This window comes from Balaenoptera ricei, chromosome 1, assembly GCF_028023285.1.
Source record: "Balaenoptera ricei isolate mBalRic1 chromosome 1, mBalRic1.hap2, whole genome shotgun sequence".
NCBI lineage: Eukaryota > Metazoa > Chordata > Mammalia > Artiodactyla > Balaenopteridae > Balaenoptera > Balaenoptera ricei.
Genome location: NC_082639.1, coordinates 38,884,144 through 38,956,232, shown reverse-complemented (window position 1 = coordinate 38,956,232; position 72,089 = coordinate 38,884,144). Strand labels below are relative to the sequence as shown.

Sequence of the window (72,089 nt, the reverse complement as noted above, 5' to 3'; positions counted from 1 at the left end):
GAACCAGGAAGAAATAGAAAATATAAACAGACCAATCACAAACACTGAAATTGAAACTGTGATTAAAAATCTTCCAACAAACAAAAGCCAAGGACCAGATAGCTTCACAGGCAAATTCTATCAGACATTTAGAGAAGAGCTAACACCTATCCTTCTCAAACTCTTCCAAAATATAGCAGAGGGAGGAACACTCCCAAAATCATTCTATGAGGCCACCATCACCCTGATACCAAAACCAGACAAAGATGTCACAAAAAAAGAAAACTACAGGCCAATATCACTGATGAACACAGATGCAAAAATCCTCACTAAAATACTAGCAACCAGAATCCAACAGCATATTAAAAGGATCATACACCATGATCAAGTGGGATTTATCCCAAGAATGCAAGGATTCTTCAAAATATGCAAATAAATCAATGTGATACACCATATTAACAAATTGAAGGAGAAAAACCATATGATCATCTAAATAGATGCAGAAAAAGCTTTTGACAAAATTCAACACGCATTTATGATAAAAACCCTCCAGAAAGTAGGTGTAGAGGGAACTTACCTCAGCATAATAAAGGCCATATATGACAAACCCACAGCCAACATTGTTCTCAATGGTGAAAAACTGAAACCATTTCCACTAAGATCAGGAATAAGACAAGGTTGCCCATTCTCACCACTATTATTCAACATAGTTTTGGAAGTTTTAGCCACAGCAATCAGAGAAGAAAAAGAAATAAAAGGAAGCCAAATTGGAAAAGAAGAAGTAAAACTGTCATTGTTTGCAGATGACATGATACTATACATAGAGAATCCTAAAGATGCTACCAGAAATCTACTAGAGCTAATCAATGAATTTGGTAAAGTAGCAGGATACAAAATTAATGCACAGAAATCCCTTGCATTCCTATACACTAATGATGAAAAACCTGAAAGAGAAATTAAGGAAACACTCCCATATATCATGAATAAAATACCTAGGAATAAACCTACCTAGGGAGACAAAAGACCTGTATGCAGAAAACTATAAGACACTGATGAAAGAAATTAAAGATGATACAAACAGATGGAGATATACACCATGTTCTTGTATTAGAAGATTCAACATTGTGAAAATGACTATACTACCCAAAGCAATCTACAGATTCAATGCAATCCCTATCAAACTACCACTGGCATTTTTCACAGAACTAGAACAAAATATTTCACAATATGTATGGAAAAACAAAAGGCGCAGAATAGCCAAAGCAATCTTGAGAAAGAAAAACGGAGCTGGAGGAATCAGGCTCCCTGACTTCAGATTATACTACAAAGCTGCAGTAGTCAAGACAGTATTGTACTGGCACAAAAACAGAAATATAGATCAATGGAACAGGATAGAAAACCCAGAGAAAAATCCACGCACATATGGTCACCTTATCTTTTGATAAAGGAGGCAAGAATATACAATGGAGAGAAGACAACCTCTTCAACAAGTGGTGCTGGGAAAACTGGACAGCTACATGTAAAACAATGAAATTAGAACACTCCCTGACACCATACACAAAAATAAACTCAAAATGGATTAAAGACCTAAATGTAAGGCCAGACACTATAAAACTTAGAGGAAAACAGGTAGAACACCCTATGACATAAATCACAGCAAGACCTTTTTTGACCCACCTCCTAGAGAAATGGAAATAAAAACAAAAATAAACAAATGGCACCTGATGAAATGTAAAAGCTTTTACACAGCAAAGGAAACCATAAACAAGATGAAAAGACAACCCTCAGAATGGGAGAAAATATTTGCAAATGAAGAAACTGACAAAAGATTAATCTCCAAAATATACAAGCAGTTCATGCAGCTCAATATCAAAAAAACAAACAATCCAGTTAAAAAATGGGCAAAAGACCTAAATAGACATTTCTCTAAAGAAGATATACAGATTGCCAACAAACATATGAAAGGATGTTCAACATCACTAATCATTAGAGGAATGCAAATCAAAACTACAATGAGGTATCACCTCAAACAGGTCAGAATGGCCATCATCAAAAAATCTACAAACAATAAATGCTGGAGAGGGTGTGGATAATAGGGAACCCTCTTGCACTATTGGTGGGAATGTAAATTGATACAGCCACTATGGAAAACAGTATGGAAGTTCCTTAAAAAACGAAAAATAGAACTACCATACGACCCAGGAATCCCACTACTGGGCATATACCTTGAGAAAACCATATTCAGAAAGAGTCATGTGCCACAATGTTCATTGCAGCACTATTTACAATAGCCAGGACATGGAAGGAACCTAAGTGTCCATCAACAGAGGAATGGATAAAGAAGATGTGGCACATATATACAATGGAATATTACTCAACCATAAAAAGAAACGAAATTGAGTTATTTGTAGTGAGGTGGATGGACCTAGACATTGTCATACAGAGTGAAGTAAGTCAGAAAGAGAAAAACAAATACTGTATGCTAACACATATATATGGAATCTAAAAAAAAAAGTAAAGAAAATGGTTCTGAAGAACCTAGGGGCAAGACAGGAATAAAGACGCAGACATAGAGAATGGACTTGAGGACACAGCGAGAGGGAAGGGTAAGCTGGGACGAAGTGAGAGAGTGGCATGGACATATATACACTACCAAATGTAAAACAGATAGCTAGTGGGAAGCAGCAGCATAGCACAGGGAGATCAGGTTGGTGCTTGTGTCCACCTAGAGGGGTGGGATAGGGAGGGTGGGAGGGAGACAGAAGAGGGAAGAGATACGGGGATATATGTATATGTATAGCTGATTCACTTTGTCATACAGCAGAAACTAACACACCATTGTAAAGCAATTATAATCCAGTAAAGATGTTAAAAATACATAAATAAATAAATAAATAATATAAAAATAAAGGTCAAGGCTTTTCCCAGTTTTGTGGGTAATAAAAAAATTAAAAAATAAAAATAAAATAAAGAGGTCTTGGAGGATGGATAGGAGAATACCAGTTGGCAACGCTAGAAAAATTTTAATGTATTAGCAAATCCATGGATATCATCCATCAAAAAGCCAGGGATGAGGACACCATCTTCAACCCAACACTTCTCTCACTTTCCTCATGATTATCTCCTTCGAGGTCATATCCAAGACCCAAAACACAGAAAGTAAAAAAAATATGCATTTCAGGAAGAATTCCTTGGAAGGCATCCTCCAAGGGGCCCCATTTCCTACAGACCTGCTCTTCCACCTATTTACCTCTTACTCCCAGCACCCTCTTCCTTTGCCCGTCCTCGTGACAGCTGATTCATTACACAACCCATGAGGCCAGAGTTCTTTTCTTTCTCCCCTAAATCCTGGGCTGGGTCCAAACTCCAGGGCATGTAACCACTTACATTTATTCCTCTCCACTTTCCCCAGCTCTGTGGTTGCTCTCCATCCCCCTCTGGGCCCCCCTCCTCCCCCCACCCCCACAGGGACTCTTGGACTCTGACTCTTTCCCTTACTTGGCTCAGCACCAGCTTTTCACCCACAGCATAGGGGCAGTAAGGGAAAGACCTTTGAAGTAGGAGAGCCTGGGTTTGAATTCTGGTTGTACCTCTTTCTTTCCCTCCCTCAGTCCTCGGCTTCTTCTATATAGTTGGGCTCACAATGCTCGGTAATAGTGAACACTAGTGAGCACTTCCTATGTTCTAGGCACTGAGCAAAGCCCAGTATATGGTTTCTCCCACAACAACCCTACAAAACTGATTTTTTTAAAAAAAAATCCCCATACTCTAGAGGAGAAAACTAAGGCACAAAGAGGTTAGCTGCTTGCTCAGGGTCACTCTGTTGGTAAGAAGTAGAGCCAGGATTCAAACCCAGGGAGTCTAGCTCCAGAGACTTTGCTGTTAACCATGAACGTAGAGAGATGACTAATGGGTTGAGCCTCTGTTCCATACATGAGAGCCCCCTAATTTTCCACGGGCGTTTCATGCTTCATCTGTTTTCCAGTGTTTCCGCGTAGCAGGAGAGTGTTTCAGGTTATCAACTCCATGTACTGGTATAAATGCAAGCCTCACTATCCAGGGCTGCTTTTGTGAGAAAGGGTTAGGCAAGCCATGTGCTTAGATGGAGCAGTCACGGAAAATGATGTTTATGGAGACTTTTCAATGAGCTTATAACAAAGTGATCAAAGCAGACTGTACAACTCTGTAGCGTATGAGCTAAACTCAAAAAAACTGTGTCATCTGTGGTCAATATTTATTAACCAATAAATATTTTTCCCATTCATTTGGTACCCACACAACCCAACCAAGGACTCCTTGAAGATTGTCACTAGGCGTTCTACGTCCTTATACTTTCTATAGCCTGGACCAGAGGACTGTGCCTACTGATGATGCCCAATAAATACTTACTGATTCGATGAACAGATGAAGGAGGGACAAGCACAGCTTTGCACTGGTTAGATCATCATCTTCAACAGACTAGGGTCAGTTTTGGGTGTCATATTTTAAAAAGGAGATTAATGTTTTTATTCCAGGATGCTTCCTGATTCAGTTTATAAGCAACAGAAAGGCAGAAGAGGGGATGTAGTCAATTCCCAAGGCAGCAGCTTGAAACGATTACTGCTGTGGGGAGATCACTACAGGCACTTGTTTTCTGTGCTTGAAAAAGTTGGGTTTGATGCTGATGCAATTTATCATATCTTGGATTACTTTTACTCTCCTACAAAGACTGTAACTTCCAGGCAAAAGTTTTTTAAACCTAAATATTTGCTTGCTTTCCCCATCCAGTGGAAGGCACAGAACTATTCTGTTTATTTTCACCTGGGTCAATCTATATCATCACTTTTTACCTGGAATGAGATACAGAAGTGTTTCTGAGAAAGTGAGGTATCATACTCCGTACCCTGCACGACGCAGGCAGTATAAGCAGGAAAGGGTTAAAACTATCTCCTCAACGTTTGCATAGTGCTTATACTTTCCAAAGCACAATCACAATGACTCTTCAATTTACCAGGTGTTATTTACCTTGGTTTATGGACAAGAAAACAGGGCCAGGGATGTTGGTTGACTTTTCAAGGCACAAAGCAAGTAAGTGTCAGAGTTAAGACCATCACCTCAAATTTCTAACTCCAGGTTTGCTAATACATGGCTCTCACTCATTTTGTAGCTGCTTGCTATGTGCTGGTATGGTGCCAAGTGCTTTCTCTATGATGTCCCTTCATCCTTTCAATACTCTGTCCTAGAGCACACACCACCTTCTGGACAATCTCTCCAACCTTATCTCAGGCCACTGTCCCCCTAGTGGCAGCTCCTGGGAGACACCATACTTTTTCCTACTCCAGACTCTGTGCTTGCTCTTCCCTCTACCCGGAATGCTCTTCCCTTACTCTTCACACAGTCAGCTCCTTATCATCCTTCCGGTTTGACCTTGAATGTCCTCTCCAGCAAGAGCCCGTCCTGGGTCACCCTACCTAAGCAGGGCCTCCCGTTAGTCTCTCTCCCAGTGCTGTGTTTATTTCCTTCTTAGTACTCACTACTTTCTGCAATCTTTTTACTTTGTTGTTTACTTGTTTATTATCAGTCTTCCCCCCATAGAAGGAAAGGGCAGGATCATGTTTCTCTCATTCCCCTGAGACAGGGCTCTGCACATAGCAGGTCCTCAATAAAAATGTGTTGCATGACATAACAGGGCTGGAATCAAGGTGGTTTCTGTATTGAACAAGAAGCTGGAATTCTCTTTCCAATGAAAAACTTTGAGGCTGAAAAGAAATCTCTTTCTGGCTACAGTGGAGATAGGGGGTTGATGGCAGGCACCAGATGGAAGTAGGTTGACCAGTTTGGGGTTGCTGGGCTCACCCAGGAGCAATAAGAAGGCGGCTTGGACTTAGAGCAGTGGCTATGGGGCTGGAGAGGGGACTGAGCCCAGAGATGTGTAGGACAGGGTGACAGGGTGGGAGGGGGGGTGCAGGAGGAGGGAGTGGGCGCTCCCTGGGCCTTCCTGGGCAGCCTCCTCTCTTCCCTGTTGGCCTGGCTGGTGACGCTGGGTTCCCAAGTGGCCTGGCCTTCTGTTGCCATTTCAGATCCAGCAGATGGGGAGTCTGGACAAGGTGGTGTCCCTACGCCCACCCATTCTTTTTGGGACAGTTCTTTGGCTTCCTGAACATCTATGACCCTGACTACACCAAAGCTGTGTACAGTCGAGGAGGTGAGGGCTCCTGGGAGAAGGTGGAGCTTCCTGAGAGCAAAGGAATGATGTGGGGAGGGGTCCTGGGCCTGTGCCTTAAGTCTAGGCAGCTGAGGTCCCCACCCTATTTATCACCAAGCATCCTCTGGAAATCCCCAGTCCCCGCCTGACCCAAGCTTCTCTTGTCCTGCAGACCCTAAGGCCCCAGATGTGTTTGACTTCTTCCTCCAGTGGATTGGTGAGTGGGCACCTGCCTTTCCTGCCCTTGGTGCTGGGTGAGCAGGCGCCTTCCCTGTCCGGACCTCCCTGCCCAGTGTCCACTCTGGTAGTTGTTCCATCCACTGGACCACCCGGCCCCCAACTGCCTATGCTAAGCTCAGCTGCTCAGTAGGAAATGCGGGAGGAAGCAGGAGAGGTCCAGGCTGCCAGGGAGGTGGGTCTCAGGCACCTTCTCCCGCCAGAGTGTCTCTCTCCTAGAGAGGCAGTGCAAAGGCTCTGGACAATGCGTTCCTGTGAGGAAAAGCTTCCTGGAGGAGGTGGCACTAGAGGTGATCCAGGAGATTTTATTGGTGGCGCTGGCTGGGGCCAGGGCCTGAGGAAAGGAGTGGTGGCAGGACCCAGGCTGGTGTCACCAGAGGCTGCGAGGCTGGGTGGCTGGAAGGCAGAGCTGGGTTGGGATGCAAGGCTGGGCAGGGAGGACGGGGGTGGGGTTGGGTGAGTTGGCTGTGCTTGGCCCCGGGGCTGCCAGGGGTGTGGCAGGATTGTGTGACCTGACCGGCCCGCCCTCTCCCATCCCTTCCCCAGGGAGAGGCTTGCTGGTCCTCCAGGGGCCCAAGTGGTTTCAGCATCACAAGCTGCTCACACCTGGCTTCCCTTATGACCTGCTGAAGCCCTACCTGGCCGTGTTCACAGAGTTCACACATGCCATGCTGTGATCTCCCCGTGACAGGCTCCTGGAGGCTGTGCTGCAGGGCCAGTTTTCCCTGGGGGAGGGCAGCGAGGAGAATTGCTGAGGCCCTGAGTCCCGTTTCTGTGTGCAGTAGCTGTGCGAGCCTTGCCCTGCCTGACACCTGCTGTGGGCCGGGTGCTGACCAGGTGCTGAGGCTCCAAGTGGCCAGGCAGCCCCGGCCCTTGTCTCCACCAGGAGACCCAGTCCTCCCTCTTCCCAGATCAAAGGGCCTCTGTGAGACCCCAGTAAAGCTCCTACTGTAGCAGATTTGAGGGCTGCCTGTACTTGAGAATATTAGGAAGACCTTCCATATCTAAAAAGTGTGTCCTCATTCTCGGCCTAGCACAACTGCCTGAAATAACGTCAAGAGAAACTCACCTCTAAAATGGATGCCAGGGGACGTCCCTGGCGGTCCAGTGGTTATGACTCCGTGCTCCCAATGCAGGGGGCACGGGTTTGATCCCTGGTCGGGGAACTAAGATCCCGCATGCCACATGGCGTGGCCTAAAACATAAATAAAATTAAAAAACTAAAACAATAAAATAAAATTAAATTAAATTTAAAAACTAAACTAAAATAAAATAAAATAAATAAAATAAAATAAAATAAAATAATAAAATGGATGCCGGGCATCAGGGGTCCAGCTCAGAGTCTCAGGGCTGGATAACCCCAGACGTTACCCAGGCTGGTCTTTCCCTTTGCAGGAGGCTCCTCCCCGGTATCACTGCAGGCCTGACTTACACACAGGCTGTGCTGGCGAGCTCTCCACCCCTCGGCCCTGCTCTCCCCTTACACACAGCTGCCTGGCTGGGAGGAAGTGTCTGTGTGTGCTGGGCGAGGCTGCCTCCTGGTTCTGCCCTCTGAACCTGAAGCCTCTCCCCTCCACCACCCCCATAACAGCAGGATGGAGGCCAGGCCAGGGACCAGGGGTGTGTGGGGGGAGGACAGCAGAGGGTTCTGGAGGGCAGGTGTCGGGCACCCAGCCTGGCTGGCCTCTCTCCCTCATCACCTTCCAGCTCTGGGTTCTAGGACAAGTGGGAGGAAAAGTCCCGTGAGCATAAGAGCTTTGACATCTGCGATGTGGGCCACATGGTGCTGGACTCGCTCATGAAGTGCACCTTTGGCAGAGGAAAGAGCAGCCTGGGCCACAGGTCAGGGCGCCCTCGGGGCTCAGCGCAGTCTCCACCCAGGCTGGCTTGGCGGGGCGACGTGGCAGGATTCCCGGGCCCTGGTCTGAGAGGAGATAGGGTCCTGCCCTACGGAGCTGAGCTCAGGTGGAGCCAGGCCTTTCCCATGGCTCTGGTGGGAGGCTAATGGCAGGGAGAGGACGGGCAGAGAGCGCAGCGGCTGGGGCTGGATTGTGGAATGGAGCCGCTCGGGGGCTCCGCTGGGGGTCAGTGTCTGAGCATCCCTCCCTCCCTCCGCTGTGCAGGGACAGGAGCTACTGCCTGGCGGTCAGCGATCTCTCGCTGCTGATGCAGCAGCGCTTCGAGTCCTTCCAGTACCACAAGGACTCCATCTACTGGCCCCGCAGGGCCGCCACTTCCTGCAGGCCTGCCAGGTGGCCCACGACCACACAGTGGGACCTTCCTGCACGGCCCACCCACGGGAAGCCCAGGATCTAGTCTAGCTCCTCCCAGCCCCTGGGGGACCTGTCCCAGTGCAGGACTTCCGTTCCCCCTTCAGGTAGAGGGCGGGTCCCCAGGCAGTGACACCCTGTGCTCCCGGCCCAGACCAGGTCATCAGGGAACGGAAGGCAGCCTTGCAGGACAAGAAAGAGTGGGAGAAGATCCAGAGCCGGAGGCACCTGGACTTCCTGGACGTTCTCCTGGGGGCCCGGGTGAGTGCACAGTCGCCCGCCCCGACCTGAGAACTTGTCCCACACGGGTCTTCAAACTGTCCTCCTGGGACAGGGTTCACTGGACAGCAGCAGGGGCTAAGCATTTTCTTCCTCTTTCCCCAGCACATACGACCTGCTTCTCGTCCCATGATACATATCAGCAAAGGCTCAGAGGTGGGAAGGGGCTGGCTGTGGCTGGCCGTGGCACTGGGGAGAGATGTAGTGGCAGGGACGCTGGGTCACATGCCTGAAGTCCCATTCCAGACTTCTAAGACTCTGAAGAATCTTAGCACCTGCGAATCTTACAAGCTTAGGCTTTATACATTACTTATTCATTCATTCACTCATTCAGTTGGTCCATTATTCACTCACTCCACAAACTCACTGAGCCCTACCTTGGGTTAGTGTCCGTGCTAGGGATGCAGACGCTGAGTAAGCCCTGGCCTTGGCCTCCAGACGCTCACAGTCTAGTGCAGGAGACAGGAGGTGGACATTGACAGACCTCTTCCTCCTCCGGGTGGTATTCTGTGTGTCAAGTGAGCCAAGATGACAGGGCTGGTGAAGTCACAGGTCACTTGGCCAGAGGGGTCAAGTCAAAGAAGGCTTCCTGGAGTAGGAGGCATCCAAGCTGTGCTTGGGAGAACAGATAGGAATCTAGGGGAAGGTCCTCACCCCCAGTCTGAAAAGGAGCTTTCCCTCCCTCCCCCAGACCTTCATTTGACAGCTACTCTTATGAGGTCTTGTTGGAACCTACCTCAGATGCCTTGGGCGGTCGCATTGTGCCTTTCTGACCCAGGATGAAGATGGGATCGAGCTGTCAGATGCAGACCTCTGGGCCGAGGTGGACACGTTCATGTCTGAAGGCCATGACACCACCACCAGTGGCATGTCCTGGTTTCTCTACTGCATGGCCCTGTATCCCGAGCGCCAGCATCGTTGTCGGGAGGAGGTGCGAGAGATTCTTGGGGACCGGGACTCCATCCAGGGGTGAGTGAGGCTGTGGGTGAGCCTCGTCTGTCCTGCTTCCTGGTCCCAGGGAAGAGCTGTGCTTAAAGGGCCACCCTGGAAACCAGGTGACGGCAGGTAGCCCTTGTCCTTTTCCCCTTCAGTGCTGTGGCTTTTGGGGGAGCTATGCGTGGACACAGTCCTGAGCCCTTTCTCTCACAACGGACCCTTTTCAGATGGGAGTCCTGGAGAGAAGGTGGGCAGCAGGAGGCTGACCTGTGTTCCGGCTCCCTCTGCTGGCAGAAGCTGAGTACCCTTCTGGTTCCTGGACAGAGCAGGGAGCACGGGGAGAGAAAGGTTTGGAAACGGAGGCTGCACACAGCTGGGGTAGCCGGGGGAGCGGATTCCCTCCCACCTGCCTTTGGAGGACCGTGTGCAGCCTCTAGACTCCTCTGATGAAGGAGAAAAGGCTGTTTCCCAAACTCTATCACTTAAAAACTTGCAACTGTTTTCCGTTTCTTGGTTCAAGCTTGAGCTCACTGACACGACACTGGTTGACGCTGACCTCTCGTGCAGAATGAGCTTTGGCGATCTCCCACGGGCCCCTCTCCCATCTGTGCCCTCCGCCCCCTCTCCCTTCCTCCCCTCAGGGCTTTGAGTCCTGTCACCTTTCTCTCTTTCTCACAGGGCTAGGCACACAGCAGGGGCTCCGAAAATGCTCAGTGGAGGGGAGACACTTTAGATTCACTGAGGGAGACTGACTGAGAACTCCAGGATCCGGGTGAAGTATGTGTGGTTTTATTGGTCGGACGCTGGAAACCTCCCAGGGTGTCTGGCCGTGTGCCAGGCACTCCCCGGGGTGTAGATGAGGGGGTGGGAGGAGCCAGGATACTGCCCTCGGGGAGTTTTTAGAAAGACAGACTCACAGAACCAAAAAGCTAGAGAAAACCACAGAATGGGGTAAGACTGAGTGGCCCTGTGTTGAGAGCAGAGGAATCAAAAGGGGTGGGCCTGAGTTGGCTTCCTAAGGAGGCGTGAAACTCAGATAGGCAAAGGGGGAGAGCTGGGCCCTCCAGGTCGGGGAACAATGTGAACACAGCCTGGGGGCAGGGAGTTGAAACATTTATTTAATTTTCATTTCATTGCCTTTCAAACTTGAAGCAACTTAAAGGACACCTATTCAATGAAATGTAGAACACACATGAACAATGAGGACCAGGGGGTAAACCCTAGAGCTGGGGCTCTGCAATAAGGTGTTGCACAGTAGTTATACTTGGACCACATTTGGGTCTGAGCTTCCCAGTGGCAATATATTCCTATATATAGAAAATTACTCACTCTCCTCTGAGCTTGTCACTGTTTATGCATTTCTTGCTTCATTTGACCAGTGTATATCAGCTCCTGTTCCTCTCCATTCCAGCTCCCCAGGGAAACCAAGCAGAACCTAAAGAACTGTCCCTTGTGGGGTTTCTGTGGGGTCCTGAGAGACACAGGAGTGACCTTGTCCTTGATGGCCGGGAGCACATACACCCCTAGAGTCCTGTGCTTTCCCTTCCTAGCAGTGCAGGTGAGGGAGGGATGGAGAAAAGTGAAGCTAGACCCCTGGGTCTGAGTGGCCAGCCTATGTCCAGCCTGGCCTGGACACTTGCAGCACTCGTGTCCCTCTGACTCTCGGGTGTGTGATGGTGGTGAAGGGAGGAGCTGGGGCTGGGCCCGCCTTCCCGCAGGACCTGTTGCTCGCAGCCCGGAAAGGCCTGGCTGTGTTGCTGGCAGGGATGATCTGAGGAAGATGACCTTCCCGACCACGTGCCTCAAGGAGAGCTTCCGCCTCTACCCCGCCGTGCCCCAGGTGTACCGCCAGCTCAGCAAGCCCGTCACTTTGTGGATGCTCGCTCTCTACCTGCAGGTGGGATGGGGTGGTTTCGGGGTGGAACCGGAGTCCTTGCGGGTGCTCTCTGTACCCTCGCACCAGTGGGGAAGCACCCAGGCTTTGTGTTTGGCCTGTGTCCAAGTCCTAGCTCCATAAGGTAGGGGTAAATCCCTGTACCTCTAAGCCTCTGCTCTCTCTTCTGTAACTGGGGATGAGAAGGGTCCCTGCCTTACTGGGTTGTTGTCAGGAGTAAAGAGACAATATTCGTCAGGGCTGTCATGTACCACCATGCAGGTTGGGCCCTGAACAACTTCAGGAGGCATCATTCACTTAGGGTATGATGCTGTGCAATGTACAACCTGTATAACCGTGTGTGGTAGCTTTGTAAGGAGTGTTTAATGCTGGATCTGACACATAGTAAGCACCAGTGAATGGTAGCTGTTACTGCTGATAGCATAATATCATGGACAAGTACTTCCCTTGAGAGTCAGTTAATGGAAAGCAGAAAGTGTGTGATAGTCCTTGCCTGTCCTACCTCGTGGCGGGTGCATCAGTCCTTTTTTCCTTTTCCATTCTACAAATGTCTGTGGCAAGTGTTGTGTTCAGTGAGGGGGCGACAGGAAGTAGGTGTGACAATGATCAGAAGCACTTTGATGTGTTGAGGGTGGTCACGGACTCTCTGTCACTGGCAGTGCTCAGGGAGGGGCTGGTACCCAGTTAGGGGGACGCTAGGGGATTCTGGCCCTGTGAGGAGGTGGGCCTGGCTGCCTCAGGACCAGCTGGTCACCAGGCCTCTGCTCTGCCCACAGGTAGCCTGATTTCTCTGCACATCTATGCCCACCATAGAAATAGTGCAGTGTGGTTCGACCCTGAGGTACGACATCCCAGGGCCCAGAGGTCAGATGGGCTGGGTGGCTATGGGGTCAGCCTGCCCTAGGACCTGGTAGGTATTTAAGCAAGGCCTGTCCCCTCAGGTCTTCGAACCCCTGTCTTTTTCCCCTGAGAATGTGGTTGGATTTTTGCCTTCACTCTCTTCTCTGCTGGGCCCAGGTAAGGAGAGCCTAACATCCCTGGTCCTCTGCACTAGGGAGGTGAGGATGGAGGATGTCGTTGGGGAGGCATCCTTTGGGGGAACTCTGGGATGAGGGGGACCATACTGGGTGTGTGGTGACCCTGATGCAGGAGAAGTTCCAGGGACCTTCCTCCTACCATTAGCATAGTCTTGTCCTTGGCAGGTGGGGTGGGTGAGTCGTTCCAAGAGAGATCCCCTAAGCCACAACCCACAATGTGAACCTACCTGGTCTGGGACCCTCACCATACTCCCAGGATCTGTTTCTTAAGCCCAGGTCAATCAATCAATCAGCCAATTATTCATCCAAAAAGAGTTACTGATTTCTGCTGGTCACTTAGAGCACTGGTTTCCATCACTCTGGACACCCCGTCGCCTGATGTCATTTTGTGCTGCTCATCGCAGGAACTGCCTCGCACAGCAGTTTGCCATGAACAAGATGAATGTGGTCACAGCCCTCTGCTTGCTCTGTTTTGAGTTTGCCCTGGACCCCTCAAGGCCACCCATCCAGATACCCTGCGCTCCAAGAATGGCATCCACCTCCACCTGAAGCCGCTGGGCCCCGGCTCTGAGAGTAGGGCCCCAGCCAGCCCAGGCTGTGGCCTCTCCTTGGGTGCTGCCGTCTCCAAGCTGGTTTGTAGAGTAGCTGTGTTCCCTTGTCTTCCGCAGGCTTGTGGATTAGAGGGGAATAGGCACCTGCGTAGACAGTCACCTCGAGGGCAGTGCCATGTAAACATGTGTGTCTATAAATGCTTACTATGCATGTGTTCCAGAGCTCACGCATTCATTCGGCAAACATATAGTGAACACCTACTTGCTTCTAGACTCTGCATTCATCTCCCGTAATTGTCCATCTTTCTAAAGTTTACACAGCGTTCACAGCGGAAGCTGTGCCTTGGGATTGGTGGTTATGACCAGGCACTCACCCATTCCACCTGATAGATGGATGGCTTTCAGGGCTTGCTCCTTCACTGATATCTGTGTCTTTGTTTAACTTTGTGTGTATGTGTTTGGAATATAACAGACATAAGGAAAAATTGCTTAAATCAAAAATACACAAGACAATGAATTTTTAAAGAAAACTCCCTGGTAACCACTGCTGAGGTCAAGGAATATGGACGATGGTTTCATGGGTGTATCTTCTGCCCCTCCTGAGACTGGTCTGTGTGGCACTCCTGCCATCATCAGTGTCTGTGTCACAGTCATCTGGTGCACTGGGCATGTGGATTTTTGGTGGAGAAGGTGGCAGAGTGGCATCAGAGTGTGAAAAATCTGAGAAAAATCCACGCACATATGGTCACCTTATCTTTGATAAAGGAGGCAAGAATATACAATGGAGAGAAGACAACCTCTTCAACAAGTGGTGCTGGGAAAACTGGACAGCTACATGTAAAACAATGAAATTAGAACACTCCCTAGCACCATACACAAAAATAAACTCAAAATGGATTAAAGACCTAAATGTAAGGCCAGACACTATAAAACTTAGAGGAAAACAGGTAGAACACTCTATGACATAAATCACAGCAAGATCTTTTTTGACTCACCTCCTAGAGAAATGGAAATAAAAACAAAAATAAACAAATGGGACCTAATGAAACTTAAAAACTTTTGCACAGCAAAGGAAACCATAAACAAAACGAAAAGACAACCCTCAGAATGGGAGAAAATATTTGCAAATGAAGCAAGTAACAAAGGATTAATCTCCAAAATTTAGAAGCAGCTCAGGCAGCTCAATATAAAAAAAAAAAAAACCCCATCCAAAAATGGGCAGAAGACCTAAATAGACATTTCTCCAAAGAAGATATACAGATTGCCAACAAACATATGAAAGAATGCTCAACGTCATTAATCATTAGAGAAATGCAAATCAAAACTACGATGAGATATCATCTCACACCGGTCAGAATGGCCATCATCAAAAAATCTAGAGGGCTTCCCTGGTGGCGCAGTGGTTGAGAATCCGCCTGCCAATGCAGGGGACACGGGTTCGAGCCCTGGTCTGGGAAGATCCCACATGCCGCGGAGCGGCTGGGCCCGTGAGCCACACCTACTGAGCCTGCGCGTCTGGAGCCTGTGCTCCGCAACAAGAGAGGCCGCGATAGCGAGAGGCCCGCGCACCGCGATGAAGAGTGGCCCCCGCTTGCCACAACTGGAGAAAGCCCTCGCACAGAAACGAAGACCCAACACAGCCATAAATAAAATAAATTAAAAAAAAAAATCTAGAAACAATAAATGCTGGAGAGGGTGTGGATAATAGGGAACCCTCTTGCACTGTTGGTGGGAATGTAAATTGATACAGCCACTATGGAGAACAGTATGGAGGTTCCTTAAAAAACTAAAAATAGAACTACCATACAACCCAGGAATCCCACTACTGGGCATATACCCTGAGAAAACCATAAGTCAAAAAGAGTCATGTACTAAAATGTTCATTGCAGCTCTATTTACAATAGCCAGGACATGGAAGCAACCTAAGTGTCCATCAACAGATGAATGGATAAAGAAGATGTGGCACATATATACAATCGAATATTACTCAGCCATAAGAAGAAATGACATTGAGTTATTTGTAGTGAGGTGGTTGGACCTAGAGACTGTCATACAGAGTGAAGTAAGTCAGAAAGAGAAAAACAAATACCGTATGCTAACACATATATATGGAATCAAAAAAAAAAAAATAAAGGTCATGAAGAACCTAGGGGCAAGACGGGAATAAAGACGCAGACGTACTAGAGAATGGACTTGAGGATATGGAGAGGGGGAAGGGTAAGCTGGGACAAAGTGAGAGAGTGGTATGGACGTATATACGCCACCAAATGTAAAATAGATAGCTAGTGGGAAGCAGCCACATAGCACAGTGAGATCAGCTCCATGCTTTGCGACCACCTAGAGGGGTGGGATAGGGAGGGTGGGAAGGAGGGAGACGCAAGAGGGAAGAGATATGGGGACATATGTATATGTATAACTGATTCACTTTGTTATAAAGCAGAAACTAACACACCATTGTAAAGCAATTATACTCCAATAAAGATGTTAAAAAAATAAAATAAAATAAAATCCCACCAAGTGCAAAAGAAAAAAAATTAAAATTAAATAAATAAATAAATAAAAATAATCAGGTACCACTACCCATCTACTAGAATGGTCAAAATCCAGAAGAGTGACAACACCGAATGTTGGCAAGGATGTGGAGCAACAGAAACTCTCATTCATTGCTGGTGTTAATGAAAAATGGTACAGCGATTTTGGAGGACAATTTGGTGGATTCTTACAAGAGTAAACTTATTCTTACCATACAATCTCCAATCATCCTCCCTGGTATTTATCCAAAGGAGCTGAAAACTTAAGTTCACACAAAAACCTGCATGCAAATGTTTATAGCAGCTTTATTCAAAATTGCCAAAACTTTGCTTTTTGAAAGCAACTAAGACATCCTTCAATAGTTGAATGGGTAAACAAACTGTGGTACACCCATACAATAAATATAATTTAACAATAAAAATAAATGAGCTATCAAGCCATGAAAATACACGGAGGAAGTTTAAATGCATGTTGCTAAGTGAAAGAAACCAATCTAAAAAGGCTACATACAGTATGATTCCAACTAATGACATGGAAGAAGCAAAACTATAAAGACAGTAAAAAAATTAGTGGTTGCCAGGGGTTCAGGGCAAAGAAAGGAGGGATAAGTGGCTGGAGCACAGGGGAGTTTTTAGGGCAGTGAAACTATGCTGTGTGATACTGTAATGGTGGAAACATATCATTATATATTTGTCAAAACCCATGGAGTGTACAACATAGAGAATGAACCCTAAATTATGGACTTTGGTTAATAATAATGGCTCACCAATTACAAGAAATGTACCATACTAATGCAAGATGTTAATAATAAGGGAAACTGTGTATATGGGGGGGGGGTGAAGAAGTATCAATATATGGGAACTCTGTGCTTTCTGCTCAATTTTTCTGTAAACCTAAAACCCTCTGAAAAATACCTTATTAATTAAAAAAACGTACTACAAAGTATCTTTAAGTGAGTCAGTGTGATTCTAGCACACAAATAGAGAGATTAATGGAATAGAAAAGAAAGTCAAGAAATAGGTCCAAGTACATATGCCAATTTAGAATATGATAAAAGTGGTTATCTCAAATCACTGGAAAAGATGGAACTTTTTAATAAATGGTGATGGGACAACTGGGTAACCATTCAGAAATATTAGAGCAACTCCTCATATCATACATAAGAATAAACTTTAAATGGATCAGAGAACTAAATCCAAGAAGAACAAAACCATGCAAGCACTAGAAGAAAATATGAATGAATATCTTTACAATTTGGTTACAGGGCAGTGGTTCTCAACCAGGGACAATTTTGACCCCAGGAGACATTCAGCAACGTCTGAAGACATTTTGGTTGCCACAACTGTTAGAGTCCTACTATCATCAAGTGAGTAGATGTTAGGGATGCAGCTAAACATCCTACAGTGCACAGGACAGCTCCTCACTGCCTGGATAACAAAGACTTATCCAGCCCAAAATGTCATCAATGCCAGTTGAGATATTCTGGAATAGGGAAAGGCTTCTGACTATCACTCAAAATCTAGATGCAGTAAAAATATTGATGAATTTGACTAATAAAAAATTTTTAATTTGAGAAGTTTTTATTTTTAACAAATTTAATATTTAATTTCCCCCTAATATTCTGCATTTTGTTTTTTCATCATAATTATGTAATAGAAAGAAAATGTGAAGAGTTTTTTTCACTAAGTTCTGTGTAGATGCCCCCAAATCCACTCTTGTTTCCTACAATGAGCCATACAAATATTAACATTTTCTGTGTGGGCCATGATGAGAACAATTTTGAGAACTACTGCTATACATAACGTCCATTTGTGTCTTAAATAATTTCTAATCTGCTTATCTGAGTGTCCTCCTTATAATATCTATGTTTGTGTGTGTCTATATGTATGCATGTGTAGGTGTGTCTTGCAGGTTTCCTGGGGCAAATATATTTTATATTTAACATTTATTCAGTTCCAGGCACTGTCCTAAGTGCTTTACATATATTAACATATTTAATCATCACCACAAACCTAGGAGATAGGTTCTTTTTTATCTCCATTTTACAGATGACACTGAGACAAAGCAGTCACTTGCCCAAAGTCATACTGCCACTTAGTGGTGGAGCTGAGGAAGGATTAATTAACTGCCTGATAAATATTCTCTATTATGGTGTTCAAGAAAAGTGATGTTGAACTGCTTAAAAAGCTTAATTGATTCCACATATATGTGTTGGCATACGGTATTTCTTTTTCTCTTTCTGACTTATTTCACTCTGAAGAACCTAGGGGCAGGACAGGAATAAAGATGCAGACGTAGAGAATGGATTTGAGGACACAGGGAGGGAGAAGGGTAAGCTGGGACGAAGTGAGAGAGTGGCATGGACATATATACACTACCTAATGTAAAATAGATAGCTAGTGGGAAGCAGCCACATAGCACAGGGAGATCAGCTTGGTGCTTTGTGACCACCTAGAGGGGTGGGATAGGGAGGGTGGGAGGGAGGGAGACACAAGAGGGAAGAGATATGGGGATATATGTATATGTATAGCTGATTCACTTTGTTATAAAGCAGAAACTAACACACCATTGTAAAGCAATTATACTCCAATAAAGATGTTAAAGAATAAAATAAAATAAGAATTTTTAAAGCTTAATTGATTTCAACTTTTATGTTTATGTTTTGTTAAAACGATTTATTTTTGGACCAAGCTTCTTTTATTTTTTAAAATTGTGGTAAGAATACTTAACTTGAAATCTACCCACTTAAGTTTTTAAGTGCACAGTACAGTATTGTTGGGACTTCCCTGGTGGTCCAGCGGTAGAGAATCCACCTTCCAATGCAGGGGACTCGGGTTCCATCCCTGGTCGGGGAGCAAAGATCCCAAATGCCACAGGGCAACTAAGCCTGCGCACCACAACTACTGAGCTTGCACGCCTCAACTAGAGAGAGAGAGAAGAAATTTTGAGTTTTCTTGGCATGCTGTACTATAGAAAGGGGACTTCAAGAGAGAGTGGGTCAGTCACCCCCTTCATTTGCACATACATACCAAGGCATGGAACCATGAACTCATACAGGAACTTGGACTTGGGATCTGCAGAGTCAAGCAGAGGAAACAAAAGACAACATTAGAGGAAAATTACCAAAGTTGGTGAAGGTTCTCTTCCTTTGCCTGCACTAACCATAAATAGTGAGCAAAAGGGAGCCCAGGGTGCATTCCTTATAGCCTTGGCCGCCTGGGGAAACATACAAATCTTGGTTCACAAAGCTGACAACAGCAGCCCTAGAAGGCAGACAGGTACACAAACCCAGATTCTTTCCTTGTTTCCACTTCTCCCAACAGAAACAGAGATTGCAAAGTGTCCAGAACAGGAGTTGGGACAATATATCACATCCTTTTTGGAAAGCAAATTAACTATTAGAGCAGGGACCAGCAGACCCCAGAGAGTGAGAACCCTCTCAGGGTTCTCGTGATCTCTACCATGAGGGTGTCTTACAGCTCGTGTCCTTTACAAGGTGAACATGAGACGAATCAGAGCTGGGGGACTGGGAGACATGGAGGCTTTCAAGGAAAGGCTGCTTTCTTTTATCAGGTTTTACTAAGTGTAACAGAGGTAATAGCACAAAGAAGAAAGGTGAGCATATCAGATCTTAGTTTTACAAAGTTGAGGGAGCAAAAACTGGACATTTAAATTTTGTGGTATGAGATAATCTACCCTGGAAGCATTGAGAAAGGACTCATGGGAAGGTTAGATGCCTCATGCCCCACAAGGGAACACAGCTGAGAAACATGCAGAAAACAAAAACATTTTAGACCACAATCAAGAGGTTAGACTGGCAAATGGATGATCTACATTCAGGTTTACATACTGAACCAGCAGAGGCAGCACTACTTCTGAATTCTCCTTCAGGAGAATAAGGAGACTTTATGTTCAAGAAAGGGGGTGGGCGTGGGGAGTATTGCTGATGCTGAAGTCACAAAACCAAGAGAGGCAAAGGAAGGCCCTGGAGGTCTGGTGGTGCCAGATGGGCTTTAAGATACACTGACCTAAAAGGGCCCACGGGAGTCTGAACTAGACAAGGGACTGGGGGATGTGGGAATCCCCTTCAGGATTGGTGGGAAACCTCTCCACACTTCCCCCAGTGTCTCTTAAAGGGCCAGTACCAATCTTTGCTTCAGAATTCCTTCAGAATCCTGCTTGTGGGTTGTGCATGTCACTCCTAGGAGGATTAGGATCCTGAGATTCATCCCTTTTCTTACCCATTCTGCTCAGAAATGTCTTTGCATAGTCTGGGTCATAGATATAGAAAAATGCCTGAAAGGGCCCAACCCAGTGAGGAAAGGCACAAGGGTATTTTTCTATAATCTCCTCAAGCTTCTCCATTTTACCATTCTGAAATATCTGCAGTGAAAAAAGTGAAAGAAATTAGAGAAGCCAGCCAGTCTGGACTCATCCCGTTTACAGCCGCAAGTTCAGCTCAAGGCCTGGATGAGGTCCCACAGGTAGAGGGCCTTGACCCTTTTTCTGGAAGTGAGTGAACACACATTCCTTGGGATTTCCAAGCCTGGGGTATAATTTTCTAAACAAGGTTAGTGTATTCATCTTTTCAATGTAAATATTTGTTGTATCCCCAGACCACATCACTGTTGAATGACATATACTGTGAGCTGCTTTTCCAAGTGAGAAGGTGAAGTTAGGAAAGTCACACACTCTGCCTCACCTGCCAATGTCACATAGGTTAGGAGTGGAGTCTGGAAGCTGAAAAAAATGTTTTTACGTGGGAAGGAAAAAATGTTAGTAGACTGAACATGACCCACCATCCAGCTCACCATTCCCTCTCTGTAATTACTGATGACTGATTCTTTCTCATGACTTAATAGTAAGTGCTTCTCTAAAAACCTGCCAATTCCATCTACAAAAAAACCTAATTCTTTTCCATTATAACAGCAGAAGGCTCTTTTTCACAGGTGTGTAAAGCTAGAAGCAAACTCAAAAAACAAAACTCTGAGCTTCCAACATTTATAAATTAGCGTATAAACACTGCCATCAGAGATGAACTTTTTGCCTTGATAAGCAGATTACTATGGCTCATTTAAATAGTAGATAAGCAGATTACTATGGCTCCTTCTGAGTAGGAGGTAGATGGGCCTCAGGCTGAGCAGTTGGAGCTTGTCTCCTGCTGACATTTCAAAGAAAAGACAGGAGGAGAGAGGAGCTGAGTTCTGCTAGAGTAAAAAAATAAGATGACCACATTTTTTGGAATAAAGGAGACTTCCCAGACCACACATGTGCAGAAAAGATCCTCAGGGGTCAGGGAAGGGAGGGGGCACCAACCCATAATATGTCCTGCCAACCTCCCAGAGACTCTTGCGCTGGAATCCATCTTGGCTAAAAGATGTGTGTGCACATCGGGTAGGGCACTGAGTCAGACCAGATATGAGCAATGAGCAAGATGATTGGCCAGAGGAATCCTGCAAGATGATTGGCCAGAGGGAACCTGGAAAACTGCCCCCATATAAGCAATTTAAGCCACCCCCAAAGCACAACTCTCTCTCTGAGCCCACCCATGTGTCCTTTTCACATGTACTCTGCTTCTAATAAATGCTTTACCCACTTTACTATCTTCATCTCTTTGCTGAATTCTTTCTTCAAAGAAGACAAGGACCAAGGTCCCATTTCAAGCCTGCTGACCCTCGTGGTCTACTGGTTAAGGATTTGGCACTCTAACCAACGTGACCTGGGTACGATCCCTGGTTGGGGAACTAAAATTCCGTTTCAAGCTGACGCAGCCCCCCCACCCCAGATCACTTCTAAATCACTGACAGTAAGATCCATTTACATCTGCTTGTTGTATAAAGTGGGTAGGTGGAGGGGCACCTGTGTGTGTGTGTCTGGTTGTGCCTAGCTATGCATTTGAGCACAATTGTGGGGGGCCTGACTTGCAAAGAAATCTTAAAGCTGGCAAGTTCTTCCTTGTGTGACCAATCACAGAATTTGCCACGTGATTGTTTGTTCTTTCCCTCAGAAAAGGTGGAAAACTTCAGTTCCTAATTTCCTCTTTTACCAGCTAGCAGCTCTAACCCATGAAGTGTTCTCTGGATAGTTTAGGGCCCCTAAAACATTGAGACTATTGAAATCTAGTTCCTGAAATGCTGCACACTCTGTTTTGCTAACATTCCCACAATCAAGCCAGTGACAAGGGCCCACCAACAGTGCAAACGGTGTTTTCCAACAACGTAAATACTTATTCATTTGCAAACAATAAACAGATGAGTATTTATTAAGTGCCTATTATATGTGCCAGGTGAATAGAGATGCAGAGAAATATAAGACAGGCGAGGTCTTTGCCCTCATGGAAAGTGTAACTTAATATGAGGAGTATTTCTTTAGGTTTGAAATTGTCATAGATGCCCTCAGCCATAAGCATTTGGTTACACTTTTAGTAACTCTTGCCTGGACAAAAAGGACAGAAAGCTATCGTGAATCTTGTAATAGATGAATTTATATTTCTTCATCCACAAATATAAATACATTTGAAAATAAGTATCACACATATTTAGGAAACACTGTCCAGAAACATTCGAAAAATGCTTAGCCCCTGAAAAATAGTAATAGCTAACATTTACCAAGCACTACGATGAGCTAGGTGCTGCTGTTGACCGAAAAAAAATGCACAACCTAAAAGCTGAGAATTATGTTTTAGTTGGCAGACAAAACTGAGGACTTAAGCCCAGAACTCAGCCTCTCAGATAGCTCTGAGAAACTGCTCCCAAGAGGTAAAGGAGGAACCAGGATATGTAGGAGTTTTTGTAAGAAAGATCAGGTAGTTGAAACTTCAAAAGATTACTGTTAATTAAAGAAAACCAGATCTCAAGTTAAGGAATTTGGCACTTTTCTATGTATCAGAAGATGCAAGAGTCTGGGTTCCTTGAGATCATTCATTTGGTATGCACCTCAGCTGTCTGGGAACAGTATCCTGATTTTCTCCATCCTGAGTCCCACTGGGGGTGGTTGCAGCTGTTGAGGACTTGGCAGCCGGCAGCCCATTTGTCTCCATCCTGAGTTCCTTCAGGGCTAACCGGGGTGGCTGTAGTGGCTTGATGGCTCTAACCTCCTCTGTTTGCTGACATGGTGGGCCACATTTTTTTACTCACACTGCCAAGTGCTTTCCATGCTTTATATTATTTAATCTTTACATCAGGAACCCTATGAAGCAGATAGGATTGCAATCTCCATTTTACAGATGAGGAAATTGAACCTTAGAGAGGTTAAGTAATCTCTCCCAGATTACGTAGCCAGCAACTAGTAGTAAGGATTCAAACCTGGGTTGAACTATGGAGCCCAAGTGCTACTTCTCTACACAGACTTTCCCTGAATTACATACAAGTATACACACACACACACACATACCTTGCATAAACACACACTAGGTCCCCCACACTGGCTGGGATACACTGGCCTACTGAATAAATGTCAGTCTACCTGGTCTATTCTTTGTAGTCAATAAATCTTTGAATGAATGAATTTATTTAGCATCCAATATATGTGAGCGTTCAACAAAGTAGTCTTTTTATTGAAGTATAGTTGATTTACAATACTGTGTTAATTTCTGCTGTACAGCAAAGTGATTCAGTTATACATATATACTTTCTTTTTTATATTCTTTTCCATTATGGTTTCTCAGGATATTGAATATAGTTCCCTGTGCTATAGAGTAGGACCTTGTTTATCCATTCTACATGTAATAGCTTGCATCTGCTAACCCAAAACTCCCAGTCCATCCCTCCCCCACCCCCACTCCTCCTTGGCAACCACAAGTCTGTTCTCTATGTCTGTGAGTCTGTTTCTGTTTTGTAGATAGGTTCATTTGTGTCATATTTTAGATTCCACATATAAGTGATACTATATGGTATTTGTCTTTCTCTTTCTGACTTACTTCACTTTGTATGATAATCTCTAGTTGTATCCATGTTGCTGCAAAGGCATTATTTCATTCTTTTTTATGGCTGAGTACTATTCCATTGTATACAGGTATCACATCTTCTTTATCCATTCATCCGTTGGTGGACATCTAGGCTGTTTCTTGGCTATTGTGAATAGTGCTGCTATGAACATAGGCATGCATTATCTTTTTGGATTATAGTTTTGTCTGGATATATGCCCAGGAGTGGGATTGCTGGATCATATGATAATTCTATTTTTAGTTTTTTGAGGAACCCCCATACTGTTCTCCATAGTGGCTGCACCAACTTACATTCCCACCAACCGTGTGCGAGAGTTCCCTTTTCTGCACATCCTCTCCAGCAACAAAGTAGTTATTGAACACCTACTATGAGGCAAGCACTAGCTTTATAGTGGTGAACAAAGACTCTCCTCTCACAGATGCTATATTCTAGTGGGGAGAAGGGGAGTGTGGATGAAAAATGTTGCCTGCCATATCAGCAAACAAAGGATGTTGAAGCCATCAAGCCATCAGCCACTACCACTGCCCCCCAACAGTGAGCCTGAGGGAACGCAGAATGGGAAAGAACAGGATGCTGCACCTGGATAGCTAAAGTGCACATCAAAGGAATGATTTCAATGAGCCCAGACTCTTGCATCTTCCCATACATAGAAAAGTGCTAAACTCCTTAAGTTGAGATATCTGGTTTTCTTCATTTTATTATTATTAATATTATTTTTGGTCACATGTGCAGCTTGTGGGATCTTAGTTCCCTGACCAGGGATCGAACCCGTGCCCCCTGCAGCGGAAGCTCGGCGTCCTAACCACTGGACAGCCAGGGAATTCCCCTGGTTTTCTTTTTTTTTTTTTTAATTTATTTATTTTATTTATTTATTTTGGGCTGCATTGGGTCTTCGTTGCTGTGTGCGGGCTTCTCACTGAGGTAGCTTCTCTCTGTTGCAGAGCACCGGCTCTAGGTGCACGGGCTTCAGTAGTTGTGGCTCGTGGACTCAGTTGCTCCACGGCATGTGGGATCTTCCCGGACCAGGGCTCGAACCCATGTCCCCTGCATTGTCAGGTGGATTCCTAACCACTGTACCACCAGGGAAGCCCTCCCCTGGTTTTCTTTAATTACCAGTAATCTTTTGATGTTCCAACTACCTGATCTTTGTTGCAAAACTCCTACATATCTTGGCTCCTCCCTTACCTCTTTGGAGCAGTCCCTCAGAGCTACCAGAGAGGCTACCTCCCAGGCTTGAAGTCCTCAGAAAGTCCACCGAATAAAATATAATTCTCAGCTTTTAGGTTGTGCATTTTTTTTTCAGTCAACAGGAGTGTATAGTACCAGAGTATATAATATGATGTCAGAGAGTGATAAGTGCTAAGATAATAAAAACAAAGTTAGGGATAGAGAGTACTGGAGGCCCTATTTTAGCTTGAGTGACATTTGTTCAAAGGCCTGAAAATAGTGCATGGAGCATTCCAACCAGAGAAGAGCATATCCAAAGCCCTGAGGGAGCCCTGAGGGAATTTGCTTGCCATGTTTGAGGAATAGTGGGAAGACCAGTATGACTGGAACAGAGCAAGGAATGAAATTTCTGGTCTTATAGGGAATTTTCACTACACACACATTTTCCTTCTGGAACCTTATGACTATACCTAAAATGTTACTGTCTATGTGAAGTAGTTCCATCCTTTCCTTGCTAAGTGATGAATCCACTAAGTGATGAATCCACTAAGTGATGAATCATCAAAAGGAACATAAAAAGTAAAAAAAAGGTAAATAGGCAGGGTTGGGGATATTAGCCAGCTTGATATATCAGCCACCTCTAATCTTCAAAACTCTGATAGAGGCATCTCTAAAATATTCAAAAAATAATCTAGTGACAGTCAAGAGGGATATGGACTTTAAAACACTATGAATACAATTAAAAATCTGAAAATAAAACATTCAGAAATAAATTTAACAGAAGAAATGTAAAACTCATACAGCAAAAGCTACAAACCATTGCTGAAAGAAATTTCTAAAAACTTAAATAAAATGAAGGACAGCCATGTTCATGGATCAGAAGACTCAATGTTAAGATGGCAATACTTCCCAAATTGATCTGCAGATTCAATACAGTTCCTATCAGAATCACAGCTGGAGTCTTTGTAGAAATTGACAAGATGATCCTAAAATTTATATGGAAACCAGAGGTATCCAGAACAGCCTTATTCTTGAAAAAGAACAAAGTAGGAGGACTCACACTTCCTGATTTCAAAACTTACTATAAAGCAACAGTAATTAAGACAGTGGTATTGGCATAAAGATAGACATATAGCTCAATGGAATAGAACTGAGAATCCAGAAATAAAACTTCACATGTACAGTCAACTGATTTTTGACAAAAGTGCTGTGAGATAATACAAAAATAATTGTACATATTATTATAATTATATATATATATCTGCTCCTGGTTCCTGGCACAGAGCTCCTAAAACCCTTGTAATTCTTAAGTGATAAGAGCACTGGGAACATCTTTTGTTCCAATATTTGATCTTTGACCCCAGTTCCTGACAGAGTTCTTAAATTCCTTAGAATTTCCTGGGTGATACCAGTGTCTTTTGTTCTAACGAGATGACTCTTGGTGGGCTCCTGGATGGGGGATGGCCACCAGAAAGACCAAACCATGATTAGAAACTTGGAATCTTCAGTCCCTCCTCCCATTATCCAGAGATGGAAGAAGGGCTAGAAATGGAATTAATGATCATTCACGCCTACATGATGAAGCCTTCATAAGAATCCCCAAAGTACAGGGTCCAAAGACCTTCTGGGTTGATGAACAGGTGGTGGTGCTGGGACAGTGGCACACCTGGAGAGGGCATGGAAGCTCTGTGCTCCTTCCCACACACCTTGTCTATGCACCACTTCCATCTGGATGTTCATATGTATCCTTTATCATATCCTTTTACAATAAACCAGTAAACAGTAAGTAAACTGTTTTCCTGAGTTCTGGAGCTGTTCTAGCAAATTAATCAAAACTGAGGAGATGGTCGTGGGAACCTCAGGTTTGCAGCTGATGGGTCAAAAGCATAGGTAACAACCTGGACTTGCAATTGGCATCTGAAGTGGGGTGGAGGTAGTCTTATGGGGCTGAATGTTCTCTTAATCTGTGGGATCTGATGCTATCTCCAGGTATATAATGTTAACTGAGTACAGTTGAGGTAAATTGTAGGACACGCAGTTAGTGTCACCGAATTGCCTGATGTGGGGAAAACCCCCACACATCTGGCATCAGAAGTGCTGTGAGTGTGGTAGTAATGTGAGAGCAAAGGAGAAACACAGAAGGAAGACTGGAATCTTCCTACTCAGGTACCACAACAATTCAACTGGGAGAAAGAATAGTCTTCTCAACAAATGGTGCTCGGATAACCGGAATCCACATGCAAAAGAATGAACTTGGACCCCTACTTCACACAATACACAAAAATTAACTCAATATGGATCAAAGTTCTAAATAAAAGAGCTAAAAACATAAAACTCTTAGAAGAAAACATAAGGACTTAGTCTCGGATTTGGCAGTTGTTTCTTAGCTATGACACCAAAAGCACAAGCAATAAAAGAAAAAACAGATAAATTAGATTTCTTTAAAATTAACAACTTTTGTGCTTTAAAAGACACTACAGAATGGGAGAAAATATTTGCAAATCGTATATCTAATAAGAAAATTGTAGCTAATTTATATCTTTAAAAACTCTCTTACAACTCAGTAATAAAGACACATAACCCAATTAAAAATTGACAAATAATCTGAATAGACATTTCTCCAAAGAAGATACACAAATGGCCAATGAAGAACATGAGAAGGTGCTCAATATCATTAGTCATCAGGGAAATGCAAATCAAAACCATGAGAGACCACTTCATACCTACTAGAATGGCTATAATAAAAAAGACAGATAATAACAAGTGTTGGTGAGGATGTGAAAAAATTGGAACTTTCATACTGCTGATGGGAATGTAAAATGGTGTAGTCACTTTGGAAAAAAACTCTGGTAGCTCCTCAAAAAGTTAAACACAGAGTTACCCAGCAATTCCAATCCTAGGTATATATACCCAATAGAAATGAAAACATACACCCACACAAAAATATGTAAAAAAATGTTCAAATAATAGCCCCAAATTGGAAACAACTCAAATGCCCATCAACTGACAAATGGATAAACAATGGAATATTATTCAGCCACAAAAAGGAATGAAGCATAGATATATGCTACACCATGGATGAACCTTAAAAACATTACACTGAATGAAAGAAGCAAGTTGCAAAAGATCATGTTATTTAATTTCATTTATATGAAATATTCTTAAGAGGCAAATATATAAAGATGGAAAGTAGATTAATGATTGCCCAGGGATGAGTGGATGGGGTGCTTTGGGACTGATAGCTAAAGGGTATAGGTTTTGTGGGGTTTTTTTAGATGATAAAAATATTCTAAAATTGATTGTGGTTATGATTACACAACTCTGTGACTACACTAAAAACTATCTAATTATACACTTTAAGTGGGTAAAAGTTTGTGGTATGTGAGTTATATCTCAATAAAGCTTTACAGAAAACTACAATGAAGCAATTCAACTACCAGCTGATAGAATATAGTAATGGTGTCAGTGAAGAATGGGATTTGCTTTAACAATGGACTAGTGGGTATGTAATAGACAAGCCAAACCAAATAGCACAGAGGGAACAAGAACATGGAAGATACAAAGTACCAGGTGCTGAAGACATGGAATTAAGACAGGTTAGTGTCTTACCCTATAGTGGTCACAGTCTGGTGGTGGAACTTATGTTTCATTTAACAAACACATAGCACTTACAAAGTGCCAGACATCGTCTCAGTTCTTTTCAAATAACAAATAAATTTATCCTCTGGAAAAGTCAATAACATATCAGTAATTATATTACATGTAAATAGCCTAATTATTTCAAGTAGAAGACAAAGCGTGTCAGATTATATATTTTAAAAGCTTACCTATATACTGCTTACAAAAGACACAAGACAAAAAGTTCAAAAGGTTAAAAATAAAGGATTAAAAGTATCATTTAAATACTAACAAAAAAGTTTGTGTAGTTACACTAATATCAGATAAAGTAGAATTTAAGGCAAGAAGTCTTACTAGATATAAAAAGGAATGTTTCATATATAAAAAGGATTAGTCTACCAAGAAGATATAATAATTCAAAATCTGTATGCACACATACTATATCTTGAAAATTGATAAAACAAAAATGGACATCAAAACTAAAAAAAGAAATAAAGAAATTCACAATAAGAGTGGAAGACTTTAACGCAATGTTACTCAAAGCATGGTCCATAAACCAGTCCATGATGAGATAAGTATAGAAACTGAGCATAGCATTTAGAAATTTTTATAGTAATTTGACATTGTTGCAATTTCTGGTTTTTTTTTTTAATGAAAGTAAACATCTACAAGAGATTGGAAAAAAACTGGTTCTTCACTACAAATACTTTGAGAAGCACTACGTTAATACATCATTCTCAATAGCTGGTAGAACAGATCTCTTGGGCCATTTTCAGTATTCCCAACTTCTGATTGATAGCTCCTTCTCAACTCCAGTTTCTGGAAGGTAAAAATCAAACTCTACTGAGAAACAGAGTAAGTGGAAGTTGAGGAATGAGAAGTTTAGAAAAAGTTAATCAGGTTAAATTTTTTAAAAAAGTTACATTGAGAGCAGTAACTTAAAGGAGAAGTAGATTAAACGAAGGGCTGGTTCAACCCCAGATTTCCACCCTCTCCCCATGCAATATCCCCTTTAAGTCCCACAACAGATCAGAGGTTTTATTTTCTAGAAAAACTAAACCAGAGAGGCTCTAAGACTGGAAGAAATCAGGCATTGTGGAGGGCAGGGATGAATCATTGGACTAAAAATAGAGGAGTTAAATGAAAGATTGCATAACAAATAATTAGATCCCTAACTCCCTTTTTCTGCTCCCAGAATGCCAGAAGTCATCTGCAATCTCCTAAGTAAAAGGCAGATTCATCTCTAAGAAACTGAAAAAAATAAAATAAAAACAAAACCACAGATACTGGCAGTTTGGGTCTTCCAACAGGTTTGCTCTCAGGGAAAGTTCCCACTCTGTACACAAGACTTCAAACATCTTTAGTGCCTCACTCTAGAAAATGAAATGACAGCCAAAGAGCATCTGACATTTGAGGATAGCCTCCAAGAAGAAAGGCATAAAGCAAAACAAACTGCAGTAGCCAGCCTCCAAAATAGCCTCCACTCATCTCCGAGCTTTTTATATTGTCCCCTCCCACACTGTACACGGATTTGTCAGTGTGACTGATTGTATACAGTACAAGTGATGGTATAAACATTCCAAGATGAGGTTACAAATGATTGCAATTTCCATCTTAGATTCTCTCTCTCTCACTCTTGCTCTCTCACATCTTACTCTGAGGGAAACAAGCTGCCTTGTTGAGAGCAGGGTGACTAACCCTTCCACCTTGCCTGACTGAAGGGGTTCCCGGGAGGTAAAACCTTCAGAACTAAAATCAGGATACAACCAGGTAACCTGGGATGAGTGGGTCACCCTAGTTGTGAGCAGCCCTATGGAAAGGTCCATGTGGGAAGAACTGAAGCATCCTGGCCAATAGCCTGTTAACAGCAATGTAAGTGAGCTTGAAAGTGGATTATCCAGCTCCAGTGGAGCCCTGCGATGACTGCAGCCCCAGCCAACCCATGCAACCTTAGGAGAGACGCTGAGTCTCTCACAGACTCACCCACCTAATCAATGCCACTCCCAAATTCTTGACCTTCACAAACTGTGTGAGATAATCACCATGGGTTAAGTTGCTAAGCTTGGGGGTAATTTGCTAAGCTGCAATAGATAACTAATACACAAACAGAAAAAACACTGAAAAAAGTTATTAATACTTCAAAAAAGACATGATATAGCATTTCATGAAACAAGATAAGGATTCTATACCAAAGAGGAATGTGTTAAATTGACTGTAGTAATGGCCTCAATTTGTTAATGCCTCCCTGTATTCATACACTTTGATACTGTTCTCCCACACTGACTCGGCCATGTGTCTTGCTTTGGGAGGGTAGCAAACATGACTCAGAGACTTAAAAAGCACTTGCACATTGAAGCTTGGTCTCTTGCTATTCTTGAGACCCCGATACCATGTGAGCAAGGCTGGGCTAACCAGCTGAAGGATAATAAACTAGATGGAAGAGAACGAAGGCACCCAAGGTGACAGCCAGCCTTTACCTGCCCCAGCAGCTGACTGCAGATGCATCAGTGAGCCAAACTGAGGTCAACTGAGCCTGGATCATAACGGCAGAACATCATAGCCTAGTCCAGCTCAAATTGCTGACCCACAGAATCATGAGCTAAATAGCTGGCTGTGTCTTAAGCCACTAAGTTTTAGGGTGTTTTTTTAATGCATCATAAGGAAACTGATGCAAGAATAGATGAAGAATAGGACAGAGCTCTTGGAAATCAAAATTATGACAGTCAAAATTTTTCAATGTTTTAGTAGAAATTCTAGGAAGATAAAATCAAGAAGGAAAGATTTTAAAATGGATCTAGAAGGTTTATATCCAACCAATAGGAGTTCCAGAAAGAGAGAAAAGAGAAATTGAGAGAGGTAGGGGACGTATCAAAGAAATTGTAGTATTCACTGTTAATGTCCTGTCCCTAACTCTTCATCCTTACCACCTTAATATATGCCATAATCAGCAACTGCATTTATTAACCTAGGGTTTTTTAGTGGACATTGGAGCCTGCTTTGCTGCCTACATATCAAAAAGAAAAAATAAAATACTTAGGAAGTGAAACTTCCTCCTTTCCAAGTATTGGAAAACTATGTATTTCCAAACAACGAAGTGAAAGACTTATTCATTGAAAATTATAAAACACTGCTGAAAGAAATTTTAAAAGGCATAAATAGGTGGAAACACATCCCATGTTCATGGATTGGAAGATTTAATGTTAAGATGTGAATTCTACCCAAAGCAATCTACAGATTCAATGCAATCCCTATCAAAATCCCAATTATGCTTTTGCAGAAATAGAAAAATGCATTCTAAAACTCATGTGGCATAGCAAAGGACCTTGAATAGCCCAAACAATCTTCAATAAAAACAAAGCTGGATGACTCATTTTTCCTGATTTCAAAACTTACTACAAAAGTACAGTAATCAAAATAGTATGGTTCTGGCTTAAAAACAGACATATAGACAAATGGAATAGGATAGAAAGCTCAGAAGTAAACCCTTTAATATATGGTTAAATGATTTATGGCAAAGGTGCCAGGACCATTAAATGGGGAAAGGTCAGACTTTCAACAAATGTGCTGGGAAAATTGGATGTTCACATGCAACAGAATGAAGTTGTACCCTTACCAAAAATACAAAATATAACCCAAAAGAGATCAAAGACCTAAAACTTTAAAACTCTTAAAAGAAAACATAGGACAAAAGCTTCACAACATTGGATTTGGCAATGATTTCTTGGATACGACACCAAAGGCACAAGCAACAAAAGAAAAAATAGACAAATTCATGAAATTAAAAAATTTTTATACATGAAAAGACAGTATCAACAGAGTAAAAGGACAATCCACAGATTGAGAGAAGATATTAGCAAATCATACATCTGAGATCAATAACCAGAATATATAGAGAACTCCTAAAACTCAACAACAAAAAACCACCTGATTCAAAATGAACAAAGGACTGAATAGACATTTTTCCAAAAAGGAAATGCAGATGCCAACAGGCACTTTAAAAGGTGCTCAACGTCACTAATCATCAGGGAAATGCAAATCAAAACCACAATGAGATATCACCACATACCTGTCAGAATGGCTATCATCAAAAGGACAACAAATAACAAATGTTAGCGAGGATATGGAGAAAAGGGGGTCCTCGTACACTGTTGGTGGGAATTGTAAATTGGTACAGCCGTTGTGGAAAGTATGAAGGTTTCTCAAAGAACTAAAAATAGAACTATCATATGCCTCAGCAGTTCCACTCCTGAGTATATATCCTAAAAAAACCAAAAACACTAATTCGAAAAGATACATGCACTCCAATGTTCACAGCAGCATTGTTTGCAATAGCCAAGGTATGGAAGCAACCTAAGTGTCCATCAACAGCTGAATGGATAAAGAAATTGTGGTATATATATATATATATACACACACAGTGGAATACTTCTCAGCCATAAAAGATGAAATTTTGCCATTTGCAACAATATGGATGGACTTGGAGGGCATTATGTTAAGTGAAATAAGTCAGACAGAGAAAGAAAACTACTGTATGATATCACTTATATGTGGAATATAAAAAATACAACAAACTAGTGAATAAAACAAAAAAGAAGCAGACACAGATATAGAGAAGAAATTAGTGGTTACCAGTGGAGAGGGGGGTGGGCAATATAGGGGTAGGGGGAAAAAGGGTTATTAGGGGATCATATGAAATCGTGTGTGAAACTTTTGAAAATTGTAAAGCACTACAGAATTTAAAGAATTTTCATTCAGGGACTTCCTTGGTGGCGCAGTGGTTAAGAATCTGCCTGCCAATGCAGGGGACACGGGTTCGATCCCTGGTCCGGGAAGATTCCACATGCCGCAAAGCAACTAAGCCCGTGCACCACAACTACTGAGCCTGCGCTCTAGAGCCCGCGAGCTACAACTACTAAGCCCGCGTGCCACAGCTACTGAAGCCTGTGTGCCTAGAGCCTGTGCTCCACAACAAGAGAAGCCACTGCAATGAGAAGCCCACACATAGCAATGAAGAGTAGCCCCTGTTCGCCGCAACTAGAGGAAGCACGCGTGCAACAAGGACCCAACGCAGCCAAAAATAAATAAATAAAATAAATAAATTTATTAAAAAATAATGAATTTTCATTCAATAAAAAACATTTAATTAAAATTTTTTTAATTTCAAAAAAATGAACAAAAGAGTTAAATAGACATTTCTCCAAGTAAGATATACAAATGGCAATAAGCTCATGAAAAGATGCTCAGCATCACAGATCACTAGGGAAATGCACATCAAACTATGAGATACTACCTCACACCCATTAGGATGGCCGCTATTAAAAAAAAAAAAGCACAGAAAATAACAAGTTTTGGCAAGAATGCTGAGAAACTGGAACCCCTGTGCACTTCTGGTGGAAATGCAAAATGGTATAGCCACTGTGGAAAACAGTACAGTGGTTCCCCAAAAAATTAAAAATAGAATTACCATATGATCCAGCAATTTCATTTCTGGGTATTTACCCAAAAGAATTGAAAGCAAAGTCTCAAAGAGATATTTGTACACCCATGTTCACAACAGCTAAAATGTAGAAACAACCCAAGAGTCCACCAACTCCATTAAGTGAATGGATAAGCAAAATGTGGTATATACATACGATGGAATATTATTCAGCCTTAAAAAAGCAGGAAATTCTGACATATGCTACAATATGGATGAACTTTGAGGACATTATGCTAAGTGAAATAAGCTAATCACAGAAAGGTAAATACTACACTATTCCACTTGTATGAGATACTTAAGAGTAGTCAAAATCAGAGAGACAGAAAATAGAATGGGGGTTGTCAGGAGCTGGGGAAAGGTAGAAGTGGGGAGTTACTGCTTAATGGGTAAAGAGTTTCAGTTTTACAAGATGAAAGAGTTACAGAGATGGATGAGTTGATAGTTTCACAACATTATGAATGTATTTAACATCACTGAACTGTACACTTTAAAAATGGTTAAGATGATAAGTTTTATTTTAGGTGTATTTGACCACAATAAAAAAGTTGGAAAAAAATAAGAAATTTTCAAGTCATCCTGAAAGCTAGAAGACAATGGAACATGTTTTCAAAATTATGAAAGAAATTTATTTCCAAAGTGTAACTCTATATCCAACCAAATTATCACTCAAGTTCAAAATTATAATAAAGACATTTACAATGATTCAGGAGCTCAAAAAATTCATCTGGCGTTCCTTCACTCATTCTCAAGAAGTCACCCATAAAAATGATTAAATAAATTAGGAAGAAAAAAGACATAATGTCCAGGAGACAGGAGATATGACACAGGACAGCACAACATCTGTGTACCAGGTCTAGAGAGCAACCAGTCCAGATTGGAACAGGAGGAGAGGTCTGTGGGAGAAATGCCTCCAGAAAAACATATGGACGGATAGATTGTTTGATATGTTCCAATATTTGGAAATATTATTGCGATGTGTTTGACAGACCTATTAAAGCATTTGGGGAAAAAATAGTGATAGATATTGAAAAACTAAGCAAGTGAGAAAAGGAGGAAGTTAACAACACCATGAGGGGAAAAAAAGCTCTATGAGAAAAGGAACAAAATCAACCATTAGGTCAGTGATAAATAACATTTACATAATCAAAAGAATATAAATAATAATTTTTTATCTAATAAAAATTACAATATAACTATATTGGGACAGTAAAAGATGGGTGTAAGTGATTACTCATCATAAGGTAGTTAATAGATGGATAACTAAAATTATTAAATTAAGAAATGCAATGTAGTAATATTGGGTTGGCCAAAAAGTTCATTCAGGTTTTTCTGTAAGAGCGTGTATAAAAACCAAAACGAACATTTTGGCCAACCCAGTATTATCTTACAGGTAAGGATTTAAATAAACAGATAAAAGAAGGGAAAGTGGTTGCTTTAGGGAAGAGGGACTAGGAGTGGGGGAGCCAAAAGATCACACAATACGTCTGCTGGGAACACCCTCCCCACCCACCCATCCTTTAAGATTCTGCTCAGACTTTCATAGAACTTTTTCTCCTCTAGGTAGAGATATATACTTCCCTCCAAGATTGCCTTGTCCCTAGGCCTCTGCCAAAGCACTCATTACCCTGTATTTTCATTTTCCCTTTGTGGTCTAAGTATACATCTGACTTGGGCCCCTTGAGGGCAGGCACCTGTCTTCTCTTTGTTATCTTAGCACCTATCACACAACTGCCACTCAAAGTTGGTTGAATGTATAAAACAAGGAATGGGGTGGGGAGTGGATTTAGAGAACAGGAGAGAACAAAATGTAAGGCGTCTCTCTCTACAAGTTCCAATTAGTCAATATTTTTTGTGTGATTGGCTGGGGCTGCTCCCTTCTTCACAAGAATCTCTGGTTGGAAAGGACTAAGGGTGGCAACTATTGTGTCCAATTTTGTGTATCTTCTGCACTTAATAATTATTTAGGATAACAGACTATTTTTTAGCAGTATATGCGGAAGGCTTTTTAAAACACAGTACATAAATGCAAGAGACGGGTGAAGCAATGAGACCTGAATTACACCACAGCTCTCTTTTTTCGTGTTGTGTCTTTAAATAGCCCCCTCCCAGCCCCCAGGGAGGAAAGAAACTTCCTTTCTAGTGGCTCTAGGGTGTTTCCATTTCCCTGGAGGGCTGTGAGAGAACAAGTCTGGAGTAATGAAAATGCCTAGAGCCACAGGCGGGGCAGGAGAGGTCTGTGTAGGATGGAGGGATGGGAGGGATGGGAGTAAGGGAAGGAAGCAACCACTTCTCTGCCCGCCCAGTTTCCAGCATCCTCCTTCACCCCTCCCTTCCCTCTATCTACCTTGTGATGCCTGTAGAACCAGTGCGTGGGGGGCCAGAGGAAGGGGCGCAAGTCTCGAAGCATCCGCTGCCTCTGCAGGTAGAGCTTGACGGCCTGTAGCAGCCCCGGGGCCAAGCGGAACACCGACTCCAGGTCAAAGGGCCTTGCCCAGTGCGCTCGGCGCCGGGAGGATTCCACAGCTCTGCGCTACGCGGATTGCGGGGGAGCTTTCTGTAGCCCGGCTCTCGGGGAAGGATCCATCCACTCACTCCAGGGCAAAGCCAGCCCACCGCATCTCTGAGCCCTCGGGCAAGATCCCCGCTTCTCCCGGAGAAAGCAGGAGCGGTGGGAGGGGCAGCTCTGGCTTGGCCGGAGAAGGCAGGCGCGAGTTCCTGGATTTCTAGCCCTTTATCAATTGGTGCCGACCTTCGTTCAGGACACTTTCTTCTCATGGAGTGTCATAATTCAACTGTGACGGTTTTCAATCACGGAAGGTCTGAATTTAAGTTTTGAAATAATGCCAAAGCTGAGGTCATTGTTTTTCTTCTTTGCCACAAAGAACTAGTAAACTGCTCTGAAAAAAGAACTTCTTTCCCACTGAAATGCTATCAAACCCCACAGGTGTCTGGGGGCTGATAGTGGGTGTGTATGATCACTAGACTTGAAGAGCGTGGCCTGTCCAGTGGTGCGCTGGTAAATGTTTTACAACTGGTTCTCACTCTGATTTCTGGTGCTTGCCAATGTCCACCATGTCCTATTTCAAGCCTGCCAGCAGAGGACCCAGAACACTCAGCTGGGAAGAGATGCAGAGTAGCTACCATCATACAGTATTTCCACCACGCAGACACAAGAAGTGCCCGCTGCAAGATTTGTGGATTCCAGCGCAAAATGAAAATGTGGGGCTCCTTGTTAAAAATGTATTAACAATTTCAAGATGATGACAGCAGAGCATTAAACCAAGCACCCTTTTGAGTGCAGAGCCCCGTGTGACTGCTCAGGTCCCGGGCCCATGAAGCCAGCCCTGGATACAAGAGACATAATTAATCTCAAACTTATCTATTATTATTGATAATGGTAAAACATAGTAAAATAATTAGAAAGTGATGAGTTTTTAGTACTTATTACATATCAGGTGGTAAACTAGGACCCAACAGAACTAACTTCCCAAGCTGCTGTCCCCCACTCCCAGCCTGCTTTTTATACATTGCCCACAATTCTTTTATTCATTCATTTATTTATGCTAAAACAGGCACACGTAAGGCGTTGGATTTACAGCCCAGAACAATAAACCCAGTCTCTGCTACAACTCCCTGCTCTCCTCTCCTCACTGCCTTGCACTCCTCAGGTTGGGAACCCCAGTCTCTGGAGCCAGATTTTACTTGGCAGGGTAATAGTTAAGACACACTCCAGTGAGGATGACTTCATCTGGACCGAGTGCTGGCCCTTTGAATCCATCGTGCACCACACATGAAGTGTTTCAGCTCCCTCTTCTCCAGATCTTCCCACCTCCTGCCTACCTCCATCCCTCAGCTAGAAGTTGCTATTTGACAGTGTCTCAGAATCTTCTGGTTTATACAGTCTCTCCTGGGAGACTCATGGCATTTTCGTTTTTCAGATTCTTTCTCTGTGCCCTGCTCTTTCCCCAAATCATGATGAGTGTATAGTGGCCTTCATAAGACTGCATCATGGTGGTCGGCCTGAAGACCTCAGATCCATGCCTAGGGTCCTGGCTAGTCTAAGCTTCGTGAGATCTAGTCTGGTCTGGTCCCTGGGTTGGTGAACTTCTAGTTATTCTCTCGGCAAGGTCAGGGCCTGAGGACACCTTAGCTGACCCAGTCATACCCAGGCTCTTGCTGGAGGTGTTATCCCTCTGAGACCTGGCCAGTCCATCAGCTGCATTTCATGTCCTTCCTTGGAAAACAAAGGAACTTTGGGGCTTTTTACACTATACCCTGGAACCTAAAAGAGGCTTGAGGGTGCTAGCTCAGGCCTTCTTCCTGCTTCACTGCCATTTTCACTCTGGTTCCTCCCAAAAAGGAACTCTGTGCTCTCAACTTTTCCCTCATCTATCCAAAACTCCCCCTCCCCGGATTTTCGCCTCAATGGGAGAAATCAGTTACTCTCCTGAACACTGGCTTCCTGGTCTCTGCCCATTTTTGCCTCAGCCCACCAGGCTGGAAGAGGTGGATTTTCCACAGCCTCCATTTCATGTAGTAGAAACTTTCCTTATGATATTGCCTGTGTTCTCTCTACCTCTAATTGAGAGCGAAGATCTACAACCCACTCCAACAGTGGGAGATACAGGAATTTAGAAAATTATTTATTCTGGCCAAAGAATGGCTTACCATACTTACTGCGACTCAAAAATCCCATTTTGGGGAAGCCATCCCTTCCTTCTCTCGGCATTCCTATGCAAATGTCCACTGAATTAAATTTCCTCAGCTGCAGTACAGGGGACAGGGGCCATTGAAAAAGCCCCCAGCAACACAGATAATGATGCTTGGCAGGTCCAGGTAAGGATTTCGGACTTTACTTAGGCCACTGAAGGGATTTAAGACGGAAAGTTACATGGTTAGATAGTAGAGCACTCTGATGACTATTTGGATAATAATAGCAGGTAAATATTCATTGTGTGCCAACTAAGTGCCAAGTACTGTTCTAAAGTGATTTATATGTAGTAGCTCATTTAATTCTCATATTAAAAATTTGAGGTTGGTATTAGCATTTTACTTATCCTCATTTTACATATATGGAAACTGGAACACAGAGAGATTATGCAATTTGCTCAAGGACATCAGAGGGTAAGGAGGCAGTTTCAGGAATCCACGTCCCAGGATCTTAACACTTATGGGAGCAAATTATGTGTGTGTATAGGGGGTATAAGACCTGAACTAAGAGACCAGTTCAAATGCTATTGTAGTATTCAGATAAGATGTGATGATGGCCTGGACAGGGAATTTCATGGGACAGAGAGGCAGAATGAGTGGGAGAAATATTGGAGTGTATTTTTGATGGGAATTGGTAACTGACTGGATGTGGGCACAGTAGGGAAGAAATCTAGGACGATCCCTATGTTTCTATTCATTGAGATAGACAAAGGAAGAAGAATCAATATTCCTAACACCACCCTCCCCAACACCCCCCAACCCTTGTCCTGTGTGTCTCGTGCTCTTCTCAAAACCATCTTCATGACTCACCTCCTCTATAAACGCTTCTCTAACCACCACCCGAACTTGGGAATCTATCCTGCGAACAATTAAAGCATTAACTTTTATAGCTCTCATTTGACACTTTGTTCATGTTTTCATTTATTATTCATTCCACAATCAGCAATCCTATGCAGCCGCTTTATGTATCTCTTTGTATATACAACTTGTCTTCCTAATTAGGTTTTGAAACTCTATGGTGATTCAAACTTTTTTTTTTTCATCTCTTGGATTCCCTTGGAGCTCAGATTTGGTCTTGGCACACAGTAGATGTTTTATATTTATTTAATTTACTTGAACTAAGAAGACATATGGGAGGAGGGGGAGACTTAGGAAAGAGCAGAATGAGGAATATAGAAACGATCTCCAAAGCAAGGGGGCAACAAAGAAATGGAGACACTGCAGGTCAAGGAGTTTGTATACTACGAGAATAAACATAGGGCAGGGAGTGGGGAAAGGAGCTGAGAAGAGGAAGAATAAATTAAAATGACGGCTGTTTTCATGACAGGGAGCCTGGTGTTTGTTCATAAGGGAGATGGTGCTGAAAAGTGCTGAGAGAGGGGCAATAAGAGAGAAAAAATGGGGCCGGGGATGAATGGGCATTGAATAGAATGGATGAGCTGGATGGGATGGGGCTCAGAAACTTCATAGATGGACATTTTTATGAAAGTATTGAGGCTAGGTAGAAATCACTTTGTTCTGCTCTTAATTTAACACAGTAGTCATAGTTTTTGAAGGGGTCCAACTGGGAAGACCAACACGTTAGAAGTATAAGAGACAAGAAAGGGGGAGTGAGTGGGCAGATTAGATTTCTGATGCCAAATAACCTCAATTTTCTTAGAGGATTCAGAGGCATCATCTGCCCTGGCAGGGGCAGGGAGGATTGAGTGCCTGAGCAGAGTGGCGATTTGGAACAGCTGCTATAGCTAATGTTGTGGGCATGGGCAAGCAAGTTGTTAAAAGACAGGAACCAATAGAATTTACATAGCAGGTTCCATACAGAGGGCCAAGGACTCATAGTTCCATTATTTTCTCCCGCAAGAGCCTGAAGGTAAGAGAATGGAAATGTTCAGGAAGGAGGTATAGACTCAGTCCCCACACTCACTGCTGCCTCCTGTATACCAGCTAGTGCTGAGCAATGCCAGGATACAAAGGTAAATAAAGGGGAGGCCTTTCCCTGGGACAGCTCACAATCTGGTGGAGGGGACAGATTGATAAGCAAAGAGATACAGTATAAAGGATAAATGCTACAACTGGAAGGACCCACATGGATTATCTAGACCTTGTCCTGTCTTCCGAATAAGGAAATTAAACCGAAAAAAGGGAAGGGGCTTGCCCTAAGCCCCTTATCACCAGACTGAGAATTTCAAGGTCCTTTCTCCTTTCCTCCTTGCCACCTGTATGACACAGCAGTTACACTGTTCTCCACAGTCCCTTTGAATGACACAACCAGTGAATCGGGGAGACTTTTGAGTGAATGTGTCTAATCGTGTTGCTCTGTTACCTTGAGTAATTCCAATATTTTAAAAACTGGGTAGAGAAGTGTGAGGCTCCAGAGGAGGAAAAGGAGCCAGCAGAGAGGTATGAGGGAAACCAGGAGCACCAAGGGTTATGGCCTACAAGGAGTGTCGAAACACGTGAAAAGAAAGATGGATGTTAAGCGCTCCTGAGACAACAAGGACCAAGTATAAAATGTGTTTCTTGGAATTAGTGTCATGGAAGTCAGTGGTAACTGTTAGAAGAGTTGTTGAAATGATAGATATAGAAGCCAAAATAAAGTGGGTTGAGAAGTGAACATGATGGCAATTTGTTGAGACTGTGGAGAAAGTATTAACCACCCTGAAAAGTTTGGCTCTGAGAAAGAGAAAATTAGGATGTTACCCAGACGGGGATTTGAGAGTGGAAGTAAAGGTCTCCCCGCTACCCTGGTTCTTAGAAGAGAGAGGGGTTGGGATCCTTGGTGCAGTCACTAGTCTTGAGCTAGAAGGAAGAAGGAAAGGTTAGGGGTAGATGCAAAGTTTCACATTTTGTGGTATTTGAAACCACAATAGAGAAGAGCACAAAATGTAAATCTCATAAAAATCTCATAAAAAAATCTCCAGATCATAGTTTTGAATTATATGCATATCACTCAATTTTACAATTTCAAGAGCTAGTCTCTTATCTTCTTTTTTAAAAATATACATGTTAAAATAGTCTCAAAACTATTTCAAATTCAAAATACTTGAATGTAAGAGTACATTGAAGTCATCTGATCAAAAGTATACTTGCATAATATCGAGTTAAATAAATTGTTATTCTCAACAGTAAGTTAAACAAATGCCTTCAGCAATCCTTCACGTTTGTTTGAATTGGGTGCAATTCAAAAAATAATAATTTTATTTGAGCTATCACATAAGTAACATAACTATAGGGCATGACAGCCTATGCTAAGATAGACTCTCATCCAGAATAATAATAACATCAAAATAATATTGAACCCATACTACATGCCAGGCACTTTGCATGCACTGTCTCCATTCTTCTAGGTAGGCCTTACTTACCATCCCCTCTTTACAGATGAGCACATTGAAGGCTAGAGAAGCTAAGTCACGTGACCTTGATCTGTCCTCTGTATCACATGGTGCCTCATAAGACCCCTCCCCTGCCAGTTCTTCTCATTACACAGACACATATAGTGAGCCATAAATGGACCAACATTTTCTTTTTTTTTTTTTTTTAATAGTTACATTTTTTTTTTAATTTTTTTTAAAATTTTATTTATTTATTTATTTATTTATTTACTTACTTATGGCTGTGTTGGGTCTTCGTTTCTGTGCGAGGGCTTTCTCCGGTTGTGGCAAGCGGGGGCCACTCTTCATCGCGTTGCGCGGGCCTCTCACTATCGCGGCCTCTCTTGTTGCGGAGCACAAGCTCCAGACGCGCAGGCTCAGTAATTGTGGCTCACGGGCCCAGTTGCTCCGCGGCACGTGGGATCTTCCCAGACCAGGGCTCGAACCCGTGTCCCCTGCATTGGCAGGCAGACTCTCAACCACAGCGCCACCAGGGAAGCCCGGACCAACATTTTCTAATATCAACCTGCATTCATTATTGACTAAATAATAACATTTTACCCTAGTAAAAGAAATAAAAAGGAAAATCAGCCTGAATTATACATTTTGAAGTATTCAATATTACCAAATTCAAATCATCTAAGTATTTTCCAACGTGACCACTATTCACATTTCCTTAAATTACTTAAATTCCTGAAACTTAGAGTTACCTACTCCAATTATGATGAACTCTGAGCGTTATTCAGAATTAGAAAAATATATCCAGGTTCCTATATTCTTGTAGAACAGGATCCAAACTTTTCTATGGAAAACAGAAAGAGATTATTTTTCTATAAGTAAATACCACATAACTTTATTCATAAAATGGTACCCATTTTGATAAACAAAAACTATATATACAAATATGAAATCTTAAACTTTAAGGAAAACTTGACAAAGACTAAAGATGTTGCCTTTACAAGCAAATTTTAAAAATATTTTAAACTTAAACTATTCTTCTTTGTAATGTGACATTAGCAAAATTATAAATGTGTCACTACTTCCATTTTTTTCAATTGCTTTAGCTTCCGTGGTTAACAGCACTAGCTCTATTAATCATGGCTATCCCATTGTGTTACTTAAATGGCTTTTAATTTTTAATATGCAGAAAGACATTGTACCATAGAGACAAAGATGGGAATTGTCAAAATAAAATTAATGAAGAACCTATTTTGCAAAACTTGCATGTATATTGTATTTATGATAATGATCTCAGCAGATCTGCAGAAGTGTTTTTTCAATTTCATTTTTAATGATTTTATTCAAAGCCTTCATTGTATTGGTAATAGCTCTGATGGGTCACTTCATTTTTTGTTTTTTTGCAACCTTTATATTTTTTACAATAGATTTTCCTCCACTTGAAATAATGGGGTTGGAGGGGGAAAAAATGCAAGTATGTCGGCATCAGTAGGTCAGTTCTTGAAATATTAAAATTGCTAAGTAATCACTCTATCAAGTGCATAACAAAAATGATACTTTACAGCCCTTTTGCCTGAAACTCTGGTCAGAGTTGGGAGCACACCATCTGGATCTCAGCCAGTGGAAAACAAAGCAAGAGAAGAAACCAGTCTTTCTGCCCTGTCTGCCCTACGTTAAACTTTCCCCAGGACAAGAAATAACTGAGCCAGTAAATGGGAGCAGGAAAGAGGGAAATGAGGATTAATGTCTCCAAAAATTATCCTGCTTTGTGTCAGATCTACTTACAGATCAAACCGCTGACCAGCTTCCTGCAATGTGCCGTTCTGTGGATGGAACATAACTCCTGGACTCACGTGGTACTTAAGCCAGTGGCAAACTAAGCCTCAGTTTCCCCAACTGTAAAACATGGCAGTGACAATAGCACCTACCACGGTCAGTTACTGTGAGAATTAAATGCACAGCACTGAGCACTGTGCCGGAGCAGCGAGTGCACACGTGTTTTTATACACTGTGATTATCAGAGAAACCAGGGCTCCAGCCAGGGAAACCTAAGGAAGTGAAGGAAGGGGTATGTCATTCAGCCATTCAGCCATTCAGCCATTAAACAAACATAAATTAAACAACAAATATGTATACTAAACAAACATATCCCATCAATAAACAAATATGCAAAGACACTGTCATGCAGTTTACCATCTACCACATATTTCCCACCAAGTGAATGTTTATTAAGTGAATGAATGAACCATGGTTCAAGCCTCTTTTTCAATGCTTTCATCCCTACATTTTCAAAAATTCTGAGTGAACCAGCTACAACAGCTACCACTATTGAGGAAATGGTGGGGTGGCTTTGCCCCTAGAATGAAGCTGAAAGCTGGAAATTACTTTATGTGCTGCTAAGGAACTGAAAAGCACAGCCAAAACCTTTTAAACAGAAAGATGCTCAAATGGGCAGAAATGAGTTAAGTACTAAGGTTAGGTAAAGGACTTTAAGTATTTTTTGTTACAGAAAAAGGGACTTACTTTAGAGACAAATGGACTTTTAGACTCTTGTAATTTAAAAGAATCCATACCTGGAACACAAGGAAGTGGAAATAACAAGAGCTTACAGAAATATGTCACTTTCAGAAATATTCCCTTGCTTGATTCTCCCGATTGCTCTGTGAAAGGTAGGGCAACATAAGATTCATTTCACAGATAAGGATGCGGAAACACAGAGAGCTCCCAGGGTGAGCCGGATGTACAACTGAGACTAAATCTGGGTCGCTGGTCCCAGCTTGGGCTCTCAGCAGCCGTTGCAAAAGGGACTGGCATGTGTATTGTTTCACATTTGTGTCATCTCTTTCTGGCCAGGATTTTCCAGAACTGGTAGGAGGGCATGCATGTGTTGCCAAGGAAGGAGGATGTAGGAAAGGAGAGAGTGGAGGTCAATCAGTCAGTCTTGAAGAAATTGAGCTGGGGAGGTAGAAAAAATGCAATGCCTAGGGTAGGGGCAACTTATATAAGTCAGAGAGACCCACCTGATGATCTACAAGGGATACTAATGTCTGGGCCCAGATGAGGAAGTCGTGGTCAGGGTGTTGATCAAAACCCAGTGCAGAAAGTTGGGGTGTAGTGATGAGGATAGATTCAGATCCCCCAGATTCCAGGGTAGAACAGATGGCTTACCCCCCCGTTCCAAAGACCCTTCCTTAGCCCATATTTTGAGAGTCAGGGTAGAAGCCCTAAGTCAGTTCTTATTCTGGGAGCTCAGGAAGCCTTTGTCCTCCCCCTTCCCCACCTCAGAATGGATGCTTCCTATCTGTGCTTGGTATTTTTAAAGAAACATAGGCTCTGCACGGGGTCCCACTCAGACTTCTTAATGAGCCTAGTGGGGGACCCTGGGGGGTAAACTGACACTTTGGTCCCTGAGGGGGTGAATGGAGACCTCTCTGAAGTCTGACAGATCCTTTCTCTTCCTGTTCTGCCTCACAAACTGCTGACTCTACCTTACAAACATCTTTCAAATCTGATCTGTCCAGTCTTGCTGCTGCCATGGTTGTAGGTCAGACCTAGACCAAGTCAATGTCTTGCTTCAAAACCATCATGGGTTTTGGAAAAGGTCTTCTTTCTTGTGATGGCATGCAAGGCCCATCACAAGTTATACCCCTACTCTTACTTCCATCTCCATCTTCCACGGCCCTTTTTCCCCCTCAGCCACACTCACCTCATCATTCCCTAAAAGCACCATGCCTCCAGACCTTTGCCTTTGCTGTTCCTTCCTTCTGATTCCTTCTCAATTCACCTCCTCCTCAATTGGATGGGCTCTGAAGATCCCAGCAGAAAATTCACAGCCAGTAGAAGATTAGAGAGGATAAAGCAAGGGATTCATTTCATATCAGGAATGCCAACGGGCACAGAGTTTCAGCCAGCTTCCTCTTGAGGCCTTTCTTTCCACACAGCTCCCCCCCAGGGACTTACTCCAGGCCCCAAAGGAGGTAGTCAAGTCCAGACCAAGAGCAGAGTCTACTAGCCCGGCCACTGTCATTGTTCTTACTGCCATGAGGTGGCACTGTTGGAAACTGGTTTTGCTCTGTAAAGCAAGTGATGGGAGTGATGCTGGGAGTGATGCTGAGGTACCACTGATGTTGCCCAAGCTTCAGTCAGGGCTACCCACCTAGGGGATTGCTAATGTCACAATTCTTTTTAGCTGACACCCTCTCCCATTTCAGCCACTGTGCCTCAAATCACTGCACCAGAAAAAGCTACTAGAACGAGCCACAAACCAAGGCAAAAATCATTCCTTCCCCTAAAAACTCCTAGGGCCTTACGTTGAATGTGGTGCCCAGTCTAGAATATCCCTTTGCATAAGGTAATTTTATTTAAATGGAATCACTGCCCTTCCCTGCCACTGAGATTATCAGGACCATGTTGTTGGTCCTCCCAAATCTCCCTCACTTCCAATTATGCAGCTGAGGAAGGAGTGTTTGTCCCTCTGTACCTGTCTGTGTAGAGAACTTTGACTCAGAGACCCAGTTTTTGCCAAATCCCACAACAGAAGGTCCTATTACACCCTGAGTTGTCCCAGAAAATGGATATCTATTCTCCCTACAACTCAAGGGACTCTCATAGGACAAACAGAGCCAGCTTCAAGGTGTACATCTGATTCTACTTCTAGGTTAATATCCAAAATATATAAGTAGCTCATACAACTCAATATCAAAAAAACAACCTGATTAAAAATGGGCAGAAGACCTGAATAGACATTTTTCCAAGGAAGACATACAGATGGCCAACAGGCACATGAAAAAATGCTCAACATCACTAATCATCAGAGGCATGAAATCAAAACCACAATGAGATATCACCTCACACTTGTCAGGATGACTATCATCAAATAGAACACAAATAATAAATATCAGTGAGGACGTGGAGAAAAGGGAACCCTCACACACTGTTGGTGGGAATGTAACTCAATGCAGCCACTGTGGAAAATAGTATGGAAGTTCCTCAAAAAAATAAAAATAGAACGACCATATGATCCAGCAATTCTAATCCTGGGTATATATCTGAAGAAAATGAAAACTAATTTGAAAAGATACATGCACTTCAATGTTCATAGCAGCATTACTTACAATTGCCAAGATATGGAAGCAACCTAAGTGTCTATCAACAGAGGAATGGATAAAGAAGATGCGGTATGTATATACACAATGGAATACTAATCAACCATTTTAAAAAATGAAATTTTGCCATTTGCAACAACATGGTTGGACCTGGAGGGTATTATGCTTACTGAAATAAGTCAGATAGATGAAGACAAATACTGTATGTTATCACTTATATGAGGAATCTAAAAAATAAAACAACTAGCAAATATAACAAAAAGAAACAGACTCACATATATAGAGAAGAAACTAGTGGTTATCAGTGGGGAGAGGGAAGTGGGGAGGGACGAGATTGGGGTAGGAGATTAAGAGGTGCAAACTACTATGTATAAAATAAATAAACTGCAAGGATATATTGTACAGCACAGGGAATATAGCCAATATTTTATAATAACTATAAATGGAGTATAGTCTTTAAAAATTGTGAATCACTATGCTGTACATCTGAAACTTATATAATATTGTAGATCAACTATACCTCAATAAAATTGATTAATTAGTTAATTAAATTAAAAAAAAAGAAAAGCCAAGATGAGAGGTGGAGAGAATGTGACCCCCTTGGAATCTCTAATTCCAGGCCTATGGCATCCTGTGATTTGGTTATGTGAATCAGTAAAGTCTCAGGTTAGGTTTCTGTTACTTTCCACTAAAACATAAACAAACAAACAACAACAATGAAACTCCCAACTAATATATCTGATCCTCATTAAAAATGGCACGTTGTAGTTTTATAAAGGTTTTGTGTACCCTTTCTCTCTGCCTCTTAATGATAACCCTGTTAAGAAGCACATGTATTTTCTTTAAAAAATGAGACATAATTCACAAACTACAAAATTCACCATTTTAAGGTGCACAATTCAGTGGTTTTTAGTATATTCCCAAGGTGTACAACCATCACCACCATAAAAAAAATTTTTTTCGGACTTCCCTGGTGGCGCAGTGGTTAAGAATCCGCCTGCCAATGCAGGGGACATGGGTTCGAGCCCTGGTCTGGGAAGATCCCACATGCTGCGGAGCAACTAAGCCCGTGCGCCACAGCTACTGAGCCCGCGTGCTGCAGCTACTGAAGCCTGTGTTCCACAACAAGAGAGGCCACTGCAATGAGAAGCCCGCGCACCTCAATGAAGAGTAGGCTCCACTCGCGCAACTAGAGAAAGCCCACGTGCAGCAAAGAAGACCCAACACAGCCAAAAATAAATAAATAATTTTATTAAAAAAATTTTTTTTCAGTTGAGACTGTGCAACTCTTATAGCTACACAAATGGAGGGAAGCAGGAATAATTTCAAAGGAAGGTGTATTCATTTTCTACTGCTGCCACAAACAAAGTGCCACAAACTTAGTAGCTTAAAATAACACTAATTTATTATCTTACAGTTCTGTAGGCCAGAAGTCTGACATGGGTCTCACTGAGCTAAAATCAAGGTGCCAGCAAGGCTGCATTTCTTTCTGGAGGCTCAAGGGGAGAATCCATTTCATTGTTTTTTCCAGCTTCTAGAGACCATCCACATTCCTTGGTTCATAGACTCCTTCCACCATCTCCAAAGTCAGCAACACTGGATCTCTGACCCTTCTGTAGTCACATCTCCCTCTGACCACAGCCTGGAAAGGTTCTCTGCTTTAAGGACCCATGTGATTCAGTTTGGACCCATCCAAATAATACAGGAAAATCTCCCCCATCTCAAAGTCTTTAACTTAATCACATCTGCAAAGTCCCTTTTGTCATGTTAGTGACATATACACAGGTTCTAAGGATAAGAACATGGGCATATTTGGAAGGGCTGTTATTCTGCCTATCACAGAAAGTAATCCAAAAGTTAACTGAGGGTTGTCCAAGTAACTAAGCAGGTTTTTGAAGCTGAGATATTTGGCAAACACACTCATGGAATATAACATATTGGTTAAGATTCTTGGTTCAATATTCAGAACAAACCAGTTTCAAATAATGGGGCACTATTTGCTATCTGTGTAGCCTTGAGCAAGTTACTTCGCAGCTTTGGAGATTCAGTTTCCTCTGTTGTAAAATAGGCATTTTTTTCAGTACTTATTCATAGGGCTTGCAGCGGAAGCCCTTGTTCACCTTCAAGATCCCCCTGCAGAACCAAGGCATTCATTCCTCTAGCTCCCTGGTGTGTTGGCTGCTAATGGCTCAAAGATGCATCCTTCTCCGGGGATTGCCCTGCTGCAGCCAAAGGGCAGAAAGGACTGAAGATCAGCTCCAGAACTTAATTCCAAGAAGAACAAAGCTCCAGAGGAGATTAAACTTTCAACCTCGGCAGGATTGCCACAACAAAGTCAGGGTACCACTTGGGAAGAATGGGACCCTTAAACATGAGATAGGACATCTGAGTCAATGCACTTGAAAACCTTGGGTCCCGAGCAGAGAGTGAACAGGAGGCGGAGCCGGGGGAGCTGCTCTCCTAGCTCCTCCTGGCCCTCTGCCAGGGAGGAGTTACCGCAGCTCTTCGCTTTGGGGAAAGATGAAGAGTTAGAAGAGGAATATGATGAGGAGGAACCTCTTAAGTTTCCCAGTGATTTTTCACGTGTGCCCAGTGGAAAGAAACCTGCACCCCGGAGACAACGGCACCGCGTTCCAGCCAAGGATACTTGGGAGGGTGGACGCAGAGATCCCAGATCCCCTGGTCTACATCGGCTGGGTTGGAAACGGAGTCAGGCAGATCAGCTCAGAGGACTGGAATTGTGGGGGACAGAGGAACTGTGTCAGCTTGGACAGGCAGGTTTCTGGTGGCTGATCGAACTGCTGGTATTAGTGGGGGAGTACGTGGAAACTTATGGCCATCTCATCCATGCACGCAGGCAGCTGAAAGGCAGTGATCTGGACCTTTTTTGTGTCTGGGTGGGAGTCTGGGCAGGGCGGCTGGGGGGCAGGGCCCAGGTGATGTTCCAGTTTCTGAGCCAAGGGTTTTGCTATGGGGTAGGGCTGTTCACCCGTTTTCTTAGGCTACTGGGTGCTTTGCTGCTCCCAGGTCTGGCCCTTTTGTTGGGCTGTCTACAGTTGGGCTGGAGGTTTCTGGTAGCACTGAGTGACCGGTTAGGCCGGAGGGGTAAAGCCACCTGGCTCTTCTCTTGGCTGGCTTCTCTCACCTGGCAGCAGTGCCTGATTCTGCTGAGAGAGAGCAGGCCGTGGCAGCAGCTGGTAAGAATAGTTCAGTGGGGTTGGCTGGAGTTGGCCTTGGGTCAAGCAGAGGACCAATAGGCGGGGAATGCACCTGTAGCTAGTGGTTGCTACTGCCAGCCTGAAGAGGAAGTGGCTCGACTGTTGACCATGGCTGGGGTTCCTAAGGATGAGCTAAACCCCTTTCATGTGTTAGGGGTTGGAGCCACAGCATCGGATGTTGAACTGAAGAAGGCCTATAGGCAGCTGGCAGTGATGGTTCACCCTGACAAAAATAATCATCCCCGGGCTGAGGAGGCCTTCAAGGTTTTGCGGGCAGCTTGGGACATTGTCAGCAACCCTGAAAGACGGAAGGAATATGAGAGGAATCGAATGGCAGAGAATGAGCTGAGCCGGTCAGTGAATGAGTTTCTGTCCAAGCTGCAGGATGACCTCAAAGAAGCAATGAACACTATGATGTGCAGCCGAAGCCAGGGAAAGCCATAGGAGGTTTGAAATGGACTGGGAACCTAAGAGTGCCAGATACTGTGCTGAGTGTAATAGGCTGCATCCTGCTGAGCAAGGAGAATTTTGGGCAGAGTCAAGCATGTTGGACCTCAAGATCACCTACTTTGCTCTGATGGATAGAAAGGTGTATGACATCATAGAGTGGGCTGGATGCCAGCATGTGGGAATCTCCCCAGATACCCACAGAGTGCCCTATCACGTCTCATTTGGTTCACGGATGCCAGGCACCAGTAAGCGGCAGAGAGCTACCCCAGATGCCCCTCCTGCTGACCTTCAGGATTTCTTGAGCCAGATCTTCCAAGTACTCCCAGGCCAAGTGTCCAACGGGAACTTCTTTGCAGCTCCTCAGCAGGGCCCTGGGGCCACTGCAGCCTCCAAGTCCAACAGTACAGTACCCAAAGGAGAAGCCAAACCGAAGTGGGGGAAGAAAGTGAGGAGGTCCTTCCAACATCGACACTCCCTCTCTTTCCACAAATCAATGTCAGGGAGTCAAAAGGGCTGTGTACAGCGCAGGATGGAGTTTGATTTGTTTATTGTTAAATATTTGAAAAAGGGAAAATTTTAAGCTCAGATTGTTCATTCAGTACTTATAGGAAGCCCTGGAACTACTCTCCCTCCTCCACCAGCACCCAGGAACTGAATCTTGTCTCCTGACAATACCAAAGAAATAGGGGGTGGCTAGAACAAAGAACCTAGGGCCTGGACCTGGGCTGGACAGTATCTCCCATAGTAGTGTGGGAACTGGGTGTTTCCCTGGGGTCTGTATGCCTTTGTCTTGTCTTTTGCTTCTACAGCTGATGACACTTCCCTCCCTCTTTAAAAAAAAAAATCTTGGGTCCCCAATCCCCCTTGAACGATTCCAGCCATTTGAAAATCAACTCTTGTCATGCTCCTGGGCCCCAGTAGAGATAAGGTACCTAACCATGGAGCACGAATGACCATGTAGTCACAAACATTTGTTTGAGCTGGGTCTATCAGACCTACTAAGTCATAAGTTTGGGCAGGCCCAGCAGCAATAGATCATAAGATAGAAGTGGTACACCCGGGATCCGGTGCAACTAGGACCAGAGAACACAAATAAGCTGCATGAGCTTTATGTTATGCATGAGCTAAGTGGCTCAAACTTTTATGTTGTCCACCACTGTTGCTTGGGACACTTTCCCTCAGTTCATACCAATAGCTGCAGGTGTGGTCCTTTATGACTCACTTACGGAAGAGAAAAAAGGCTGAGCGTGGTGCCCACGTGGGTTGGTTCAGTCTGTGAGTGCAAGTTGTTAATGGACTGCTACTGCTCTACAGCCCCATTCAGGGGCGGTTCTGAAGGGCAGCAGTGAGAGGACATCTTCCCAACGCACAGAGCTTTAGGAAGTGCATCTGATCATACTTTCAATGAGAAATAGAATAAGAATATGTACAGACTCATGAGCAGTGGTGAGTGGCTTGGCTGGTTTGACTGGGACCTAGAGGGAGAAAGATTAGAAAATAGGAGAGAAGAAGGTCTGGGAAACAGTTGTGTGGATGGAAAAATGGCAATGGGCACGAAGTGTGAAGATCTTTGTATTGCATCCTAATACCCACCCAAGAGTTTCTATCACAAAAGAGGCATAAAAAACCTGGTAGACAAAGTGACTCAATCAGTTAACATCAGCCTCTGTCATCATGTGTTCCAGTATTGGCACAAAGGGTACATGAGCAGGGTAGACATAGTGGCAAGGAAGGAGGCTATGAATGGGTCCAATAACATGGACTCCCTCCTACTCATGAAGTTTTACCTAGCTACTGCCACTGTGAAACATTCAACCTACCAACAAAAGAGACCAATGCTAAGTCCCTGAAACAGGACATCCCCTGAGAAGATAAACACATTGGATATCTTGCATCCTGAAAGAGACAGGATTAATCTTAACTGGATTTGGCCAAGTTCCAGTTATTGGTTTACCATTCTTGCCTGCAGGGCTTCAGCTAACACCATTGTTCAAGGGCTTACACAGGGTTTGGCTTAACACAAGATCTCACACAACATCATCTTCAACTATGAGACCTGCTTTACAGGGAAGGAGGTATGGTGGTGAACATAGAACCATGGGATCCATCATATACTGCCCACCAAAAAGTTTGTCCTGAAAAGGTGATGAAATGGCCTTTTGAAAGCACAGCTGAGGCTCCAACTTGGAGATAATACCTTGTGAGGATGGGGTCCCATGGACATAATATACAACCTACTCATTGACCTAATGGTTCTGTATTTTCATTGCATAGATTACATCGGTCTAGAAACCAAAGAGTGGAAGAAAAATTGACTCTGCTCACCATCACTCTCAGTGATTCACTTTGGGGAATTAATGCTCCCTTTATGCACAAAAATAGGCTCTGTGGATCTAAAGATTTTTTCCCAAGGGGGAGATATTTCTACCAGGGGCACAGCAAAAGTCCCGTTAAATATTAATCTATGGCTTCCACCCAGTTACTTCAGGTTCTTTTTACCAAGAGACAAGCAGACAAGACAAGGAGTCCCATCCTGTAAAGGGTAATTGACCCTGATCACTAGGAGGAGGTATGGCTGCTATTCACAATGGGAGCAGGGTAAATTACTTTGACATCCAAATGACCAATTAGGAAATCTTCTGGTATTTCCCTACCCAATTATGACAGTAGACAGACAAGTGCATCCTGAGATGATCATGTGTGATCAAGGGCTCAGTCCCTAAGGGATAAGGAGCTGAGTCACCCCATCTAGACCAGCAGAGATGCTAGCTGAAGATGAGGAAAATTTAGAAGGAGTAGAGGAGGGAGATGATGAGTATCATTTGTGACCTTGAGAGCACAAATGGTCATCTCATTTGCCTTCTAAGTTTCCCAAAGAATTTACTACATGAAGCAAGTGGATCCAAGCAGTGAACATGGATTATAAAGGAGATTATGGTGCACCACTGAGTTCCCCCTTTAGGAATGAGGTACATATTCCCCCAGCTGCTAGGAGTATTAGCTGCTGATAGCTCACATCTATGTTCCTCTCTGGGAAATTCCCTAGGCCACATGAGCCTGCCTTGCCCAAGGTAACATTCCTCCTTTAGGGGCAGCCTGCAATCAATGACTGGTCAGTGTAGAGGTACAACGGTTATTCCCTTACCCCTTTTCAGAACAACTCTAAAGGACACCCCAGATTCAGTGCTTACCATGAGATTGCCTGAGCCAACTATTTCAAGTGTATCAAGTTCATATTCTCCCCCCGCCTAATTCCTGCTGTCCTTGCTTCCTCACAGGTGTTGTTCCATAGAGCATTTCCTAAAAATTACCTTATAGGGTAGTATAAGTATTAAGGAACCTAATTTAGTACAATGCTGAGAATATAGTATTGTGCCAAATAAATGATAGGCCGGTAGTAGCAAAACTGGAGTTAGAGATCTGAGATGTGGGTCCTGACTCCAACATGTACTTGTTTTGTAACCTTGAGAAAGTCAATTGATACCTCTGGGCCTTAGTTTTCTTATCTGTAAAATAAGATTAACAACACCTGATAAATTGAGGAGTAGATATGAATGTGCTTTGGAAAGGTTAAGCACTAGACAAAGGTAGAGCAGACTTTTTTTTTTTTTTTTTTGCTGCTCTACTTCTACCAGCACTGTGTTAGGTGCTAAGGAAAGAAAATCTCACTTTCTTAGAACTTGCCTCTGACTCTCATTCCAGATAGGAAGTGGTAATACACAATGTTCCCATCTGAAGAGAAACTTGACAGTTCTGTGCTTCGCCTTGGATGGGAAAAGTAGGCAAATATTTAAATATTTGGATATTAGAAGGCCCTCTGCCAGAGTGACATTAGGAAAGATGGCAAAGTCGGAAGCCCCAGGAATCCATATCTCCATCAAAACACTTGAGCTAGCAGGAGCTGTCTTAAGCAACTATTTTGGAACTCTGAGTCTAGTAGAACACTCATAACATCTAAGGAAAAGCTTGATGAAGGGACAGGTAAATTTCAGTCAGTTTCAGCTTTCTTGCATTAGTGGCTACTATCTCCAGGGCAGGCAGCTGTGGGGACAGTGGCATGTGTTTCCAGTGCAACTTGCTGGAACCAGGGTTGGCAATAAGGCCCTGTCCTCCCAAGGCTGGAGTTGAGTGTTTCAGTTGCTGATTTGCTGCTTTTCATCACGAAGGGACCAGCGCAATATGTTTTGGCCCCCACAGACTGAAATGGTTTCCCAACTAAGAGGGAATTTTAAGTGACAGGATCTCCTCACCCCATCCTGTAAGCCAGACATTTAAAGAAATATTTTCCAGGTCACTGGCTGACAACAGAGACAATGGAAAACAACTGGTTGGCCACACACAACAAGGAATACACACTTTGCAAAAATAGTTTGGAAGAGTCACAAGGGATGGCTCCCAGCTTCAACAAGTAAAATTCCAGTAATGACTGAAGAGTGACAGACTTCCAAATTACTACAACATAATAGTCAGAATGTCCAATAATCAACAAAAATTACAAAACATGCAAAGAAACAGAAAAATATGACCCACTCAAAGGAAATAAAGAATATGACATAAACTATTCCTGAGGGAGCCTAGACATTGGAATTGTTTGTCAAAGATGTTAACCAACAGTCTTAAATATGTTCAATGAGTTAAAAGAAACCATGGACAAAGAACTAAAGGAAATTAGGAAAATCGTGTTTGAACAAAATGAGATTATCAATAAAAAGATAGAAATTATAAAAATAAACAAAACAGAAAAGTACAATAACTGGCTCTGAAAAGTACAATAACTGAAAAGAAAAACTCACTAAAGAGATCTGACAGCAGATTTAAGCAAGCAGAAGAAATGATCAGTCAACTTGAAGATAAGACATTTGAAATTAGCCAGTTGGAAGAACAGAAGGAAAAGGAATGAAGGAAAACAAACAGAGCCTGAGACCTGTGGGACCCATCAAGCATACCAATATGTGCATTTTAAGAATCTCACAAGAAGAAAGAGAAAGAGGAAGAAAAAATATTTGAAGAAATAATGGTCTAAAACTTCCCAAATCTGATGAAAGATATGAATACACACATCTAAGAATCTCAATGAACTCCAAGCAGTATAAACTTGAAGAGATCCACACTAAGACACATTATAGCCAAATTATAAAAACCTAGAGGCAGAAAGAGAATTCTGAAAGCAGCAGGAGATAAGTGACTCATCACATACAAGGGATCCTTGATAAGATTAACAGCTGATTTCTCACCAGAAATCATGAGGGCCAGAAGACAGTGGAATGATATATGTGAAGTCCTGAAAGAAAATGTCAATTAAGAATTCTATATCTGGCAAAATTATCTTTAAAGAATGAAGGAGAAATTAAGACATTCCAAGATAAACAGAAGCTGAGGGAATTTAATACCAGTGCACCTGCCCCACAAAAAGTGATAAAGAGGGACTTCCCTGGTGGCACAGTGGTTGAGAATCTGCCTGCCAATGCAGGGGACACCGGTTTGAGCTCTGGCCTGGGAAGATCCCACATGCCATGGAGCCACTAAGCCTGTGCACCACAACTACTGAAGCCCATGTGCCCTAGAGTCCATACTCTGCAACAAGACAAGTCACCGCAATGAGAAGCCCGCACACCACAACAAAGAGTAGCCCCCACTTGCTGCAGCTAGAGAAAAGCCTGCATGCAGCAACAAAGACCCAATGCAGCCAAATAAATAAATAAAAATATAAATAAAAATGCTAAAGAAAGTTCTTCAGCCTCAAATAAAGGACACTAAACAGTAACTTGAAGATATAAAACATATGTTAAAGAACACTAGTAGGGGCTTCCCTGGTGGCGCAGTGGTTAGAGGTCCGCCTGCCAATGCAGGGGATGCGGGTTCGTGCCCCGGTCCGGGAAGATCCCACATGCTGTGGAGCAGCTAGGCCCGTGAGCCACAACTACTGAGCCTGCGCGTCTGGAGCCTGTGCTCCGCAGCGGGAGAGGCTGCGACAGTGAGAGGCCCGCACACCACGAAGAAGAGTGGCCCCCGCTCGCTGCAACTGGAGAAAGCCCTTGCACAGAAACTAAGACCCAACACATCCAAAAATAAATAAATAAATAAATTTAAAAAAAAAAAGAACACTAGTAAAGGTAACTTCATAGGTAAATATAAAAGCCAGTATTATTGTAGTTTTCTTTTGGTTTGTAATTTCTTTTTTCTACATAAATGAAAAGGAAAATTCATTAAAATTACATAGCTATGTTAATAAGCATATAATATATAAAGACATAATCTTTGACAATAATAATATAAAGAGGTTGGGACAGAGATGTATAGGAACAAATGTTTATATACTACTAAGTATTATTCAATAAGATTAGTATAAATTTAAGGTGGTAATTGTAAGCTCCAAGATGACCACTAAGAAAATAAATTTAAAATATACATAAAAGGCAAGATGAAGGGAATCAAAAAGGCATACTACAAAAGATAAACAAAATGCAAAACAAAAAAGGCATTAATGGAGGAAATGAACACAAAACATATAAGACACACAGAAAACAAATAGCTGAATGGCAGAAGTAAATCCTTCTTTATAAGTAATCACATTAAATATAAATTCATTAGACTCTTCTATTGAAAGACAGAAGTTGGCAAATTAGATTAAAAGAAAAAAACCAGGATCCATCTATATGCTTCTAGAAGAGACACACTCTAGATATAAGGACACAAATGGTTGAAAGTAAAAAGATAAAAAGTAAAGTAAAAGGATAAAAAATATATCCCATGCAAACAGTACCCATAAGAGAGCTTGGATGGCTATATTACTATCAGAAAAATGGATTTTGAACTCAAAAATTTATGAGATAATAAAGGACATGATATATTGATAAAAAGTTCAATACAGCAAGAAAATATAACAATTTAAAATATATACACACCCAACAAAGGGGCCCCAGAATATATGAAACAAAAGTTGACAGAATTGAAGAGAGAGATAGATAGTTCTATGATAAGTTGGCGACTTCAATACCCCACCCAATAATATATTCTTTTCAAGTGCACATGGAACATTCTTTGGGATAGACCATAAGTTAGGCCACAAAAAAGTCTGAATAATTTTAAAAGATTGAAATAATACAGGGACTTCTCTGGTGGTCCACTGGTTAAGAATCTGCCTTCCAATGCAGTGGACGTGGGTTCAATCCCTCGTTGGGGAACTAAGATCCCACATGCCACGGGGCAACTAAGCCCACACGCCGCAACTACTGAGCCAGCATGCCACAACTAGAGAGAAGCCTGCTCACTATGACGAAACATCCTGCATGCCACAACTAAGGCCCGATGCAGTCAAAAATAAATAAATACATACATACATACATACATACATACATACATATTTTAAAAAAAGAAATAATGCAAAGTACATTTTCTGATTACATGGAATGAAACTAGAAATCAATAACAAAAGAAAACTGAAAAATTCACAAATTTGTGGAAATTAAACAGTACACTTAAACAATCAATAGGTCAAAACCACAGGAGAATTAGAAAATACCATAAGACAAATGAAAACAAAAGCATAATATGTCAAAACTTATGAGATACAGTGTAAGCAATGTTAGGAGGGAAACTTATAGCTGCAATCACATATATTGAAAAAAAAGAAAGGTCTCAAATGATAACTTAACTGCATACCTTAAGGACTTGGAAAAAGAAGAGCAAACTAAACCTAAAGCTGAGAGAAAGGAAGAAATAATAAAGGTTAGAATGGAGATAAATAAAATAGAGAATAAAAAAGCAATAGAGAAAATCAACAAAACCGAAAGATGGCTCTTTGAAAAGATCAATAAGATGACAAACCTTTAGCGAGACTGGTTAAAGAAAAAAAGAGGGATGACTCAAGTTAAAAAATCAGAAATGAAAATGGGGATATTACTACTGATTTTACAGAAATAAAAGGGATTATAAAAGAATACTATGAACAGTTGTATACTAACAAATTAGGTAACTTAGATGAAATTGACAAGTTCCTAGAAACACATAATCTACCAAACTGACTTAAGAAGAAATAGAAGATCCAAATAGAAGTGTAACTAGTAAGGAGATCAAATCAGTAATCAAAAACCTCCCACATAAGAAAAGCCCAGATCAGATGGCTTCACTGGTGAACTGTATCAAATGTTTAAAGAAGAAATAACACCAATTCTTCTCAAACTCTTCCAGAAAGTTGAAGAGGAGGAAACATTTCCTTTCTCATTCTATAAGGTCAACATTACCTTGATACAAAAACCAAAGACACCACAACAAAAGAAAGCTGCAGGTCAATATTTCTTATGATTATAGAAGCAAAAATCCTTAACAAAATACTAGCAAATTCAATAGTATATTAAAAGGATTATACATCTTGACCAAATGACATGTATTCCAGGAATTACAAGGGTGGTTCAAGATACAAAAATCAATAAATATAATACACCACGTTAATAGAATGAAGGGGGAAAGAAACGACATGATCATCTCAGTTGATGCAGAAAAAGTATTTGACAATATTCAATACCCTTTTATGATAAAAACACTTAATAAATTAGAAACAGAAGGAAACTTCCTCAAAATAATAAAGGTTACATATGAAAAACCCACAGGTAACAACACACTCAATAGTGAAAGACTGAAAGATTTTCTGCTGATATCAGGAAAAATAAGGATGCCCACTTTCATCACTTCTATTTAAGACAGTACTGGAAGTTTCAGCTGGGGCAATTAGGTAAGAAAAAGAAATAAAAAGCATTCAAATTGGAAAGAAAGTAGTAAAATTATCTCTTTGCATATGATAAGATTTTATATGTAAAAAACCCTGAAGAATCAACAAAAAAAAATTGTTAGAGCTAATGAACTAATTCATCAAAGTTGCAGGATATAAAATCAACACATAAAATCAGTTGTATTTCTATATACTTGCAGTGAACATCTGAAAAAGAAACTTTTAAAAATCCATTTACAACAGCATCAAAAAGGATAAAATACTTAGGAATAAATTTAACCAAAAAGGTGAAAGACTTGTACACTGAAAACTATAAAACATTACTGAAAGAAATTAAAGAAGACACAAATAAATGGAAAGACGTCCTATGTTAATGGATTGAAACACTTAGTGTTGTTAAGGTGAAAACACTACCAAAAGCAATCAATAGATTCAATACAATCCCTATCAAAACTCCAATGATTTTTTTTTACAGAAATAGAAAAACTCATCCTAAAATTTATATAGAATCTCAAGGGACACCAAACAGCCAAAACTAACTACAAAAAAAGAACAAAGTTGGAGGCCTTATACTTCCTGATTTCAGAACTTACTACAAAGCTACAATAATCAAACCACTGTGGTACTGGCATAAGGATAGCTGTATAGACAAAAGGGGAAAATAGAGTACTCAGAAGTAAACCCTACCATATATGGCTTATTGATATTCAACAAGGGTGTCAAGACAATTCAATGGGGGAAAAGACAATCTTTTCAGCAAGTGATGCTGGGAAGACTGGATATCCACATGCAGAAGAATGAAGGTGAACTCTTACCTTACACCATATATGAAAAAATAACACAAAATGGATCAAAGAGTTAAGATATAGCTTGCAGAATGGCAGAAAATATTCACATATATCAGAATGAAAAAGAACTCCTACAACTCAACAACAAAAAAACAGCAATTCATTCAAAAATAGGCAAGGGACTTCAATAGACACATCACCAAAGAAGATATGCAAGTGACCAAAAAGTACATGAAAAGATGCTCAACATCATTAGTCATTACAGAAATGTAAATCAAAACCAATGAGATACCACCTCACACCCTTGAGGATGGCTATAATTATTTTTTTAAAAAAGCAAATAAAAAATAACAAATGGACAGGATGTGAGAAAATTGGGACTTTTGTGCATCACTGGTAAATGTGAAAGGGTGCAGCCACCATCAAAAACAGCTTGACAATTTCTCAAAAAGCTAAAAATAGAATTCTACTCCTAGGTATATACCCAAAGGGATCGAAAGCAAGGACTCAAACAGATACTGGTAAGACAATGTTCATTGCAGCATACTAACAACTGACAAAAGGTAGAAAGAACATAAGTGCCCATCGATAGATGAATGGATACACAAAATGTGGTATATACATACAAAGAAATATTATTCGGTCATGAAAAGGAATGGTGTTCTGATATATGCTACTACATGGATGAAGCTTGACAACATTATGCTAAGTAAAAGAAGCCAGACACAAAAAGAAAAACATTGTATGATTCCACTTATATGTAGAATTTAGTATAGTCGAATTCATAGAGTCAGAAAGTGGATTGAGATTACCAGGGGTTGTGGGAAGGCAGAATGGGAAGTTAATCCTTAATGGCTACAGCGTTTGTTTGTCGTGATGCAAAAATTTTGGAAATATGTAGTTGTAATGGCTACACAAAAGTGAATGTAATTAATGCCACTGAATTGTATACTTTAAAATGGTTAAAGTGGCAAACTTTATATTATATATATATATATATTACTAATTAAAAAAATAAGAATGTAATATACCAAAAATCTTTGATGGTAAATGGATGAATTATATAGTATGTAAATTATATATCAATAAGGCTGGTTTTTTTGGGTTTTTTTAACTGTTTTTTTTAACATCTTTATTGGAGTATAATTGCTTTAAAATGGCGTGTTAGTTTCGGCGTTATAACAAAGTGAATCAGTTATACATATACATATGTTCCCATATCTCTTCCCTCTTGCATCTCCCTCCCGCCAACACTCCCTAACCCACCCCTCTAGGTGGTCACAAAGCAACGAGCTGACCTCCCAGTGCTATGCAGCTACTTCCCACTAGCTATCTATTTTACATTTGGTAGTGTATATATGTCCATGCCACTCTCTCACTTTGTCCCAGCTTACCCTTCCCCCTCCCCGTATCCTCAAGTCCATTCTCTAGTAGGTCTGCATCTTTATTCCCTCTTGCCCCTAGGTTCTTCCTGACCTTTTTTTTTTTTTAGATTCCATATATGTGTGTTAGCATACGGTATTTGTTTTTCTCTTTCTGACTTCATTCTGTATGACAGACTCTAGGTCCATCCACCTCACTACAAATAACTCAATTTCGTTTCTTTTTATAGCTGAGTATCCATTGTATATATGTGTCACATCTTCTTTATCCATTCATCTGTTGATGGACACTTAGGTTGCTTCCATGTCCTGGCTATTGTAAATAGAGCTGCAATGAACATTGCGGTACATGACTCTTTTTGAATTATGGTTTTATCAGGGTATATGCCCAGCAGTGGGATTGCTGGGTCGTATGGTAGTTCTATTTTTAGTTTTTTAAGGAACTTCTATACTGTTCTCCATAGTGGCTGTATCAATTTACATTCCCACCAAAAGTACAAGAGGGTTCCCTATTATCCACACCCTCTCCAGCATTTATTGTTTGTAGATTTTTTTTTTTTTAATTTTATAGCTACTTTATTTATTTATTTATTATTTATTTTTGGCTGTGTTGGGTCTTCGGTTCGTGCGAGGGCTTTCTCTAGTTGTGGCAAGCGGGGGCCACTCTTCATCGCGGTGCGGGGACCGCTCTTCATCACGGTGCGCGGGCCTTTCACTATCGCGGCCCCTCCCGTTGCGGGGCACAGGCTCCAGACGCGCAGGCTCAGTAGTTGTGGCTCACGGGCCCAGCTGCTCCGTGGCATGTGGGATCTTCCCAGACCAGGGCTCGAACCCGTGTGCCCTGCATTAGCAGGCAGATTCTCAACCACTGCGCCACCAGGGAAGCCCCTGTTTGTAGATTTTTTGATGATGGCCATTCTGACTTGTTTGAGGTGATACCTCATTGTAATTTTGATTTGCATTCCTCTAATGATTAGTGATGTTGAGCATCCTTTCATGTGTTTGTTGGCAGTCTGTATATCTTCTTTAGAGAAATGTCTATTTAAGTCTTTTGCCCTTTTTTAAACTCGATTGTTTGTTTTTTTGATATTGAGCTGCATGAACTGCTTGTATATTTTGGAGATTAATCTTTTGTCAGTTGCTTCGTTTACAAATATTTTCTCCCATTCTAAGGGTTGTCTTTTCGTCTTGTTTATGGTTTCCTTTGCTATGCAAAAGCTTGTAAGTTTCATCAGGAGCCATTTGTTTATTTTTGTTTTTATTTCCATTTCTCTAGGAGGTGGGTCAAAAAAGATCTTGCTGTGATTTATGTCATAGAGTGTTCTACCTATTATCCCCTAAGTTTGATAGTGTCTGGCCTTACATTTAGGTCTTTAATCCATTTTGAGTTTATTTTTGTGTATGGTGTTAGGGAGTGTTCTAATTTTTCTTTTACATGTAGCTGTCCAGTTTTCCCAGCACCGCTTATTGAAGAGGCTGTCTTTTCTCCACTGTATATTCTTGCCTCCTTTATCAAAGATAAGGTGACCATACGTGCGTGGGTTTATCTCTGGGCTTTCTATCCTGTTCCATTGATCTATATTTCTGTTTTGTGCCAGTACCATACTGTCTTGATTACTGTAGCTTTGTAGTATAGTCTGAAGTCAGGGCACCTGATTCCTCCAGCTCCGTTTTTCTTTCTCAAGATTGCTTTGGCTATTCGGGGTCTTTTGTGTTTCCATACAAATTGTGAAATCTTTTGTTCTAGTTCTGTGAAAAATGCCAGCAGTAGTTTGATAGGGATTGCATTGAATCTGTAGATTGCTTTGGGTAGTAGAGTCATTTTCACAATATTGATTCTTCCAATCCAAGAACATGGTATATCTCTCCACCTGTTGGTATCATCTTTTTTTTTTTTAAATTATTTATTCATTTATTTTTGGCTGTGTTGGGTCTCCATTTCTGTGCGAGGGCTTCCTCCAGCTGCGGCAAGAGGGGGCCACTCTTCATCGCGGTGCATGGGCCTCTCACCACCATGGCCTCTCCTGTTGCGGAGCACAAGCTCCAGACACGCAGGCTCAGTAGCTGTGGCTCACGGGCCTAGTTGCTCCACAGCATGTGGGATCCTCCTAGACCAGGGCTTGAACCCATGTCCCCTGCATTGGCAGGCAGACCCTCAACCGCTGCGCCACCAGGGAAGCCCATTGGTATCATCTTTAATTTCTTTCATCAGTGTCTTATAATTTTCTGCATACAGGTCTTTTGTCTCCTTAGGTAGGTTTATTCCTAGATATTTTATTCTTTTTGTTGCAATGGTAAATGGGAGTGTTTTCTTAATTTCATTTTCAGATTTTTCATCATTAGTGTATAGGAATGCAAGAGATTTCTGTGCATCAATTTTGTATCCTGCTACTTTACCAAACTCATTGATTAGCTCTAGTAGTTTTCTGGTAGCATCTTTAGGATTCTCTATGTATAGTATCATGTCATCTGCAAACAGTGACAGCTTTACTTCTTCTTTTCCGATTTGGATTCCGTTTATTTCTTTTTCTTCTCTGATTGCTGTGGCTAAAACTTCCAAAAGTATGTTGAATAAGAGTGGTGAGAGTGGGCAACCTTGTCTTATTCCTGATCTTAGTGGAAATGGTTTCAGTTTTTCACCGTTGAGGATGATGTTGGCTGTGGGTTTGTCATATATGGCCTTTATTATGTTGAGGTAAGTTCCCTCTATGCCTACTTTCTGGAGGGTTTTTATCATAAATGGGTGTTGAATTTTGTCGGAAGCTTTCTCTGCATCTGTTGAGATGATCATATGGTTTCTCTCCTTCAATTTGTTAATATGGTGTATCACATTGATTGATTTGCGTATATTGAAGAATCCTTGCATTCCTGGAATAAACTCCACTTGATCATGGTGTATGATCCTTTTAATGTGCTGTTGGATTCTGTTTGCTGTTGAGGATTTTTGCATCTGTGTTCATCAGTGATATTGGCCTCTAGTTTTCTTTCTTTGTGACATCTTTGTCTGGTTTTGGTATCAGGGTGATGGTGGCCTCGTAGAATGAGTTTGGGAGTGTTCCTCCCTCTGCTATATTTTGGAAGAGTTTGAGAAGGATAGGTGTTAGCTCTTCTCTAAATGTTTGATAGAATTCGCCTGGGAAGCCATCTGGTCCTGGGCTTTTGTTTGTTGGAAGATTTTTAATCACAGTTTCAATTTCAGTGCTTGTGATTGGTCTGTTCATATTTTCTATTTCTTCCTGGCTCAGTCTCGTTAGGTTGTGCATTTCTAAGAATTTGTCCATTTCTTGCAGGTTGTCCATTTTTTTGGCATATAGTTGTTTGCAGTTATCTCTCATGATCCTTTGTATTTCTGCAGTGTCAGTTGTCACTTCTCCTTTTTCATTTCTAATTCTATTGATTTGAGTCTTCTCCCTTTTTTTCTTGATAAGTCTGGCTAATGGTTTATCAATTTTGTTTATCTTCTCGAAGAACCAGCTTTTAGTTTTATTGACCATTGTTATCGTTTCCTTCATTTCTTTTTCATTCATTTCTGATCTGATCTTTATGATTTCTTTCCTTCTGCTAACTTTGGGAGTTTTTTGTTCTTCTTTCTCTAATTGCTTTAGGTGTAAGGTTAGGTTGTTTATTTGAGATGTTTCTTGTTTCTTAAGGTAGGATTGTATTGCTATAAACTTCCCTCTTAGAACTGCTTTTGCTGCATCCCATAGGTTTTGGGTCGTCGTGTTTTCATTGTTGTTTCTTTCTACGTATTTTTTGATTTTCTCTTTGATTTCTTCAGTGATCTCTTGGTTATTAAGTAGTGTATTGTTTAGCCTCCATGTGTTTGTACTTTTTACAGATTTTTTCCTGTAATTGATATCTAGTCTCATAGCATTGTGGTTGGAAAAGATACTTGATACGATTTCAATTTTCTTAAATTTTCCAAGGCTTGATTTGTGACCCAAGATATGATCTATCCTGGAGAATATTCCATGAGCACTTGAGAAAAATGTGTATTCTGTTGTTTTTTGATGGAATGTCCTATAAATATCAATTAAGTCCATCTTGTTTAATGTATCATTCAGCTCTTTACATAGAACAGGCTTCTAGATGCTTCCCTGCCCCATCCCTCAATCCCATCCTCTCTGCCTGGCCCTGAGCTTGCCTGGGAGCACAGACATCAGTCTGATGGATGCTGCCCTGTGGGTTCACAGTCCGTGGAGATGACAGACAGGAATCTAGGAAGGTGTCAGGTGACAGGAAAAGAGGCCCACCTGCTGGATGAGGGTGTAGTAGGGTGTCAGGACAAACCGGCTTGGTTTACTTGAGATTGAGGGATTTTTCAAGGCTGATTATTTCAGTGCTAAAACTAGTAGCTGGCACACATGAGCGAGAAGGTTTCCAGATGGCACCAGGTAAGGAGTACTGGCAATTGAGTTGAGACATTAAACAGAATCTGTTTACCTCCCACACCCCATCCCCCAAACCCCTGAACTGTGAGCTCCATGGGGCTGAGGTATCATCCCCTTCCTGTACCCCAATACCCAGCACAGAGCCTGACACAAAGGAATCCTTGGCCCAGGTGTGTGGAATGACTGAGAAAGGAGCAGCTCACATGTTGGTGAGGGACAGTGCCTACCCAGGCAGCTCTGTTAGCTCTGATCCTGGCGAGGACAGCGCAGAGCAAGGTGAGGGGCCACATGGGGAGGGGCTCATTAATGGTGTGTGGATTGAACAAGCCTAAGGAGATGGGGTGTTGCAGAGAGCTGAGGCTTCTATTTCTCAAAGAAAGAGGCCAAGCAATTAGCAGCAGAGTAGAGCCAAAGACAGAGGAAACTATTAATATCAGCCACAGAGAGACAGCCAAAACCCATCTTGTTCATGCAAATTGTTGTACTAATGACTTCCCGATTATTTGTTGATTTAGAGAAATTATGACCTTTGTTTTGATGCAGTTGTCACCTTTCTCAGCTAGGATTTGATGTAGGGAACAACTAAAAATTCCTCCGGTGACTTTCTCATTATAGTGATGGCCATTAGATGATATGAAGTTTCAGTAAGTAGATGATTTCTATTTACATAACTAATATTCCTCATGGTGCTGAATCATCTCTCAACTTCTGCTGGCCTAACATATATTGGAGCCAATTTTTTCTTACTCTTTTAATACTGTCTGAGATTTCCATTTATTCAATATCTCTGTTATTGGCTAAGTCGGGAATTAGAACGCCACATGTAATTAGATTGAAGCTAATCTTTCAGGCCAGATGACAAGTGACAAGGTGGGGCAGTTAAGCCGATGGGTTCTGATGCCAAGTTACCTAGATTCATATATCACCTCTTGACACGTACTTTAAATACCTGCTCGATACCTCAGTTTCCTCATCTGTAATATGGGATGATGATAATAATTATAGTACTCAAGTGAGGTATTATAATCTTAGAACGGTGCATGGCACAACAGTTACACTCACTCTAATTTGTATGAATTTAAAATAATATTAATGCCTGTGAAGGATAGACATTTTGGAGGTTTAACAAACTCACTGCATTAAATAGGGGTGAAATCCAACAAGAAATATGAAAAGGGGAACTCACAACTTTGGGATTCAAACAGCCCCAAACTGCCCCATCTTTCCCCATGTCCTCCCTCCTATCTCATCTGTACCTGCCATGCCAACAAAACCCACACATCTGACAATTGCATTGTCAGATGACATTATTACCTGTCCAGCTACTCCCCTTGTGTCTTCCTTTGGGGAAATTCCTTTGTGGCTACAGTTCCCAGAAGTAACCAGGAGAGGACATTCCACTGGAGCCCTGACTGCATTGAGTGGTTGCAGCCTGGAGGCCAGATGGCACTGGGTTTTTGCCTACAGGGTCAACACCACTGCCACCATGGGCACCATGGCCTCTATGAGAGTCTCAACTGGCTCTGGACAGACATGCTCAAGACAGATGGCAGCCCCAGCCAGGTGACTGGTGGGCTTACGGACCAGTGGGCCTCAAGGTGACCCCAAGAGGAGAATGGACAGGTAGAACATAGTTTAGCTCCTTACCCAGGAGCAGGATTTGGGGGAGCTGACAGGCAATCAGAAAGGAGGCATGCTCTTGTGCAGAAACAGGGACACCCTCCCCGCCACCCAGGCCCCTGCTGGGCAGGCAAGAAGAGATCCAAGAAAACTAGGTAATACAGCTGGGGAGGTAAGAGCTCCCACCAGTCAGTCCCTGCACTGCATCAACAGAGCAGGGCAGTCCCAGTGATGGACGTGACCTGGGAACACAGAGCAGCCCCCAGAATGAATTCAAGCTGGACACGTCTCAGTTCAGGATTGTCAGCCCCACCCACACCCCCAGAACAGGAGCTCCACAATAGCAGGGAGTTTTGTTGTTCACTGCTGAATCTCTAGCTCCTAGGATGGCAATTGACCCAAAGTAAGTACCCAACACATAGTTACCAGATAAACGAATGAGTCCTTCTACCCATCTACTTATTCTTGTATTTGACATTCACTGTAGTGGAAGCATTTGGGGATGTCTGTTCTGAGATCTCTTCCCTCGCACATGGTGGCCTTTGAAAACCCTATTCACCCTCAGCCACAGTTGATTGTAGCAGGTGGACGCCTTGGCCATGAGATTAGAATCAGATTCTTGGAATAAGATTCAGCAGTGCCACTCAGACATGATGGTGGCAGAATGGTGAGGTGCCAACCCCAGAAGGGTAGACGTTCCCTCCTCCACCACCTGGACCCAGCTGCACAAGGACAGGGACTGTATCTGTTTGTTCGTAACTGTATCACCAGCTTCTAGAATAGTGTCTGTACGAGGTGGAGCCTCCATAAACACTTGCTGAGAGATGAATGCATGGACGTACAGAGAGAAAGAATGGGAGACACAGTCCTGGCAGCCCTTCAGTCCCTGGTTCTGCCCTTCCACAGCCTGGCTGCCCCCTGCCCCTGGGCCCCCAGCTTTCTTTTCGTCCTTTTCCTCTCTCTTCCGTTAGCTCTGATTCTATCTGTCACTTGCAACAACGATTTTAATCAAGACTCATTCATTCACACTCCTGCATGTACTCATTCCTTCTTCATGAACATTATTGGTTCTTTTAAAAGTGAGGCTCAATCCCTATGAACCATGCTCTATGTTGGCTCTAAGAATACAGGGCTGACAGGTATGAAAGGTAAGCTTGTCAACACGGTGCCCCGCAATTAGAACATTGAGTTGAAACCTGATAATAGAGGCACCCAGGGAGGCTTGGGAACCCTAGGGAAGGACACCTTGGAGTCAACAGGTTTGGCTTTAGATGCAGCTCACCTGGGCATATCCTTTAATATGGGTTGCCTCATTCTTCAGTAAGACAGGATCAAGTAATTATCCCTCCCTTATACAGGTTTGCCTTGAGCATTACATACTTGTAATAGTGTGTAAGGCCTGCCACAAAGTTCCACAAACTGGATGGCTGAAACAACACAATTTAGTGTCTCAGAGTTCTAGAGACTAGAGCCCAAAATCAAGGTGTTGGCGGGGCTGGTTCCTTCTGCAGGCTGTGCAGGAAGCATCTATTCCCGGCCTCTCTCCTTGGCTGGTGAATCACAAGCTCCATATATCTCTTTATTTCATCTTCTCTCTATGAGTGTCTGTCTCTGTGTCCACATTTTCCCTCTTTTATAAAGACACCAGTCACATTGGATTTGGGCCTACCCTAATGACCTCACATAAACTTGATTTGAGGGGACACAACTGAACAAATAACTCTAATGTAAGTCTGTGAAAAACACTGGTACACCATGGAGTCCATTACTAAACATTTATCAAGCACCCACTATGTGTAAGATTCTAAAGGCAGTTCTGGATGAAGGCCCATAAATGGTCCATCTGGAAGCCAGAATAGGGCCTTAGGCCAAGTCTCTGCAAGAGAGCAAGAAGCCAGATCAGAGCCCAGCTTATCAGAAACAGTTCCAAGCTCCTAAATTGCTGCTGATAGATCCAGAACTATCTCCTACTTCCTGTCCTAACCTCCAGCACCCCTCCAAGCACTGGTCCTAAAGAGAACATTTTACTGATGTGTCTTTCCCTCTGTTACAGTACCCAAAGGACCAGGAGCTGCAAGAGGTACTGAAAAGGTAGAGAAATTCCCATGTGTCTGTCCTCACTGGCTGTGGGGGAACAAGGTTCACCTGATGGTCTATGATCCTGACTACACGAAGGTGGTCCTGGGGAGATCTGGTGAGTACAAAACATGATCCCAGCTGGAGCGTATTTTCCCTCTTGGGTACATGCCCCTGGGTCTGTGAAATTCCAGAAGAGACTGACAGTTCAGTCATCAATACCTGACTCTCTACCATCCAAACACCAGCCCACATCCCAGTCGAAGAACAGCATTGTTCACTTAAACTGAATGCTAAACAGCTGTGTGGGGCTGCATATTTTCATTCTTTCTTCTTGAACCGTATTGAGATGATTTTTATGTAAATAGCCCCAGATCTGAAAGACAATTTCTTATGCACACTGACTTGCATTTGCCTATCCTGGGTCATTGGATGGCTAAACCATCACAAATTGGAGGAAAACCACAGGCTTCTATCTTAACCCATATTTCTTGTCGATTCACTGTCTTAGCCCCGTGGATGTTCTGCTGCTGGGACACTGAGTCTGCCTTCCTGGGCCCACAGTGACTATCAGGACAGAGAGAGTCAGGGATGGGAGGCAAGTGGGAGGTGGCTTGAGACAGACTGCCAGCTGACAAGCATCAGGAAGGGCTGGCAGCCCATGGTCTGGACCACAGCTGCTCTGCGGGCTGCCTGCCTTGTTTGGTCCTGTCCGCCTTCCTGTAATGCCTTCCTTACTTTTTCAAACCCTAAGTTTGCAGGTACCTACAGATTCTTGGCCCCCTGGATTGGTAAGTACATCAAAACTAGTACTCTAGTACACTAGTAAACTAGTAAACTCTGGTACACTCCCAGCTAGGTTTACCAGGAGCTGCCTTCCTGACTCACAGAGAACAACAGGTGCCCGCCACCCTGTCACCACCCTCATCTCTGAATCAAGCCTCATTTCCCTTCTTCTACTAAAACCCTCACCCCTTTGTACAGGTGCTGAGAGCCCTCCTGAAGCTCAGCCTCTTCTTCATCACTTCTGCGATATTCTCAGCCTGACTATTAACTAATTCCTTCTATCACCTGCCCCCCTACTCTTTTTCAACCTCTGTCTCTTGCAGCTGTCATAATTACATCCTATGGACCAGCCATTTTGGAAATTCACATTCCTGAACTGTACTGGCCTTTCCTACCTTTGCCCATGATGTGCTCTCTCCTGACACCCTTGGTTCCTCCCAAGTTGTCCCCAGTCGTCCCTCTGATCCAGTCTCTCCAACCCACACACACACCCATCGGTGGCCCAGGGAACGGTTTGCTCGTGTTGGAGGGGCAGACATGGTTCCAACACCGGCGGATGCTGACCCCAGCCTTCCACTATGACATTCTGAAGCCCTACATGGGTCTCATGGCCGACTCTGTCCCACTGATGCTGGTGAGTCCATCTCTCATCACCTGGACCCACTCTCATCCAGCACAGCTGACAAAGTCCACTCTCAGACACTTGTGTCCCTCAGACGTCCATCAGACACAGCCCTCAGAATGATGCATTCAGAACTTACTAGGAGACAGGGCTCTCCAAGAATGGATGGGACCCAGGCACCACCTTGGATCCGCACTTTAGTCATCGATAAGGGAAAGGCAGGCCATGGTGTATTCAGGTTCCACTCTCCTCCCAACTCCATGTCTTCAATGCAGTGGACTAGTTCAAGGGTTATTCCCCTTGACAGCAGGGCAAGCTGCCCCTGGCTGGCCTGGGCAATGACACCTTCGGGGGAAGGGTGGACATCCCAGGATATCACTCAGGTGGGCTCTGGCTTGGGGCCCAGGGCTTCTGCATGGAATTGAGCTCCTCATGGGAGGAAATGGGAGCAGGTCTATCATACATTCACAGAGCTGGGTCCTGCAGGATTTTGATTTCTCACCAACTGGTCTCAGCTAACGTTTAATGAATGAAAGGAAAGGAAGTCTCTGATGTCCCTTTCTTAGGGACCCTAGTACTGGAATCTTACGCTATCTCTTGCCTTGACAAATTTTCTTACCAGTGTTGGCCATCGCCTATCCAGGTCTGATCTCAGGATACAAAAGATTCCCCCTTGTCTCCTGAGAAACTATGCTTTCTGGCCTTCCAAAAGGCCAGAAATATAAAAGCTATAAAAATTTCTGAGAAAATAGGCATCACATTACACATGTGTGTT

At 42.6% G+C, this 72,089-nt stretch overlaps 1 long non-coding RNA gene and 3 pseudogenes across 1 annotated transcript; 3 read left to right on the top strand and 1 right to left on the bottom strand.

Annotated features, from left to right (window-relative positions):
* The first annotated feature begins 5,775 nt into the window (after window positions 1-5,775).
* LOC132354193 (cytochrome P450 4B1-like) lies at window positions 5,776-14,248 on the top strand (annotated as a pseudogene).
* Window positions 14,249-18,590: 4,342 nt separating this feature from the next.
* LOC132365363 (uncharacterized) lies at window positions 18,591-36,847 on the bottom strand. Its single transcript, XR_009503084.1, has 3 exons — window positions 36,454-36,847; window positions 18,929-18,973; window positions 18,591-18,821 (listed from the first exon to the last, which is right to left on the bottom strand). It is a non-coding gene; the product is annotated as an uncharacterized LOC132365363 (long non-coding RNA).
* Window positions 36,848-50,601: 13,754 nt separating this feature from the next.
* On the top strand, window positions 50,602-51,370 carry LOC132365327 (dnaJ homolog subfamily C member 14-like; annotated as a pseudogene).
* Window positions 51,371-66,183: 14,813 nt separating this feature from the next.
* The window catches only part of LOC132353512 (cytochrome P450 4A11-like), an 11,718-nt pseudogene continuing 5,812 nt past the window's right edge, over window positions 66,184-72,089 (top strand).